This window comes from Nelumbo nucifera, chromosome 1, assembly GCF_055504915.1.
Source record: "Nelumbo nucifera cultivar China Antique chromosome 1, China Antique-T2T, whole genome shotgun sequence".
Taxonomy (NCBI): Eukaryota; Viridiplantae; Streptophyta; class Magnoliopsida; order Proteales; family Nelumbonaceae; genus Nelumbo; species Nelumbo nucifera.
The window spans coordinates 148549093-148621181 of record NC_142649.1 but is presented as its reverse complement, the minus strand read 5'-3'; the positions used below and the strand labels follow the sequence as shown (position 1 = coordinate 148621181).

General features: G+C 40.4%; 3 protein-coding genes across 5 annotated transcripts; 1 reads left to right on the top strand and 2 right to left on the bottom strand.

Moving 5' to 3' along the window:
* Positions 1-15688: 15688 nt before the first annotated feature.
* IBR1 (indole-3-butyric acid response 1) lies at positions 15689-19132 on the top strand. 2 transcript variants are annotated; one of them, XM_010271761.2, is made up of 6 exons: positions 15689-15933; positions 16096-16212; positions 17560-17694; positions 18099-18224; positions 18348-18449; positions 18827-19132. In XM_010271761.2, the coding sequence occupies exons 1-6, from the start codon at positions 15802-15804 to the stop codon at positions 18974-18976; spliced, it is 762 nt and encodes a 253-aa protein (XP_010270063.1). In that variant the 5' UTR covers positions 15689-15801; the 3' UTR covers positions 18977-19132. The 2 variants fall into 2 exon arrangements, with proteins under 2 accessions (XP_010270063.1, XP_010270064.1); XM_010271762.2 differs by lacking the exon at positions 18348-18449.
* Positions 19133-23803: 4671 nt separating this feature from the next.
* Positions 23804-27147, bottom strand: LOC104606514 (uncharacterized). The gene is made up of 4 exons (XM_010271760.3): positions 26581-27147; positions 25131-25580; positions 24677-24992; positions 23804-24228 (listed from the first exon to the last, which is right to left on the bottom strand). Exons 1-4 carry the CDS (start codon positions 27001-27003, stop codon positions 24092-24094), a joined length of 1326 nt encoding a protein of 441 aa, XP_010270062.1. The 5' UTR covers positions 27004-27147; the 3' UTR covers positions 23804-24091.
* A 14356-nt stretch (positions 27148-41503) lies between these two features.
* Positions 41504-66033, bottom strand: LOC104606513 (protein disulfide isomerase-like 2-3). Of its 2 annotated transcripts, XM_010271758.2 has the most exons (9): positions 65535-66033; positions 64569-64727; positions 59965-60078; positions 57041-57198; positions 44044-44143; positions 42544-42720; positions 42311-42456; positions 41967-42113; positions 41504-41878 (listed from the first exon to the last, which is right to left on the bottom strand). In XM_010271758.2, the coding sequence occupies exons 1-9, from the start codon at positions 65661-65663 to the stop codon at positions 41704-41706; spliced, it is 1305 nt and encodes a 434-aa protein (XP_010270060.1). In that variant the 5' UTR covers positions 65664-66033; the 3' UTR covers positions 41504-41703. The 2 variants fall into 2 exon arrangements, with proteins under 2 accessions (XP_010270060.1, XP_088750786.1); XM_088894660.1 differs by lacking the exon at positions 64569-64727 and having other exon boundaries at positions 65535-65990.
* Between the last annotated feature and the right edge of the window lie 6056 nt (positions 66034-72089).

Below are 72089 nucleotides of genomic sequence, written 5' to 3'. Positions count from 1 at the left end.
ATAAGGGGTCCAGTTATTGGTTTGGACGATCTGACCGTTAGACCTGAACGATCGATCTGTTCTGACAAAAAAATAAAAAAATTAAAAAAAAATTGAAAAACGATCAAAACCATTCAAACGATTAATTGGCCGGTTCAGCGGTCTACTGATCAAAATCAATGATTTTAAAGAAAAAAACAGCTTTGGGGAAAATTAAAACCGATTCCTGGTTTTTCTGGTCCGACTGTCCAGTCCAATTTTAAAAACCATGCTTCAATGTGCTTTCTATACCACCTACAGCCATAATAAAATTCTTGTTGCAATCAAAAAATACAAAGTTCGTAACTAATCCTACCCGAGTTAGCAACACCCCCATCACATTGAATATGAATACTTTAACTCAAACCTCCTAATCTATTTTCCAACGAACTAAAAGTTGTAGCATAATCATAATTTATACCATTTAACCCGGTGCCCCTTAATCCAAAAATTTTGTTAACTGAATTCAAAATCCAATCGATTGATTTATTAGTATTATTAAATATATAATCATTACAAGCTTTCCCGACAAAATACCAAGCAATAGCTAACCATTCCAAAACTTCATCAAAGGCTCCCCAAGAGACCAAAGAATTAACAAGCTCCAATATAAAGTCTACTAAAGAGGAATACTGAGAAATGACTATTAAATTTCAAGGACTACCAAAGAGAACAGTCGTAATAAAAGGACAATAACAAAACAAATGTAACATCAATCTTACAAAAAGGACAAACATCATGCATCCACATTGATAAATAATTGAATCAAATCCATTTTAGCAAAAATAAACCTCCTAATGACTTGCCACATGAACAATTTGAACTTGGGAGGAATTTAAAATGAATCTATCCAACTGAGCATTCACCATCTTCCACTAAAATACAAACTAGCATTTGCCTAAGTCCTTTTTTATTAGTTGGATCTATTGACGAGGGTGGATTTGTTCCTCCAATGACATCGTGACACATGGCATCTTGGAACAGCTGGGTGATACATAGACACCACTTAAGCAATGACTTGGAGTCCCAGATCGTGGTTTCTCTTCGCCCCGACTTGTCAACCTACCTTCACTGCCAATCTGGCGACATCGACCACAACTCAGGTCGGCTAGAAGCACCTCGTCCAGGGCCGACCTGTAGCACCTCGTAACTGGCCAAAGTGACCTCGATGCAAGTAGCGACCTCCTTCGAGGGCATGCCTGCTTGACTGAGGTCCAAGTGGCGACCTGCAAGACGTGCTCGCCGACAAATTCGGCATGCATATCCCGACACTCCCATGTTTCTTGGAAGTTGGCCCACGTACCGGATATTCCGGAGGATGGTCAACGTGCAGGGCGGTTACATCTGAGGATCTCGGGCCGGTTAAGCACGACCTCCCAGAAATCTCGGGTGCGGTGTGTAAGGCCCACACCAAACAATACCTATATAAGGGCAGTAACCCCATAACATTAGGTACGCATGATTATTTGCTCACTATCTCTCTCTACACTCAAGCTTTTAACTCACAACCAAGATACCACAATACTGACTTAAGCATCGGAGTGACCTCGCCGAGTTAGCCACCCCGGGTTCTCTGATTTGTTTTGTTGCAGCTCGAACCATCTCACTACGCAACTAAAATCCAGGTCATCTTCCAGCTCAGAGCTTCTAGATCACGCACTATCAATTGACACAATCTGTAGGAAACGCTACAAGAAGCTAAGTTCTCACATTCTAAAATGCTAAGTCCTCATCTTCCAGAAAACTAAGGATCTCACCTGTTAAAAATTTAAGTTCTCACTCTCTAATTTCCAACATCCAGAAAACATAGCGACCTCCTATGAACTCAAAGGAATTTTTGAGTAGCACCAACATCCAGAAAGAATATCAATTACTAGGGGGCAAGAACATCTGTGGTGAACCTTGAGAACCCCCCCCCCCCCCCATAACAATCAGATGCAAGCATGGGAGAAGTTCGGTGCATTTGTGCCACCACAAAACAATTAGCAGCAGAATGACCTCAATAACCAACAGTCTGGCAACAAGCACATCGGAGTAAGGCCACCCCTACAGGTCGAGCCGTTCATGGTTCCCACAAGAGTTGATGGCTAATCGATTAAGCAACTCTGTCAATCTCATTTCAGCCCAAACGAGCCTCATTAGCCTTCTTTGCGAGGTCTCCTCTACAGGTTGAATCCTTTGCGGCTCCCGTGAGAGTTAGCGGCATACAGACTGTGCGGACACCCTTGCTGGTCGAGCCTTTCAAGGCTCCCACGCGAGTTGGCAACCTACAGTTAGTTGATCTACTCCCTTAGGTCGAGCTCCTTGTGGCTTCTCGTAGGAGTTGACGACCAACATCTCCGAGGCCTGATGCAATGCAACTGCAGCATCGACTTATAATTTGATGTCGAAAGTAATGACAAAACCTACAAACAAAACAGAAATGAATAACCAGCCTGGGTGAGCCTCAATGATCTGACCCGGACTACCTCCAGCCCGAACTGCGAAGCCTCACTACAGATTGAGCTTTTATGGCCCCCCTGAGAGTTGGAAGCGACCTGAAAGTGGAACCGCCCTCATAGGTCGAGCTCTTATGGTTCCCATGACATTAGGCGACCCGCAGACAACAGAGCTGCCCCCTTAGGGTGAGCCTCCCATGACTCCAATAGAAGTAGACACTGGTTCCAAGAGCAATACACCATGATCTTGCAAGTGCCTTCCCAAGGAAGCCAATCTCAAGTGACGATGTAGAAGTAGCCACATCTAAGGGTACAATAGAATGACCACCCGCTTAAGCAAATTGGTCAGGTCGCATGTTGGCTAAATAATATTATGGAGAGTGGACTATGAGTCGCTCCCAGAAACTAAGGGCTATGGTGTCGAGCTCACAAAAGACCTCAGTACAATATAAGTCCTATTCGCCTCTTCGGCATGGGCAACTTAAGACCTAGTTGCTTCGGCATAGGCAACTAAGAACCCATTCGCTTTGGCATAGGCAACTAAGAACCCATTCACTTTGGCATGGGCAAATAAGAAAGTAGCTTGTGTGCAGACAGGTCGAGCATATACCCTACAATGTTTGTTCACTTCGGCGTACATTGAGATCGAGTTATTCCTACTAGGGCCTAGCTCGTCAGCTCGGCACTTCGGGAGTAATCCACACTTAAAAATATCCACGTCAGCTCGGGTGTATACCCAATCGCCTCTTTAGCATGGGCGAAACAAAAAAGTAGTTCACATTCACCCTCATCGATGTGCATACAGGTCGGGTATATACCCTACAGTGTTCGCGCCCCTTGGCTTACATTGACCTCGGATTATTCCTAACTATGCCTAGTCCACTAGTTCGGCACCTCGGGGTAATCTACAGTTAGAAAACTTTTACGCAATGGAGTGGAGGACAAAATACATCACCTGTTCAGATACCAGTTCAGCACCATGATAGACACAAACTTGGTCGATCTCTTCACAGTTGACCTCTACCTCGGTTTTAGGCTCTGCATCAAACTCGCTGCTTACTCTTTTGAGAACTAGATCGAAGGAAGCTGCGTCGAAGTCTACCTAGGTGGTGTGACCTGATGTAGGGTGATTTGGCCCGACCTAGTAATAGGGGGACACGTGGACACGACCTAACTGGAAGGACGACAACTCAATCTGACGTACCAAGTCTGCGATGGACCGAGCTCAAATAATCAAACCACCTTGGGGCAAGTCCACCTCGAAGCAAGTTCACTTCGAAATATGGTTGCATCAGGATCACCTTGGTTACAAGACACTTCGGCATTCATACCAGGTCGGATCCTAAGGGCACTAGCTTAGGTAATATTGAGCGACCTCTACAATATGATCCCGAAGATCCTGCCACCAGATTCCACGCTTTACGAGATCACACCTCGTAATAGCTAGCCTTATCTCCCCCGTCTGAATCGGGCGGAAGCGATAAGCCTTATCAGTGTTATCTCCTACTAATACGGAAACGGGCCTCATCATAGCAATAATCCCGAAACCACTCCGAAAAACCCGCGAGGACTCCAGTATATAAAGACCCCAACCCTCCAGGGGGCAAGGATACATGGAATTTCTGCTTACTAGTTCTCTTGCTTTCTAAACTACCTTCAGCTCGCGAATTACTAACTTAAGCATCGGAGTGACCTCGCCGGATAAGCACCCCTGGGTTCTCTGATTCTCTCTATGCAGATCAGCCAACTCCGTCATCTACTGGAAGCCAAATCACCTCCTGGTAGGAGCAGCCAGATTGCGTCGCATCATTTGGCGCCGTCTGTGGGAAACGCTTCAAAAAGCCTTTTTCCACTAAGCATTCAAGATTCAGCTTCCATAGCATCTTCTAGTAACGACAGACGTAATGCTAACATGAACGTCTCCGGGGGGCAACTTCAAGTCCCGATAGTGTGCATTGGGCAGTTCACCGTACCTCTCTCTGCGGACGGGGTCCCCACACTAAACGTGCCTTAGGTCATTGCACCGGTGAATGCCCCACTCCCTCTTACGGTAGGTGCAACTTTTGTCGAACCTTCTGTCATCCCCCCGGCGATTGGACAGAATCAACTTGACGACCTGGTACACTGCATGCAGGCTATGCAAGCCCAAATGCAACAGGTCCAACAGTTCCAGCTGTACCAGCAGCAAGTCTTGCATCATGTTTACCAGCAACAATACCCGTAGCAATTCCCTCCACTGCCACAGAATCAATAGCCGGTTCCACCTCGGCATGCAGCGACACAGCAAGTCAAGCCTCGCCGCCAGAGCGAACTCCCTCCTCGTCGGGGAGAGATCTCCTAGATCCAGAACCCTCTTGGGAGCCAGGTCTCGTCCCGTGCCAGGAGGGAGAGACAGGTTACTCCTCCCGCCTCACAGCAAGTGAATAAGTCAGGAGACACCTAGCCCACCAGAGCCACTTCACCTCGGCCTTCGCAGTTCGAAGTTCCACTTATAGAAAACCGATTCGGGATTCTGGCCGCGGACTCTAGACAAGGTCCCATAGTCCACAACAGCCGCCGCCAACAGTCCGAGCAGCTCCATACAAGAATAGTGCCTGACAACACGGAAGCCCGCAACACTAATGCGGAGCTAGTAAAGAAGCAGCAAAAGCGGCGTCGTAAGGCTCGCCGAGCTACAATTCAAAGCCAGCCCGAATAGCCTAAAGGCAAAGAAGAGGCGAGCTTGGGAACCGTGAAGACCACTCCACTCCTTTCTGTGCCATCTCCCTTATCCCCCGAGCTACTGGCCGTCCCGATGCCCAAAGACTTCAAGGTACCTTCCCTAGACAAGTACAACGAGTCGTTCGACCCGAACGATCATGTGGATTCCTTCTAGTCCCAGATGCACCTAGCTAGGGCTGATGAACCCTGCATGTGCGTTGCCTTCTCCACAACCTTTAAGGGAGTGGCTCGTACATGGTACAGAAACCTTGCGCCCAAGACAATTAAAAGTTGGGTGCAGTTCATGCAGGTCTTCACCTCGCACTTCATCACTAGCAAGAGGTGCCCGAGGTCCCAAGAAAGCCTCCTCAGCATAGTCTAGAGGGAGGGAGAGTCAATCCCGAGTTATATCAAGCGTTTCAATGATGCGTGCTTGTAGATCCCCGACTTAGATCCTGCCGTGAGACTCACAGCTGCGAAAAGAGGCATCACCCATGAGGAGTTCAAGTGGCACGTGATTGCCAACAAGCCTAAAGATGTCACTGAGTTTCTCAAGCTCGCTGACCAGTTCATCGGAACAGAAGAAGAGATGAACCAAAAAAGCGAGAATTCACCAGATAAGAGGAAAAGAGAAGGTGAAACCTCAACCAATGGGGATAATAAGCAGAAGAAGGATGAACCAGTTAGAGGAGGAAGTAAACCGGATCAGCCTTTCCGAATTCCTCCAGTTGAAAGGATGAACTACACACCCTTGAATGCAAAGCGAGGCAAAGTTCTTATGGCGATTAAGGACGCCTCCTATGTGAAGTGGCCACCTCGGATGAGAGGGGATTCAAATACTAGAAAAAGAAATGTATATTGTCACTTTTACAGGGACCATGGTCATAGCACCAAGAATTGTAAAAACCTCCACGATGAGATCGAAGAACTCATTCGTCGCGGATATCTCAAAAATTTTGTATTAAAAGAAAATAAAAATCAAACAGATCGGTAGGGGGAGCAAGGGAGAGATGCACCCAAATCCAGCAACAGGCAGAGCGAGCAGCCGTAGAGACAGCTGCCCGAAGAAAGGCCAGTTCGAGGAATAATTCATATGATCACCGGTGGATCAATTATCGCGGGCTGCACATCAGCCGCGGTGAAGACATCGGCTCGTGAGTTAGAAAGAGAAGAGCAGAATCCTCTGAAACGGCCAAGGTTAGAAGAGCCACTCTTCTTCATTGAAGATGACGCGCGCGGGATCTAGTACCCCCATGATGACGCACTCGTCATAAAAATAAGAATCAATGACTTTGAAGTGAAACGCGTCCTGGTCGATTCAGGAAGCTCGGCATACATACTGTTTAAGGATGAGTTCGACAAGCTGCAACTCCTCGAAAGCGAGATCAAGCCTACGAACACTCCTCTGGTAGGCTTTAGCGGAGAGGAATTTAGGCCCCTGGGATGAGTTTCAGTACCTGTAAAGGTTGGTACGTGGCCTAGCATTGTGAGGTTCGACCACACATTTCTAGTGGTCGCGACTCCCTCCCCGTACAACACCATTATAGGTCGGCCAATCACCCACGCTCTTCACGTAGTGGTGTCCACCTATTATTTGGCCATGAAGTTCCCTACGGACTTCAGAGTAGGGGTAGCGCGAGGCGACTAGCTAGAGTCTCGCAAATTCTATGTCGCCGCCCTCAAAGGGAAAGCCAAGGTAGCAGATGACCTCGAGCTAGAGCGACCTACAGAGTACACCGAGGAGCGAGCTTCACCGATAGAAGAGACGGTCCTTATACCATTTCGATAGAAGAACCAGCCAGGACTCTCCAAATCGGCGCATCGATTGAGGAGACTTTGCATTCTCAGCTGGTAAGTTTCTTACTTGAAAACTTAAATGTGTTTGCATGGTCCACGGCAGAGATGCCTGGCATAGATCCTAAAATAATAACTCACAAGTTGAACACTGATCCTGTAGTTAGGCCCGTTAGACAGAAGAAACACAACTTAGCCCCGGAGCCTTTGAGAGTAGTCGACGAGGAAGTCGGGAAGCTTTTCGCAGCCGATTTCATCAGGGAGGTCCATTACCCGAGCTGGGTGGCTAACCCCGTTCTGGTAAAAAAGGCCGACAGTAAATGGCGCATGTGCGTCGACTATACCGTCCTGAATCGAGCTTGCTCGAAGGACTGCTTCCCATTTCCCAAGATCAACCATCTGGTGGACACGACCTCAGGGCACGAGTTGCTAAGCTTTCTGGATGCATACTCAAGCTACAACGAAATAAAGATGGACCCTACCGATGAAGAAAAAATGGCCTTCATAACCGAGTTAGGCCTGTACTGTTACAAGGTTATGCCCTTTGGACTGAAAAATGCCGGGGCAACATTCCAAAGACTTGTAAACCGACTCTTTGAGCCGCTGATCGGAAAAAAAGTAGAATGCTATGTAGACGACATGGTCGTCAAGACTCAGTTTTCAAATAATTTAATAAAAGATTTGCATTGTGTTTTTGAAATTTTGCGCAAATACAACATGAAGTTAAACCCTAATAAATGTGTCTTCGATGTCACCTCAGGTAAATTCCTGGGTTACATCGTTAACCGACATGGCATCGAAGCCAACCCCGACAAAATAAAAGCCATCCTAGATATGAGACCGCCCTGTAAATTGAAGGAGGTTCAGAGGTTGAACGGTCGTATAGCCGCCTTGAGCCGCTTCATGTCTAAATCGGCAGATCGCTGCCTTCCATTCTTCAAGGCAATTAAAAAGAGCAAGGACTTTGAATGGACCGAAGAGTGCCAACTCACTTTCGATGAGCTCAAAAAGTACCTAACCAGTATCCCAGTTCTGACCCGACCCGAGGAGGGAGATATTTTGAAGTTGTACCTCTTCGCAAGTGACGAGGTAGTCAGCTCGGTACTGATAAAAGAAGTAGATCGGGTTCAACGACCCATCTACTATGTTAGTAAAGTTTTGTAGGATGTAGAAATAAGGTATCCAGAGATCGAAAAGCTGGCATACGCACTAGTCACTGCAGCTCGGAAGCTTCGACCGTACTTCCAAGCCCATACCGTCATCGTCCTCACCAATAGACCTCTGAGGCAAGTCTTGCTCAAGCCCGAGGTCTTCGGTAGATTGACGAAGTGGTCCATTGAACTCAGCGAATACAACATCCAGTACGAGCCTCAAACCGCTATCAAGGCCGAAGCCTTAGCCGACATTGTCGTGGAATGTACTTTCAGCACTACAGTCCCTGAATTGATTGAGCCCGAGCACAGAGGGGAAGCTTCAACCAATGTGACACCTCCCCCGGTTAGAGCAATGCCAACCTAGGATGAGGAGCCCTGGATCCTCCATGTGGACGGCTTGTCAAATCAGCAAGGTAGCGGAGCTGGTATCATTCTATATGGGCCAAGCGGGGTGAAGTTGGAGTATGCACTTCGGTTTGAGTTCATCGCATCCAATAACGAGGCGAAGTACGAAGCATTGATAGCCGGACTTGCTCTAGCAAACGAAGTAAGAGCCACGCACCTCGTTATCTGTAGTGACTCCCAGCTCGTGGTCAACCAGGTCACCAGTGAATATGAAGCTCGCGAGCCAACTATGGTCGCCTACTTAGCCAAAGTCAGAGAGATCCGAGAACGCTGAGGCCGATGCCTTGTCCCGGTTCGCCAGCACAAGCGACACCACCATGAGGACCGTGTACATAGAGAACTTGCCTCGACCTAGCATTCTCGGGGGGGGGGGGGTAGAAGAGGTCGCTCCTGTTGTACAAGCAGAGTCGAGCTGGATTGATCCACTCGCGAGCTACCTACTTCACGGGACCCTCCCTGCAGATTGCAATGCGGCTAGAAGGGTAGAGCGGCAGGCAGTCAAGTATGTCATAATAGACGGACGGTTGTACCAAATATCCTACACGCTCCCCTACTTGCGTTGCTTGCGACCTCAGAAGCCGAGCTTGTTCTCCACAGCACTCATGAAGGTCTGTGTGGCGGACACTTGGGAGGTAGGGCTCTCGCTCAGAAAGTTCTATGACAGGGTTACTACTGGCCAACGATGAAGGTATATGTGCTTGAGCTCGTCAAAAGATGCGACAAGTGTCAAAGGCGCGCCAACGTCCACCACCAGCCCGCTGCTGACCTGAAGTATCTCACTAACCCATGGCCCTTCGCGCAGTAGGGAATCAACATCCTTGGACCGTTCCCGTCAATGACAGGACAAAGGAGATTCTTAGTGGTAGCAGTAGAGTAATTCACAAAGTGGGTAGAGACCAAACCTCTTGCGATGATCACAGCACGAAGTGTGCAAAACTTCTTTTGGAGGAGCAAAGTATACCGCTTCGGGCTACCTCGAGTTCTTATCTCTGACAACAGCAAGCAGTTCGAAGACATCAAGTTTTAGAACTGGTGCAACCAGATGAGGATATAGCAGAATTTCACCTCGGTGGCACACCCTCAAGCAAATGGTCAAGCGGAAGTCACGAACAAGGCCATCCTCCGTGGACTAAAAGCACACTTAGCCTGAGCTAAAGGACTATGGGTAGATGAGCTCCCCATTGTACTATGGGCTTATCGAACCACTGTGAAGACCGCCACGGGAGAAACCCCCTTTAACCTCACCTACGACACGGAGGCAGTAATCCCAGCCGAGATCGAGGTGCCTACGCTACGCATGGAGGCATACGACGAAGAGACAAACAATGACGAGCTATGCACCAACCTTGACCTAGTAGAAGAGGTACGGGACCTTGCATACATCCGGACCACGGCCTACCACTAGAGAGTGGCTCGGTACTATAACACCAGGGTCAAGAAGTGGAACTTCCGTGTTGAAGACCTGATTCTTCGCAAAGTCATGGTGCTTGAGCCCGGTGTTGGTAAGTTCAGACCGAATTGGGAAGGACCCTACCGAGTAAATCGGGTGCTCGGGGAAGGTATGTACGAGCTCGAAACCGTAGAAGGAAAACAGGTGTCTCGGACGTGGAACGTCAGCAACCTAAGGCGATACTACCTGTGATCGTCTAACTGGAGAACGGAATGTAAGTCACTCCCAGAAGTCCAAAGACTGAAAGTGTCGAGCTAATAAAAGACCTCGGCATCATATAAGCCCCAATCGCCTCCTCGGCATGGGCAGGATCAAGAAGGGTGGACAATAAGTCGCCCCCAAAGCCTAAGGGCTGAAGTATTGAATTGACGGACTCGTCACCCTATAAGTCCCAGCCGCCTCTTCGGCATGGGAACCCAAAACCCAATCGCCTCTTCGGCATAGGCATATAAGTCCTAGTTGCCTCTTCAGCATAGGCAAAGTACCTCTAGTGCCTAAGGCAAAAGACAGCTCGTGTATAAGCCCTACAATGTCTAGCCCACTTCGACATATAACAATAGGTTGTGCCTGCTAGGGACAACCGACATCTAAATGAGTAGCCCGTGCGCGGACAGGTCGGGTATATACCCTGAATGTCGCTCACATCGGTGTACATTATGCGAAGTTACCCCTACTAGTAGTCTGGGTAGACAATTCGGGTTGATCTTCACTTAGAAAAATTTTATATTTGGTTATCCTTACTTATTGTCCAGCTCGGTAACTCGACAATTCGGGTAACCTATACATTCGCTGCCTAGATCGGGAGTCACTCACACTTAGAATATTCTTACGCAAGGATTTGTCAAAAAGTTCATATTTCATTGATGAAAAGATTGAGTACAAAGATCTCATTATTGCCCGAGTTCAATAGCTTCGGGGTGTACATCCATAATTCAAAAAGAGGGAAAAAAGAAGAAAGAGCCAGAATCACGCAGAAGGACTGCCAACCTTATCCGAGGGGTCCACCACTTCGATCTCGTCATCGCTCTCCTCCTCTGACAAGTCGGGCTCCTCGTTCGCTGCCTTGGCCACTCCAGGGGCTAAGCCTGACATCATGATGGCACCGAGGTCGAGATCGGGGAAATTTTGTCAGACCAGATACCTGCACAACTTGAACCCGGAGCGGTAGGAGCTTGAGCCATATTCGACCTGGAGAGCACGGAACTCCAAGGACTCCTTGAAGCGCTCAACGGCCTGGTTCCTTTCTTCTTCCCGCGCCTCCTGGATGGCGGTGTTGAAGATCTGAGTTCGTTCCTAGACCATTGCTTCAAGGTTTTCGACTTCTCGTTGAAGCCGTTCCTTCTCCTCGGTCATTGTTGAGATCAACTCCTTCTGTTTTGCGTTCTCCTTAGTCAGCGTGGAGAGCCATCCTTCCTGGTCCAGGATCAGTTGTTTCTAGCACTCGGTCCCCTTTTTAGCCCGAAGTACCTCGCCCCGAGCTAGGTCCTACTCGTGATGGAGCTTTCGTACCTCCACCTTGGCATCCCGTGCCTCCTTTGAGTGGATCGCGGACTGGCAGGCCAATGCATGAAGGGCAGAGTTGACCTATCAAAAGAAAATCGAGGTAAGTAAAAAAAAAAAAGAGTGGAGCTAAAGGCCGAATACTTTCCACCATGCAGTGGTTGGAGGCTAGTCCCAAGAGCCGGTTCGGAGGCATGTCAGCCCATCGCACAACCTCGCTTGGAAAGACGACATCCCGGCTCTTGCGCACTGCGAGCACGTGGTTCGTGATGCTTTCTCCTTCGCTCGTGGGGGCACTCTCTAGCTCGGCAACGGGCCCCTCCAAAGCTGATACATCCTCTGGTTCTTGAGGATGAGCTTCCTCCTCGCGACCCTCCTCTGCCACCGCCTCGGGGTGTGCAGCTCGGGTCTCCTCCCTGGGGGGCTCGGTGGTGATCAGCTCCACTACTAGGACCTCAGTTGGTCCAGAGTTTGAAGGCCCGGCTTCCCGGTGAGGCCTCTTCACGGCCTTCCGCTTCTTCCCCTTCTGGGAGCTCCTCAGGAGGCTCTCCGCATTGACCTCTGGCATTGTAACTGCAAAAAACAAACAGTTAGTCAAAAAAACTTAAAGGGTATTTTAAGCAAATATCCGAAAGGAAACCTATCGAGAGGGCTCAAACCAGCTCGCACTAGCGCGTCCTCGGCCAAGAAGTTTTTCATTTCAAGCCCGGGGTCCCTCCATGAGTTGATCACCGCCTTGGTCTCTCTGTCCAAGCTCACCCCGGGGTCCTGAGTAGCCACCCTCCAGTGGGTTGGGAAAGACCACCCTTCCGGGTTACGAGCAATGAAGTATCACCTTTTCCAGGCCAAAACCTTGTTCAGACAACCGTGCAAGATTTTGAAATCGGGCCTGGGAGAGATATAGTAGCTCTGTCTGACATCCCTATGCAAACATGTGGAATTTCGCTTGATCGCACAGATCAAGCTGAAAACATCCAGAGTTAGTGGTCTGCCGTAGGAGTGGAACAGAGAAATAGTGCCAATGATATTCCGAATAGAGTTCGGATGAAGCTGGTCAATGGTGATGTTGTAAAACTTAACTACTTCTATCAGGAAAGGATGGAGTGGGAACCGCAGCCCTGCCGCGAGCTGCTCCTCAAAAATAGCGAGCTCATTGTGATCATGAGCCCAAGGGTACTGACCTAAGGGTATGCTAAAGACTAAGTTATCGGGGAAAAGATAGCGGGACACTAAGTACAACAGTCTGTCTGAAGACAATTTGGAAGTCCCGAAGTCATCGGGATCCCGACCTCGGGAAGAAGTTAGAGCCCCCGATCTGGAGGATGGACCTTCTTCTTGAGCTTCGGTTTCCCCGAGCCGAGATGGCTCGACTTCAGGGTTAGAGGTTCCCTCTAAAGACCGGAGAGGGGAGGCACCCTGCCGCGAGCTGACTTCTCCGGTAGGAACAACAGCGTCCTCCACCTCATTAAAATTATCTACAAGCCTATCTACGCTAGAACTCGACATAATCGGAAAGAAGGAAAAAACTAAGGAATGGGGACTCACCAAAGAGAAAGAGCGAAGTGGAAAACATAAAGAAGACCAAGCTGGCAGACTCCGATGTGACCACGGGAGAGCTCAATCACTGAATTTGTTGCAAGAAGAATAAGTCGTGGACCCCCCTATTTATAGCCTTTATGTCCGAGAACCAACGATTGAGATCGAAGCAATCCAACGGCTTGTAGGAAAATCGGTTGCGCGATCCCCGATGATAAAATCGGTTTAGCGCGTTTTTTGACGTTCACGGAGTTTATAAATCGCGTAACGTCTGAACGTAAACCAGATGCGACCTGAGTTTTCCTGGTTGAGCCGAGTGGCCGAACAAAGTCCGACCCACGATTCATCTGACTAGCTGCCCGGTCCTCGAACCAAATCCACTTGGCTCGTCATAAACTCCCCGCACCAGGTCAGGACCCCTGGCCCAAGGAGTGGGGGGCAATTGATGTAGGGTGATTTGGCCCGATCTAGTAATAAGGGGACACGTGGACACGACCTAACTGACAGGACGATAGCTTTTCCTGACGTACCAAGTCTGCGACGGACCAAGCTCGAATAATCAAACCACCTCGGGGCAAGTCCACCTCGAAGCAAGTTAGCTTCGGAACACGGTTGCATCAGGATCACCTCGGTTACAAGACACTTCGGCATTCATACCAGGTCGGATCCTAAGGGCACTAGCTCGGGTAATATTGAGCGACCTCTACACGACGATCCTGAAGATCCCGCCACCAGATTCCACGCTTTACGAGATCACACCTCGTAACAGCTAGCCTTATCTCCCCCGTCCAAATCGGGCGGAAGCGATAAGCCTTATTGGCATTATCTCCTACTAATATGGAAACAGGCCTCATCATAGCAATAATCCTGGAACCACTCCGAAAAATCCGCGAGGACTCCAGTATATAAAGACCCCAATCCTCTAGGGGGCAAGGATACACGTAATCTCTGCTTACTAGCTCTCTTGCTTTCTAAACTACCTTCAGCTCGCAAATTACTGACTTAAGCATCGGAGTGGTTCTCTAATTATCTTTGTGCAGATCAGCCAACTCCGTCATCTACTTACTACAAATGCAATGTCAGGTCTGGTACAAAGCATAGCATACATCAAGCTTCCTATTGCACTAGCATACTCAAGTTGTGCAATTGCTCTATCAGTATTTTCTACTAGCTTTATATTAGAATCATATGGCGTGCTATATTCTTTAAACCCTAAATGCTTAAGTTTCTCAAGTACTTTCTTAATATAATGTGGTTGGCTTAATGCATAGCCCCTACTATGCTTTTTAACTTTTATTCCCAAGATGGTATCTACTTCTCCTAAATCCTTCATCTTGAAGACAGAGGATAAGTAGTTTTTAGTTTCATTTATGCCAACCATATTCGTATCCACAATAAACATATCTTCAACATAAAGACATACAATTACTCCATAATTTTCAGTGAATTTTGAGTAGATGCATCTATCAGCACTATTATGCCAAACATATTCTTCTACTAGTTGAGCAGCACTAGCAATAGCTTTCCCCGACTAAAATCACACTCCGCTCAACTTTGAACGACAAATATTGTCATTCCATCAACTCTCGATTGCAAGGCGATATGTATTCAACATTGGAATGAGTAGTTTGGAGAACAGTGAAGTCTCCTCTGTTGCAGTATCTAACATCGGGCAGAGCATAACTCAAGTAAATCCCGATCCAACTTGCAACCTTTTTTTTTTTTTGCTTCTTTTTCGCTTATCTTCTCTCATTTCTTTACGTCTCTTTTGTCATTATCTTGCATTTCTCTGGTATGTGGGTTGTGAAGAAAAAAGACTAAGAAGGGTCAACTACATCATCTACATGATGACAAGTTCTAGATATTCTCCTCTACTTGGTTTTATTCATATCCTTCCCAAACCTCTGAACTTTCAATTTTGACATTCTCAGATGTGTCACCAATCTCAGTCCGGATCTCCTATGCCAAGATAATACCATTGTTGAGTTTCTGTTCTCGTCGAGAAGATGATGAGCAGTAGCTAAAGAGAAAGAAAAAAGAAAAATGGGAGGGAAGAGGGAGAGAGAGAACAACAAAGGGGACGAGAAAAGGGAGGACTCTGGAAGGAAATGAGCTCTGATCGCCGCCGTTGTATTTTCGTGTCAAGGTGGAAGGCGATTATCACCCTTTCATTGCAGTTCACATCTTCACCCCACAAAGGGACGTTCCACGGCACATCGCTGCCGTGTATTGGAAACATCTCCTAATAATAGTATTAGAATCAATATATCATGATGGAGAGATGCTCCCAATACACGGCGGGATGTGTGTGGGACGTTGTGGGGGGGAGACGTGTCATTGAGTTAATAGGATTATAGGAAGGACAGCAGATCAGTAGGAAATCCGGGCTGCATCCGGACATAGAATCAGCCCCCCCACAGCGTCCAACAGCACATCCTCGCCGTCTATTGGGAGCATCTCCCGGACGTTGTGGGGGGCTGATTTGGTAATTCACACTAGTAGTTAATCCACTTTCATTTGCTGAAGTAGATCCGGTCTCCCTGATACCTACATACAATTGTCAATTAGTCCAGTGTCCTCTTTGATGACCATCTGATTGGAATAAGTGGTGGGACCTGTCCAATCAGAAGGACAGGTCATACCATCCGTAGCGCTATATTGCAGAAGACTTCGATCCGTGCAAGCCTCATTGTCTTAATCTGTAACAGGGTGACCAAATTATTATTAACCCTTGTATTCTCCCAGAGTTCAGAGTTCTCTTTGATAGTCTGATCTGATACCAATAACGAGCACTTAAAAAGAAAATATGGAGAAGATAGGGAGGCGATTCCAAGGGAAGGTAGCCATCGTCACTGCGTCCACACAGGGGATCGGTTTCAGCATCGCCGAGAGACTTGGCTTGGAAGGTGCTTCTGTTGTCATTTCTTCTCGCAAGCAGGTTCGTGGTTTATTATTATTATTATTTTTGTTTTGATCTTTTTTGTTCAGATAAATTTTTGAGTTCAATTGCGTTTATCCAAAAAGTAGAAATTTCCCCCATTTTCCTGCTATCCGGATAAATCAAGGGTGAATTCATCTAGGCTTGGTTGGGTTTGTGCAGAACAACGTAGATAAGGCAGTTGAAAAGCTTAGAGCTCGAGGAATCGACGTATTAGGGGTTGTTTGCCATGTTTCGAATGCCCAGCACAGGAAGAACCTCATAGAGAAGACTGTTCAGGTAATAGAAGTCATTAATACATTTCTTTTTATCTTTTTTTCTCTGTTCTAGTATTCAGGATTTAATTTTGGGAATAAAACGGTTCATGCTCTGATTTTCTTCTTTCATTTCAAGATGAACTTACCTTATGGGGTGAAGCAAAGGCTTCCTTCTTTTTTTTTAGTTCGACTCTTTTTTCCTTCTTTTACTCGGAAAATGTATCTTGTAGCGAGTAATAGAGTTATGATATTTTAGGATTCAAACATGCCTTCTACATCTTATTTTGTCATTATTTGTTTTCTTTGAGCTAAGCTCAGTAATTACAAAATGATGTCCAAACCCCTTACTCTTGTTAAAATTTCGTCCCTTTTTTATGGATTGGTAAGATCACATGATTACGGTTGTAGGCTTTGTAGCAGCTCGCCCACTTTGACTCCTACTTCTGTAGCTTCTGCTTTTGTTATTGTGCCCAGACCAATTTTAACAAGTAAAACTGTTGTTTTATCTCTGTCTACTGAATGGGGGAGAAAATTCTAGATTCTTATTATTAAAGTGAAAAATCTGAATTCAGTAGGTCTTGACTATTCCTGCCGGATTGATGGTTTCCTCGAATACAAATATATTCTTTTGAATATGGCCATGCATTTCATAACGATCCCAAAGGATTTCCTGGTGTTTCACACTTTCACTTAACTTAGAAAATGAACCTGAATAAAGGACAAAAGATTTCTGGGTGTTTCACTTAACTTAGAAAATGAACCTGAATAATTGAGAAATGCACGAGTGTTGCAAGATATGAAAAGAGATGACCAACCTTTGTTCTGAGAATCAGTATGTGTGTGTGTGTGTGTGTGAAAGGCATTGCTCAGGTTACTGATCTAGGCTTTATATTGATTCAAAGCGCTCCTTGTCAAATGGCCTCTCTTTGCATTAATTACCTTTTATTGTTTTGGCTTTTTTTTCCTTCCCCTTATGACTTTTGGGGAGAAAAGAATAGGCTTCCTAAGAGGTCCCCACTTAGAATATAAATATGAGTTCTCTACTAGATGACACAAAGTTGTGAATTGGAGCATCTGATTTAATGACAGGAGAATTAGATTTCATTTTTTGAGTTTTAGTTTATATCTTATAGATCATGAGTGGAGAAGCTAAGAGATGGTCTTCTTTCTTGCTGCTTCATTTATCCTTTTATGTGGCTATGGTAATTGGTTTGTAGGTTATGACTCCATGGTTGTGTCTATGAGTGCATGGACTCGTGCATGTGCTGTGTAGACTAACTCATAATCTTGATGATAGTATTCTCTTTATCTATTATTGTTGGGATTTGGTTTTCTGCTTCATGATCAGAGCTTGTTGACTTGGTTGCAGACATATGGGAAAATAGATGTATTTGTATCAAATGCTGCTGCCAATCCAGCTATAGATGCTATTTTGGAAACTAAAGAATCTGTCCTTGATAAGCTCTGGGAAATCAATGTCAAAGCTACCATACTTCTCCTAAAGGTGATTTTAAGGCTCCTATCAGGTTATAAGGATAGTAGAAATGTGGAATGGCATAGCAGGAATATATTATACACGTGATACATAACCTGTGCCACTCATAGAGAGGCCATTATGTAAATGGTGATGTTGGCCCCGATTAAATTATCTAATGATTCAAGAACTACCATGATCAGATTATAATTATTCTATTAATTGCTTTTTTGAACATTAAGAAATAAATGGTTGGACAAACTTTTAGTAATATGGCTAGAATAATTTGATCCTATTGATTGTTTATGATGGTAAATCTTTTCGATAGGACGTCTTGAATGGTTTGGTCACATTGTAGCTTCAGGCAAGCTGTTACTTTGGTACCTCATTTGTTTTCTATGAAGATATCAAGATTCACTTCAGTGCCATTACAGGATGTAGCACCACACCTGTCGAAGGGATCATCAGTTGTTTTGATTTCATCCATTGCAGGCTATCAACCACCGGCATCAATGGCCATGTATGGAGTGACAAAAACAGCTCTTCTTGGGTTAACCAAGGTAGCTAATTAATCGAATGTTCTCATTTAGTATCTGATTTTTACTTTCAGGATTAGAGAAATCTACTTTCTGTTTGCATAAAATGTTTAATGATATGCCAACAGAAATTTACTTGTCTCTTAGGCTCTTGCATCTGAGATGGCTCCAGATACCCGAGTCAACTGTATAGCTCCTGGTTTTGTACCTACCCACTTCGCTGATTTTCTCACAAGAGATGAAGATAGAGTAAGTGTATCTCTATCCTTCAATCGTGCCCATATTGTTTTACATAAAACATAATTTATGTACAAGTGTGGATCGCTGTTTTTCAAATATTTTTTTATCAGCTCGCTGTTTTTCAAGAGTTCACATCTGCGCCCCACAAGGGGGCACCCCACTACGTCCCACAGCACATCCCTCCCGTGTTTTGGGAACATCTCCTGATAATAGTACCAGAACTGATGATGTGCTATGGGACGTTGTGGGGCACCCCCATGTGGGGTGCAGACCTGAACTCGCTTTTTCAAAATTTTTCTCCTCATTCTATGTTTCTCTACAGGAGGTTGAGTTCCCCAATTCCACATTATTCCCACATGTTAAACATGGTTTGCTTTTGGTTGCAGAGAAAGCATCTTGAGGAGAGGACCTTACTTGGTAGGCTTGGAACCACCGAAGACATGGCTGCAGCCACAGCCTTCTTGGCATCTGATGATGCGTCTTACATAACAGGAGAGACATTGATTGTAGCTGGAGGAATGCCATCAAGACTGTAGCATTTTCCGTTTAGTACCTTTCTTTCTATTGCTTCAGAATGTAATTCACTTTTGCTTGGATTCTGGTTAATGTGATGTTACCAATTTTATCTTCTTAATACTTGTTATACTAAACGAAGCTGAATAACCTAATAACCACTCGAGCAGTTTACTTGATGGATGTGTGTGTGTGTCAGCGTTTTGCATTTATTTATTTATTTATTTCAGTTTTTAACTCCAGCAAGCTCGTTTCAGTAACCAGTTTGTTTGTGTTTATTGAGGGGAAACCTTTTTCGACAATAAAATAATTTTATCATTTTCTGTACGATATCACCTTCAAAAAATTCTGTACAATACCATCCGTCTTTTGGACTGGATGGAGTCTTCTAGTTGATTAACTAATGCAGTTAGACTGACTTTGTTAAAGTCTAATTTTCTTATTTTAAAGGACAAATTTCTTAAATTATCCATATGGTTTAGTTAATTGATTAACTCTACCCTCATTATTTGAATATTATCTTAAAATACTCTTACTGTGGTCGTTAAATATTAATGGAAAAAGCAAAATGTAAAATTTGTCTCCATTATTCTTCAAAATTTCAAAACAAAACTCAATTAACGAAAATTTTTAAAAACCTTCCTCAGTTCTCAGTCATCTGCATTTGTCATATCTCGCTACTGCCACTACCATGATATCGCTACATCCATTGTCCACCAATGACAAACAAGTAATCTCATCTCCATCTCTTCTTCCACTCTCGTCTCTTGCATCCCATCTCCCAACTATATAATACCCATCCCTCATAATTCTTACTCTTCGTTCCTCACCCTGTTCCCCCTTTCTTCTTTGGGGTTTTTACTGTTCAGCCCACCCCCAGAATTTCTAGTTCCACCATACGGGTGGGGTAGGTGTCAAGTTAAAATTGATGTTAATTCATGGACGGGTATGGTGTTATAGATGGAACTATTTATAATTTTAAATTATTGTAGGTCTATAATTCAAATCAGAATTATGAGGTAGAGTGCAGTCTAAAAAAATCCCTTCTTTCTTCTATTCGTTTTTTCTATTGTGTTGCACGTTGCAATTAACCTGCAAAGCTCACACTCCCCATCTGAAACAAAATTCATTTCTATATCTCCAAATCCCCCGAGCCACAAAAATATTCAAGTTGAACAAAGTATAGAAGTCCAAGCGAAGTTTAATATACATAAATTAGATAAGAAATCAAGAGGCAAAGTGAAATGCTTGAAACAGTAAAATACCTCCTCGGTTCCGTCTGCACAAGCGGCTTTAGCTCCAAGTCGACAGCCGATCAGGTCACCTAAAGCCTGTTCCGATGCTATATGAATTAATATCCTCTCATGTGTATATGTTAGTATCCGGCCGGGCGGAGCCAGGAGCCATGCCCCCTTTATATTTCAGAAAATCTCCACCGTAATACAGCTTTCTATGTAAATTTTTCCCTCCCCACTCTCTACCTTCTTATGAATCCATCCATACTTCATTTAGATTTTGTCCTCTTTATAAAAATTTCCTGTCTCGGCCCTTATTCTGACTTTGTTAAATAATGGTTACTTGGTGCCACTTCAGGGATCGGAGTTGAGACGGTAGAGTTTTAGTGAAACGTGGCGTCAGGCTTGTCCTCCCAGCTCGCAACGTGAAAACTACCGACAAAGCCAAGGCTTCGTATCTTGGCTGAGCTTTCCCAATACAAGATCGTTGTCATGGCTTTCGATCCCAGCTCTCTCTCTTCCGTTCAAAGTTTCATTTCCGAGTACGAGTCTCTCAATCTGCCTCTCAATCTCTTCATGTGAGATGCCTAAAATTTTTTAAAATAACGTCTCTTCTCTTTAATCTTGTTAATATTATTTTTTCCTTGTAAGTTGACAAGGTGTCGAGTTGAGATCTCCCTCAGTTGTCAAAGTGCTGAGCCAAGATCTCCCTCAGTGACTAAGGTGCAAAGTCGAGGTCTCCTGTAATGGTCGAGGTGTCGTCTTGCACGAGCTCGATTCGAATTAGAGACTTGAGTTTGAGCTCAGAAGTTAGAGCTCGACTCGACTCAAACTCAACTACCTTTGATTGCAGGTCCCCTAGCAGCCAAGATGTCGAATTGAGGTATTTCTCAGTTGGAGAGTGGTATTCTTGTAATTTATAAGGAGAGAGAGATGGAAGGAGAGAGAGAGATGGCATTCTTATAATTTGTAAGAAAAAGAGAGAGTTGGTAGGAGAGAGAGTGGCATTCTTGTAATTTGAAAGAAAAAAAATCAAGAGAGAGAGAGAGAGAGGGTTGGTAGGAGAGGTGGCATTCTTGTAATTTCTATGAAAAAAAGGCAAAAAATATTGTTAGATTCCATTTCCCTCATCCTCAGGCCTTTTTACGTACACATTTCGTCTCCTAGAGGCTTATTAGAAGTTGTCCAAGAAGAAACTGGAAATAAAGAAAAAAAACCCAAACACTTGTTTGTCCCACAGTTCAGAAAGAAAAAGGCTGGTTCCCTTGTTTTTGATTTGAAACTCTATAAGAGATTTCTCCGTGACAGAAAGGTATTCTAAAGATTTTTGAAAAATATATCAGTCAATTGGCTAAATCATAAGGGTTGTTTAAAAAAATTTGCCCTATTTTTTAAAGATATTTAGTGAAATTAGTAAAAACTGTTTAGAGATTAAATATGGTAGAGATAGTACTATTCTAGTAGACATCAACTTAACTACCTTATCAGATATCAAAGTGGGTAGGTCATCATGTCAAAATGGGTTTTCTGGTAATGATTTAAATGCAGCTTTTTTTTTCTTTTTTTTTTGTACTATAGTAATTAAGTATGTGAAGAATTTTTTCTTTATATTAATTACTTAGATTTTAGATACATCATAGTTAATATATAAATTGAAAATTAACAAAAGTAACAATATAACTAAAACTAAACTTAAATGCTTGTTGTAAATGTGCACGTGCATTGCACGTGGGAATTTTAAATTATAATGACACTATTTATTATTATTATTAACTCTTTGTATTCCATTTCTATCATAAATAAAAACAATTTATATTTTAACAATTATGTTTATTTAATATGATGAATATAGAACATTAGAAATGTTTCCAAATGCTTTTGACAAAATTCTACACTTTTTTATTTTTTATGCTCTATCTTTTTTTAAATATTTATTATTCAATTATGACATCATGAGTTACTTTAAAAAGTTGGACCATTGACCCTCCATTTAAATAAGAAAATAGCTTTGCTTTCTGATTAATTTTAAGTAATATATATTTTCAAAAAAAAATTAAGTAATATATTTCATCTACATTATATAAATAATTTCTATTTATCATACTTAATTTTTGTTTGACATAATTAATATATAATTTTTTATATATTCTTTTGATTACTTGTACTTTTTTATTTTTTTTCAAAAGATTTACTATTTAGCTATCATATCATCGATTAATCCATTTGATCCAAACCACTAACCCACCACCCAAAAAGAAAAATAGTGTGATTTCTATGTTGACATTAAACTTTGTATTATATCTCCATCATTGATAAAATTATTTCTTATGTATAATACAAATTTTTGTTCAATATAATGAATGTATAATATTAGATATGTACCCAATATTTATTTTTTTATAAATATATAACACTAGATATGTGCCCAAATGTTTCTTTATATTTTTATTTTTGTGGTCTTATTTTTTATTTTTAAAAATGATATTATTTGACCATGTCATCATTTCATTTCTAGGTTGATTTTTAATTTCTATATATATTTTTTTGCATTTTATCTATTTTTGAATTTTATTATTTAATTGTGAATTTGTGACAACATGGATTGTCCCATTTGACTGAAAATGATTTAATTTCTCACCACCACCTAGATGAAAACGCTTTTTTCAAGATATATTTTAAAAGTATAAGTTTTTATGTTATTGAAATTATTAATTTATTATATATTGATTTAATTAATAGAATTTAATGATGAGAAAAAAAAATGCCCTAAATATATGATTCAATGAAGGTGAATGCAAGTTAATTCCTTAAATGTTGGATTTAATGAGAGGGAGTTGAATGCATTGAATATCTTAAAATTACCTATTTTCAAGTCATTTAATATCAATAATCAATTACCATATTTGCCATATTTTTTATAAAAAAATTTAAATATGGAGGGGTAAATTTTTTCCTCAAAAAATTCCAGAAATATTATTGAGGCTATTCATACTTTTTAAAGTAGTATAGATTTATTAACTTGCATATATGTATGCTTTAATTGCCCTACCCTTTTCTAATAATTTTAATTCATAGTTCAGATAAACTATGTCTTCTGATGTATTTATTCCTTGATTTATGGCTATTTTAGCATTGAATTTAGTTTTATTGATATATTTTTGAGATTTTTTAAGTTATCTATGTCCATGCATTTTCAAATTGAAAGAGGGTGTTTTTAATGTGTGGTGTGATTGAGGAGAAGACATCAAGGCTCACTTCAAAATAATGATTTTGATGGAATCACACATATTATAGATATTATGTTTTCAAGATAAATATTTTGGAACAAAATATTTTTTGCAAGTGCTCATATGCAAAAAAGAATTATCCAAAAATATTTTTAAATGTTAAAAAAAAAATGAGGAAATTGCTGAAAACCAACAATTTTTTTGTTCCAGAACTATAAACCATGCATCCAAAAAAACACAGAAACACTTGTTACCTGTGGTGTGTTGAATGTTGTAGAATCCACTGGAACACAAGATATGCATGACACCAAACAAATCTTTCATCTTTCAGGCTTAAACCAGAACACATTGGTGTATCTTTCTTCTTACCTTCATTCTCACTTGATTGTTTTAGGTTGAAACATTCTTATTTGTCTTGCGTAGAAAAATCTTCAACCTTCCATGTTTCTGTTCAGGGTTGAGCCCATCTCTCTCTTATACAGATAAAATTTTCTCAAACAAAACTGTACCTTGTTTATGCTCACATTGACACAAGCAATGAAAAATGAAAAATGAATAAATAAAAAGAAAAGAATAAAAAATGTAAATGACAAAAAAAAAGAAAAAGAAAAATAATCATTGTTACGTCATTACATCTTAACATGTTTCTTTTTTCCTAAAAGAAAAATGAAATTAATTAAGAAATGCCAATAGTCTTGCCTAGTATCCAGAGCACGAGAGACATCTCGACCATAACAATTGTGTGGAGAAAAGTCCGATCCAGAAGGAACCCGTAAACCGTAATCCCCGCTCCGTTGTTCTCAAAATACGTTACTGCACCCATTTTTTTCTCAATATTAATTGATTAACAATCAACAAATGACAGGTGTCTAACCAACGCATATATATGCAAACAAACAATAATTATCCACTTATATTAATTAATTTTATACTGTTATTATTATTATTTATTGTATTTTATTTTATGTTGTAATATTATTCTCGAGAGCAAAGTTTTGGGTTTTTGGCTACTAGTAGTAGCACTGAACCCTACTCAAGATTAAAGTCTTCCCTCCGTCAGAGTTGTTCTCATCCACGTTTATGTTTCAACTTGGGTGGAGACGTGGAGTTGGCTTGAGCATTTGTTGAAATTTGAAGGGGGCCCGAAGCCCATGTTGTTCTGTAGAGATCCACATTCCACACTCAACTCAATAAAGTTGGGTTGGGTTGAAGTTGAGGAGTGATGGTCATTAGTCTTTCTTTTTTTTTGTGCAAAACTCACCAAGAGCTTGTCTCTTTTGGAAGGAGATGGTGTGAGCATAAGCTGGAACTATGATATTGATGTTATCCAGATCATCATCGCCGTCATTATCCTCTTCTTCATCGTCCAGTTCATCATTACCGTCGGACGGGAATATCTTGCTGTATGTAGGGGTCTGAGACGTCGGTGTGTGGCTGTCGGTACCATCGAAGAAGTCGATTGTAGCGAATACGTGCCACAAGGCGGCAAGACACTTGATAGATTGTGCCTTATGCGTGATCTTGATGGCGCTGCGCAGGCATATGAAGAGCCCCGTCACCAGCGTGATGGAGCACATCTGCACACACACACATATACACAGCCCAGGTCTCTAACCAAATTAGTATTATATGGTTGGTCATGTCTCATCTACTCTTGTCGATCGATCAAAATAATACATAGGAACTGTGGCGAGATCAGAGAGATGTTGGCATACCGCGAGTTCTCCAGACTTGAGGATGGTGACATTGGCGTGGGCACGGGTGGTGACGAGGAGGCAAGCAAATAAACTCGCCGTGACGAGGGTGAGGGTGTAGAGGATGAAGGCACGGAAGCGATGGCTTATGATGCGTAGGTGCCTCCTGATCCTGAGGTGCTCCTTCAACACCAAACCCACATTTGACTCTTTCTGGAACACCTGGGCGAAGTCTTGGATCCTCAGAATCTGGAGGTAGCAGATGAGGCGGAAGAGAACACAGACCAGGAAGAAGATGGAGGTCCGGTAGAGCCACGAGCACAGCTCAAGCGCGCATGCCAAGGTGTCGCTCACGTAAATGTTTATCAGGAATGGGATACCGGCCTTCCCGGAGCTGTACCACCATATCTTGTAGCTGCTTTCCGCCGCGAAGCTTGGTACCACGAACACGGCTAGCATCTTCAATGATTTCTGCGTTGCATATATATTTAATTTAATTTAATTTGCTTCTTTTTAGTTGCTGATGATACTAATAATTTTTTTTTTCAAGAATAAATAAATTAAAGTTGACACTATAGTGATGACCCACTTCTCACTGATTGAACTGTTTTATGATTAAACAACAAAATGAAGACAGATCTTTTCCAGAGAAGATATATTTTGGAGACTTGTTAATTACTTTGTCTGCATTCGATCTTTGATCCTTTTCTTACAGGCGTAGAAGCTTAAAAGAGAAGTCTTTGTTTCACTTTTAATTGGACAAATGAGATAAGATCATGACAAAGAAGTAATTGTTGTTTTTTTGTTCTTGATCAAACTATAGATTATAAAACAAAAAAAAAAGAAGGAAAAAGAAGATTTCTCTACCACAATTAATTCTGAAAAAGGAGGATTGCAGCATCATCATTTATATTACTTGTTTACGTTGAATTCTATTTTATACTTGAGCTCCAAATGTGTGGTTGAACGGGTCTGATGCAGATTGATTTTGTGGTTAATTCGTTGAGAAAATGGAGGATTTTGGCTGAAAATGTGATCTTTGAAGCAAAAACTGAGAAAATTTGCAGTTTTTATTAAACTGAATTTGCTCTTGGGCATGAGCCTTCTATTTGTTTCTTTCTCTCTTTTTTTCAATTCATTTCTCTGAGTTTCAACATCCTTAGTACAGCATGAAATTAAGCAGGAAAGAACCAGACACCCAATTATTTGAATCCAAAAACCCAGAAATTAAAAACGTAAACAAAAAAAAGGGGATTGTTTAAGCCAAAAATCCAACCTAGCTTAAAAATTAAAAAAGAAAAAGAAGAATTCTTTTATTTCTGGTAAGCAAGTTCCCCAATATTCAATGATAATATTTATCAAAATTTCATAAACTCAATTCAGAGATGTTGGGTTGATAACTCAGCTAATTAAGACTCCGGATTGGCTGGAGACAAAATCACGAAGATGGAAAGAAGAGGAAGAAACATACATTGAGCTGCTGTATATAACCGTGTCGAACCTTCTCGCTCTCATCGCAAAGCTTATCGAGGAAGAGAAACCTGCGAAGACCGTACTTGCGAATAAAGGCAGAGAGACAGAGGAAGGAGACAGTGGCAACGGAAGATAGAGAGAGTTGAACAACCCCGTCGAAACGGCGTCGATGTTTGTGATCGCAACTCCGACAGGCGAGGAAGAAGTATGTGATAAGCGGTACGACGATGTTCATGAATAGGAAGAAAGTCCAAGAGAGAAAGGTGGTACAGGTATTAGACTGATCGACGCACATATATCTAAGCCACGATCTAAAGCTCTGCAGTTCATCTCTTGGGTTAGAAAAGCAACGCGTAAGGGACCTCGCTCTCGTTCTGGGAGTTCTGTTCAACAAAGCTTCTCTGTCGTCCCCCATTTTCATGGATTTCTATCTCTAGGCTACTAGATGTGGATCTATCTCTTTAACTTGCGTCCTTTGGCCACTCCTCCTCCCTCGAAAAGAGACCAAGTTTAAGAGAAGAAGTGAAATTTTCTTTTTTAATTTCTTAATGAACAGAATAATAAAATGCAGAGGGAGTCACTGGTCAGGGAGGGAGAGAACCTAAAATAGGTGTGTGGGGGGGAGGGTCGGAGGCGGAGGCGGAGCGAGCCCCAAGGTAAGGATCGGCCTATACTACTAATCTAGGCGGTTTTCGGGGAGTGATCCGGGTGAATCCAAATCCGAATTAAATGCTTATAGCATGCTTATCTGGAATTCTGGATCTATTATATGTATATGTGGATGGAGTTGGAATAAAAGGGTCAGAAAAGATGACCGTCCGATTCCGATGAATATGTTACACATAGCCATAGGTATAGCGAATCAAATTAGGACATAATGGCCATTTCCATACTCACTAGTGCATGTGAGGGTGGGGCTCGCATCCTGTGAACCCATGGTGTCACGGGAAGCGTGGACCCTCCAGTTAGAGGTGTACACGTCGCCTTATTGGTTTTAACAACAAACTAGCAGGGTTTGGACATTAACATTCATTCGGCTGATTGAACTGGGGAGGGTGAATCGTGAATTCATGGGTTCAACCCCTCGCCAGTCGCCACCTCTACCCCCACTGTCTCTGATAGTGGCCGGTTCAACTAATCAAGTGAATGTTAACGGCAGAACCCCGTTAGTTTGTTGTTAATACCAATGAGGTGATGTGTACGCCTTTTTACTGGAGGGTCACGCTTTCCGTGAATTCATGGGTTCACAGGATGCGAGCCCCCGTGGGGTAGGGGTGGCGAGTCTGGCGAGAATCAGGATTCAGTCAGAGCAAAGTTGGTTTGAACAGCCAGTTCGGATTCAGTGCGTTTAGACTCGAAGGGATTTTCTCTTCGAGTCCACTAAACTTTTGACACGTCTTTCGGTGTTAGACTGGTCGTCACCGGTGACCGGCTGAAGTTTTACTGCGGGTTATGATTGATAAAAATTAATAAATATAAAATTTGTGCAAAGAAATCTAACTAAATATTGACAGAAAGTTCTAAACTCTCATGTTCTCATCTTTAAACCCTTATCCTCCAACCATTAACAGGAACACAAAACCTCAATGTATCGCTGGCTTCACCCTGAATGAATTGGTTGAGTTGACGTAAGACGTAAGACGTAAGGTGGAGTCACAGAGCAATGCACTGCATCTGCATGAAAGGTTTGTGATTTGTTGATTTTAGCCCAGGGATTTCCACCGGCGTAGATCGTAGTGATTGAAATACGGTTAGTACGCATTGACCGCAACCCACATTTGCTACGCCCCTGCACTGAAACAAGTAAATCAAAACTTTTGATTTCTTGGTGGGGCCACTGCAGTTGATGCAAGGCCATTCTGTTTATGATCTGCTCCTCACAAATAGGCGCCTCAGAAATACATTCACTATGCATTGAAAACATTTCCTATGAATATTTGGTAATAAATAAGGAAGATGTTTCTAATATATGATAAGATGTACATGTGAGGCGCCAGTGAAGCGCAAGGTGTGAAGAGCAGATCCGATCTCGGTTGTTTTAACCCAGCCATACGACAGTTACTTCTTCTAATTCAATATGGGAGCCACGTTATATGCATCGACGGCCATGAACTTCATTTCACCTTTCACGGTTTTGGCGCCGCGCTAATATCAAAAATGTAGTTTGGGCTTGAAATTGAAAGTTGAAACACAAGAATACATTCCAATTTTCCGTCAAGGTCGTCGGGTAGGGGTCTAACGTCTAAGCGAGGGAGTCAATTCCTGATTTATTCGGACTCGGTTTGAAGATCATTGAATCGAATTGAGTTCGATTCGAGTTTCATAATATCCGATTTGAGTAGTTCATAGGTTTAATCAAGCTACTAATAAAATATTAATTTCAATATATTTATATTTATAATATAAATGAATACTAATTTATTTATGATATAAATAAATAAATTTATAATCAAGTTTCACAATATATTTTTATTTTTAATATTAATTTATTTATAATTTTTAATAACAATTTATTTATATTAACTTGAGCCGAGTCCTCAAGTAACTCATAAAATATCAACTCAAGTCGAGTTTCAAGCTCCAAGGTTTTTTGAGTCGATTTGAGTAACTCGCAAATATCAACTTGAGTCGAATTTGAGTGTGAAACTAAAAAACTCGATCGAGTTCAAAGTCAAGTTTCTAATATCAGCGTGTCAATTGAAACCACAATACTCCCGAGTTCAATAAAAATAATTCATTAATTGTTACATAAGAAGACAATTAAAATAGGGAAAATCTATGATACTAGAAAGACAATGGTTAAGAAGACCAGAAGAGCAGTTAGTGAATACATTGTGTATCGACATAAATAAAATATAGAAAATTTGGTATATAATTTAAAATTAAGAATAAAAACATGGTAAAAGTTCTGTTAAATAATGGTTAAAGTTCGTTTAAATAAAAATTCGTGTGCGTTTTGACCCATATTAAAATATAAATATATTAATATAAAATATAAATAGGTTCTAAATTTTTTTTTAGAAATATATAATAAAAATCTTGCATTTTGACCCATATTAAAATCTATGATGCGGGAAAGATATGGTATGGAAAGAGTTTTGACCAATTAAAATCCATCCATGAATTTCGATAAATTATACCTAATTCGCTACTATGTCTATTATTCCAGTTGATTGGTCAGATATTTTCTGGATATTATATCTGATGGAGGGTGATTTGACCCGACCTCCTAAGAAGGCGACACATGGACGTGGCTCAACATAAGCAACAACTCAGCATGACAGACTGACTACAATTGAGAGTAACGAGCTCATTAAAGTCCTCGTAGGTCAGCTCGCTACATTACAACTCGCCACGGAACGAGCTCGCTACAACGCGAGCTCAAGGACCCTAGTATGCTGAAAGGGAATACTCCAAGCTAAGTCTATCCCTGCTTGCGGGCTGAGAGAATCAGTTCGCTCCAATACTTAAGCAAGAGGACTGCCCCAAAGGCAACCTTAGGTGGAATCACCTCGGGATACCTCCAAGAGTTCGCTACAAGGCAGCTCGCTACAAGGCAGCTCGCTATTGAGCGACGCGGCATTTTCAGGAAGCTTCTTATCTGACGAGACCGTACCTGTCAGACTGCACCACGTCTCCTGACTGATGACGCAGTCCCTGCCAGCCCAGCAGACTGCATCCACGTCTCTCGACAGGTGGTGGCGTGTCTGTCCTTTCTGGGTCGTGTCTCTCATCTAATTGGGCAGTACTATACAACGGTTACCTGCGCAGCCCTGGCAAATAACGGCTGCGACAGAGGGCCAGTGGCGGTTATGCCCGATTTGACAAGAACATCTGTATTTAAAGGCTTCGGTTTCCAAGGGGTGAGGGTAATGAAATGGAACTGATCTAGCGCTATCTGCACTCTTAGCTTTCTTTGCATCCTTTACAGCTCTCTCAAGTGTTCTAACTTAAGCATCGGAGTATTCCCACTGGGCGAGCTCCCCGAGAATCCTTCACCTTCCTCTTCTCAGGTACCGTCCGTCGCCAGCTAGGAGCCAGACGTCCGCCAGCTAGGAGTGTCCGGATCGCGCTACATCATTTGGTGTCGTCTGTGGGAAACTTTTCAAAAAGCCTTCCTCTAATCTCTGCAACTTTCTCTAAGAGCTCAGCATTCATGGCTTCCACTAGCAATGTTGGACGTGGTGCCGACCAGAACGCTTTTGGGGAGCAACCTCAACTCCCCACTGTCTGCATTGGACAGTTCACCGTCCCCCTCTCTGTGGACGGAGTTCCCAGCCTGAATGTGCCTCCGACAGTGGCACCTGTGAACGCTCCACTCCCTTCCATGGTTGGAACAACATTCACTGAACCTTCTGTTGTTCCCCCAGTGATCAACCAAAACCAGCTTGAAGACCTGGTGCAGTGCATGCGAGCTATGCAAGCTCAAATGCAATAGTTCCAGCAGTTTCAACTCTACCAGCAACAAGTGTTGCATCAAGTTTCTTAGTACTAGTATCAACAACAGTTCCCTTCACTGCCTCAGGCCCAGCAGCCGCTTCCCCCTCGGCATCCAGCCACGAAGCAAGCCAAGCCTTCCCGTCGGAGCGAACGTCCTCGCCGGGGAGAGGCCTCTCAAACCTAGAATCCTTCCAAGAGCCAAGCCTCGTCCCATAGCAGGAAGGAGAGACCAGTCACCCCCGCCTCGCAGCCTGCAGGCAGGTCGGGGGCCTCCCAGCCGGTCAAGCCCGCATCACCTCAGCACTCTTAGTTCGAGCTCCCGCTCGCCGAAAACCAGTTTGAGGTCCTAGTCGCAAATTACAGGCAGGGCCCTTCGGTTCACAGCTATCATCAGCAGTCCGAGCCCATCGAGCTCGGTAATATTGAAGCAAGAAGCACCAACGCCAAGCCGGCGAAGCAGCAGCAGAGGCGCTGATGAGCTTGCCGAACTGCCACTCGCGTCCTGCCCAAGCTCAAGTGTAAGGAGGAGGTAAGCTCAGGTGAAGTAAAAGCTACTCCTCTCCTTTCAGTTCCTTCCCCTCTGTTGCCAGAACTTCTTGTTGTTCCTATGCCAAAGGACTTCAAGCTTCCTCCCCTGGATAAGTATGACGGATCCTTCGATCTGAATGACCATGTTGATGCCTTCCAGTCCTAGATGCACCTAGCAAGGGCCAGTGAATCCTATATGTGCGTGGTTTTCTCCACCACCTTCAAAGGAGTGGCCTGCACATGGTACCCGAATCTCGCGCTCGGGTCAATAAGAAGGTTGTTGGCCGTTGGCCGTCTTAGTCCTTTATATTTAATCAATGATATGATATTTATGTTGTGTGTGAAAAGTTGGTCGTTAGGTTCCCTTCATAAAAATAATAGGAATGACTCCGTACTAAGTACGGGATCATTAATCTAAATTATTTTAATTATTTATATTAGATGTTTAGGTTAGTTTTTTTATTTGATTAAAGAGATTTATCATGTTTTATCTAGATAATGATTCTATACCAAGTAAGGGGTAATAATAGTATCATTTAATTTGAAATTTATTATTTAACTATAAAAAAATTAACATGGATCTTACATCTTTGTAATTGACAAAGTATGGAGCTAGTATCATGATATTTTTTCATTCATGTATTCTGATAAATTTTGTTTCACACCAATTTTTTATGTTATAAATTTAGGTTATTATTTTATTTGATATTTTTATATAAATTTGTTATTTAATTTGAGAGATTAAATAAAGTTTTATTTGTAAATAATAACAGACCTACTTTATGGATCTTACATTATTTGAAATGAGTGCTTTTTCCTTTAAGTGGGGGTCCTTTTGAGACCGGAGATAACTACTATTTTAAGCTCATAGCTTCTTTTTTTTAGTGGATAGACACATGTTTGAGTTTTGAAGAGCCTTATGACATTTTTCAATTAGGTAGAGCTGGTCCAAGTTCAACCCAAGTAGGCCAAGCTAGTCCAAGTAAAATTCAAACATAATTAAGTTTTATTAATTTTTAATTTTATCAAAATTTATAATAGGATTTAAATTAATGGAAGCAAATTTTAAAACTAAAAAATGCATTATTTTATAATTAATTTGTGGATAAACAAAGTTGATTAATTTTATTTATTTTTTTGATGAATTTAAATGGATTTAAAATTATAATTTTATCAATACTAATAATAATAAAAAAATATTTTATATTATATTTAAGTAATTTTTATTTTGATTTATTATTTTTTAATTAATTTTTCATATTTTTCAATGGATACACCCTTTCTCTACTGGATTACAAACAATCTGCTTTGAAACTTTGTTGAGCTCTTAGGCCCACCGACCAATTCTCCATTTAGCCCATTTTGGGACAGATGGATTAGCCATCCCACCAGGGCTAATGGGCTAATCCACTACTTTGCCATTCGAGTTCCCAAACTCCACACATTCATTATTGCTTGACTCATCATCTCCTTCCTCACGACCATTATTCAACTTCTAATATTCCTGGGCAACTTCTACTACTTCAGGTTACCTATTTAGGTGGAAAATCTTTCTTCTTATATATATATATATATATTTGGTAATGATACATTAGAGGTTTGTTGCTTGTTATAGTAAATTCTACACTAAAATCAAATTGTAATTCCTTTTCCTTCTGTAAATAAAATTGATATCAACAACCCAACTTAGACAATTCAAACTCTGAAATGAAGATCAAATTAATGTTTAAATGCGATGGGAGGCCAGTTTACCTACGGAACTCATGGAATAGTGATCGTTTCATGAGCATCACAGATAAGAGCAAGTTAACCAAAAGCTCAACCTCGCATGAATGATTAAACATATCAATGACATACTTCACATTTATTTTCATCTAAACATTACAAAAATCAGATTGACATAACACCATTAAAGAAAAAACAAATCATCCCAGTAGATTAGTTTCGGTGGAGAGAAAACTAAATCAAGATTCAATTTGCATGCATGTTTCCTTGGAACATCTATTCAGAGTTCCAATTTGACCCCTTATCTTTCTTAGCTTCGACACTATCCATTGAGCCACTTGGAATTTATCCATATCAACGGCTTAAATATGCTTGTGCAAAGGTTTCAGCTTGCTTTTGATAAAGTTGCAGAATTTGTTTTTAATCTACTTCCTCAAATCAGTTCTAACCAGTAGAAAAAAAGCCAAAACCATAAGTAAAACAGTGCGTCATGAACACACATGGTAATAGCTGAAAACATAAATACAATATAATACATGAACATAAAAAATGGAATATGGAAAGTCCTTCCCTCCTGCTAGGCTGCTACCACAAAAAACCTTTCTACGTAGAAAGATAAGGACTCATAAGCAACATCCTTGATCGTTGGAAAAGCATAGCACAACAACGGATTTGCATGTGGATACCCTAGCAGAATCTCGTTCAGAAGCTTTTTCTATCATAACAGATTTTGCTCAAGAAATCCGACAATTGCACTCTTCTCCCATCATCAAGATTGTCTTTTGATGCAATCCACCATCTTTGAATCCTTTGCCCTTCTCTTCACCATTGGCTTTGGATTTTGCATGATTCTTGCACTGTTGGTGTCGATTCAAGTGTCTTGAAACCACTATAAGAAAATCATTATTTAGAGGCGTGTTCTATAGTAGCATGTATTTAAGTGCCATTAAACGTTAGTTTTAGTGGCGATTTTAAGAATTGCCATTATATATGTAGAAAAATCGCCACTAAATATATTTTTTTAGCGGCTGATTTTAAATTGCCATAAAATGCATGTATAAAACGTCACTATATCTTTGTTTAAAGTGGCTTTTATGAACTTGCCGTTAAAAACACTTTTAAAGCACCACTAATCTGATTTTAGACTTTTAAGATATATCATTTTATTTGAACCATTGATTTGAATTAAAATCAATGATTGAGAATGCAAATGAAAAATGTAATAATCCGAGGAAAGAAAAAAGGCAGGGATGCAAGTTTCTTCATCCCGCGCACCTTTTCTCCCTACCCGCTTATTTTCATTCTAGAACAAGAAAGAACTTAGACGCACATTCTTGTACTCAAAGCCACACCTTAGCTTCTCTCTGCTAATTCAACTCTCTCGGAGTCAAAGTCTCCCACTACACTGGTGAATAATCTCCATTGAAGAAGCTTCTTGATGGAGGGTGATTTGACCCGACCTCCCAAAAGGTGACACGTGGACGTGACTCAGCATAAGCAACAACTCAGCATGACAGTCTGGATACGATTGAGTAGCGAGCTCGTTAAGGTCCTCCCAGGACAGCTCGCAACATTACAGCTCGCCACGGAATGAGCTCGCTACAGCGCGAGCTCATGGATCCCGGTATGTGGAAAGGGAATACTCCAAGACAAGTCTATCCCAGTTCGCGAGCTGAGAGAACCAGCACGCTCCAATACTTAGGCAAGAAGACTGCCCCAAAGGCAACCTCAGGCGGAATCACCTCGGGACACATCCAGGAGCTCCCTACAAGGCAGCTCGCTATGGGATAGCTCGCTGTTAAGCGAAGCAGAGTTCTCAAGAAGCTTCTTATCTGACGAGACCGTACCCGTCAGACTGCATCACGTCTCCTGACTGACGGCGCAGTCCCTGCCAACCCAACAGACTGCACCCACGTCTCTCGACTGGTGGTGGCGTGTCTGTCCTTTTCCGGGTCGTGTCTCTCATCCGATTGGACAGTACCCTGCAACAGTTACCTGCGCAGCCCTCGCAAATAACGGCTGCGACAGAGAGCCAGTGGTGTTTACACCCGATTTGACAAGAACATCTGCATTTAAAGGCCCCAAGGTCGAAGGGGCAGAGGTATCTTGTACCTTGTATCTTGAATTTACTGATCTAGCACTACCTGCACTCTTAGCTCTCTTTGCTTTCCTTACTGCACTCTCAAGTGTTCTAACTTAAGCATCGGAGTATTCCTTACTGCACTCCCAGCCGGTTAGGCTCGCATCACCTCAGCACTCTCAGTTCGAGCTCCCGCTTGCAGAAAACCAGTTCGAGGTCCTAGCCGCAGATTACAGGCAGGGCCCTTCAGTTCACAACTACCATCAGTAGTCCGAGCCCATCGAGCTCGGTAATACTGAAGCCAACAGTACCAACGCCGAGCCGACGAAGCAGCAGCGGAGGCACCGACGAACTCGCCGAACTACTACCCGCGTCCTGCTCGAGCTCAACGGTAAGAAGGAGGTAAGCTCAGATGAAGTAAAAGCTACTCCTCTCTTGTTGGTCCCTTCCCCTCTATCATCAGAACTTCTTGCGGTCCCTATGCCGAAGGACTTCAATCTCCCTCCCTTGGATAAGTATGACGGATCCTTCGATCCGAACGACCATGTGAACACTTTCCAGTCCTAGATGCACCTGGCAAGGGCCAGTGAATCCTATATGTGTGTGGCTTTATCCACCACCTTCAAAGGGTGGCCCGCACATGGTACCGAAACCTTGCGCCTGGATCGATGACGCTTGTTTGCAAATACCCGACCTGGACCCTGTAGTTTGGCTCACCGCAAGCAAGCGAGGCATTACCCATAAAGAATTCAAGTGGCATGTGGTTGTTAATCAGCCCAAGATTGTGACCGAGTTCCTCAAGCTCACGGATCAGTTTATAGGGACGGAGGAGGAGAACCAGAAAGGTGAACAGGCCCTCAAGAAAAGAAAAAGGGAAACAGAGCCCTCAACTCAGGGTGATAGCAAGAAGAAGAAGGACCAAGCTCGGGGGGCAAGGCTGAGTCAGCCTTTCCGAGCTCCAGCAGCAGAGAGGACGGACTACATGCCCCTGAACGCGAAGCGGGCCGAGATCCTTATGGCGATCAAGGACGCCCCGTATGTGAAGTGGCCACCTCGGCTGAAGGCAGATCCTAGTGTAAGAAATAAAAATTTGTATTGTAATTTCCATAAAGACCAGGGTCATAGCACCGAAAATTGTAAAAACCTTTACGACGAGATAGAGGAGCTCATCCGTCGTGGATACTTGAGAAATTTTGTACAAAATAATAATAATAATAAAGTATGTCGGCAGGGGGAGCAGAGTAGAGATGCTCCTGAATCCAGTAGGCAGGTAGAACAACCGTAGAGGCAGCCCCCTGAAGAGAGACCAGTTCGGGGGACTATCCACATGATCGTCGGAGGTTCGATTGTCGCGGGCTGCACTTCGGCTGCAGCTCGGACATCAGCTCATGAGGCTGCTAGGGAAGAGCAGAATCCCCCGAAGCAACCAAGGACGGAAGACCCGATCTTCTTCACAGAGGACGATGTGTGTGGGGTCCACCACCCCATGATGACGCGCTCGTCATAAAGATAAAGATTAATGACTTTGAAGTCAGGCGTGTCCTCGTCGACTCCGGCAGCTAGGAAGGATTACAGTACTTATGGAAGTCAGCACCTAGTCTAGCATAGTGAGGCTCAACCACGACTTCTTAGTGGTCGCAACCCCCTCCTCGTACAATGCCAAAGTAGGGCGGCCGATCACCCATGCCCTACATGTTGTGGTCTCCACTTACTATTTGGCAATGAAGTTCCCCACGGACTTTGGAATCGGGATAGCGCGAGGTGACCAGCTTGAGTCTCGCAAGTTCTACGTCGCCGCCCTCAAAGGGAAAGCCAAGGTGGCCGACGACCTCGAGCTGGAGCGACCTACGGAGCAATGCGAGGAGCGAGCTGCAACCATGGAAGAGACTGTCTTCATCCCGGCATCGACGGAGGACCCAGCCCGGACACTTCAAATCGGCGCTTCCATTGAGGAGCCTCTGCGATCCCAACTGGTACGCTTCTTACTTGAAAATTTAGATGTGTTTGCATGGTCCATGGCAGAGATGCCTGACATAAACCCTAGCATCATAACTCACAAGCTTAATACTGATCCTGTAGTTAGGTCCGTTAGATAGAAGAAACGCAACTTAGCCCTAGAGCGATGGAGGGAAGTCGACGAGAAGGTCGGGAAGCTCCTCGCAGCCAACTTTATCAGGGAAGTCCATTACCCGAGCTGAGTGGCCAACCCCGTTCTGGTAAAAAAGGCTAACGGTAAATGGCGCATGTGCGTCGACTACACCGATCTGAACCGGGCTTGCCCAAAGGACTACTTCCCACTCCCCAAGATCGATTGTCTGGTGGATGCGACCTCAAGGCATGAGTTGTTGAGTTTCCTAGACGCCTATTCGGGCTACAACCAGATTGGGATGGACCCAGCTGATGAAGAAAAGACTACCTTCATAACTGAGCTCAGCCTGTAGTTACAAGGTCATGCCCTTTGGGCTAAAAAATGCCGAGGCAACCTTTCAGAGACTTGTAAATAAATTTTTTGAGCCATTGATTGGCAGAAAAATAGAATGTTATATAGACGGCATGGTCGTCAAAACCCATTTTTCGCATGATTTAATACAAGACTTGCATTCAGTTTTTGAAAATTTGCGTAAATTTCACATGAAATTGAACCCGAATAAGTGTGTCTTCGGTGTCACCTCGGGTAAAATCCTAGGGTACATCATTAATCAGCGTGGAATTGAGGCCAACCCGGATAAAATAAAGGCCATCCTAGACATGAGACCACCCCGGAAACTGAAGGAGGTTCAGAGGCTGAATGGCCGAATAGCTACTCTGAGCTGCTTCATGTCCAAGTCGGCAGATCGCTGCCTGCCTTTCTTCAAGGCAATCAAAAGCAAAGGTTTTTGAATGGACCGAAGAGTGTCATCTCGCATTCGACGAGCTCAAAAAGTACCTCGCTAGTATACCAGTCTTAACCTGGCCTGAGGAGGGCGATGTTTTAAAGATGTACCTCTCGACAAGTGACGAGGTGGTCGGGTCCAACAACCCATCTACTATGTTAGTAAAGTGTTGTAGGGAGCAAAGACGAGATATCCAGAGATAGAAAAGTTGGCCTATGCACTAGTTATTGCAGCCCGGAAGCTTCGTCCGTACTTCCAAGCCCACACTATCATCGTCCTTACCAACAAACCTCTGAGGCAAGTTCTGCTCAAGCCCGTGGTCTCCGGTAGACTGACGAAGTGGGCCGTTGAGCTTAGCGAGTACGACCTCCAATACAAGCCGTGAACTGCTATCAAGGCCCAAGCCTTAGTAAACTTCGTCGCAGAATGCACTTTCAGCTCCGAAGTCCTCAGGCCGGTGGTTGCAATCATACGACGTAGGTGGTGACATCAGTATTGCAGTGTTTAGTCGGGGCTAGGTGGACTAATGTAAAGCCAACCTACATGGGTGCTAGGACTGCGGAGCATGGTGGAATGTTACAATCCCTTTGTCTCACATTGATAGTATGGGATGCTAATGTGAGATATCCCACATGGGGTTTGAATGATACTCAAAATCTGAGCATCAGGAAGTTGGATGTGTATGATCGGAGTATCAAGGTCATCCGAGTTTATTAGAGAACAATAGTACATCTACATCGTTCTTTTAATATGTAGAAACGCTCATATATATATATATATATATATATATATATATATATATATATATATATATATATTAAAACAAGGGAGTCTAGAAATTTTCTCATTTTTTAATTTTATTAATCCATGTCATTTTCAAAACTATCAATTAGAACTCTTCTTTCCTCAAAAAAAATCTTCCTAAAATCTCCCTCTCTCTCTCTCTCTCTCCCACACGTTCCAATAACCTAAATCATCTAATATCCTAAAATTTTTCCTAAACAACCTCCCCCACTATCCCCAACTTTCTCCTAAGTTGTCTCTAATTTAGTAGAGAGTTTCTTTCCTAAATTATTTTGAATTCTTATTTATCTTCTCCCCCATTTTTTATCTACATCTATCTAAAGAAAGTTTGAATTAAAAAATTTAAGAATTATTTAAATATTCTAACAAAATTATATAATAACTTTAAAATATTTATTAAAAGACACAAAATAATTATAATCGATTTAATAATACTCATATTATTAATAATTATATATTTTTACAAAAATTATTACGAAATTATGTACAAACAATATAAATTATGATTTCCTGGATTATTCAATCTAAATATTTTTCAAATAATAAAAATATAACATTAAAAATGAAATATTATTTAAATATTTTAATAACTAAATATCTTAAATAACAAAATATTAAAATTAATATTTTAAATAGTTACGAATAACTTTCAATTATAATAAATAGATTAAGATTTTAAATATTTAGTTAAATAACTAAATATTTTAAATAACGAAATATTTAACATAATTAGATTTTAAATAGTTAAAATAAGAAAATTATGTATTAATAGTACTATAATTTTATGGATTATTAAATTCAACAAGTAATTAATATTTTAAAATGTAAATAATGACATTATTTCAATAAATAAATAATATTGTAAATAACTAATTTCATTTATACTAATTAATAATTCTAGAAAATAACTTTCAAAAAAATATTGTTTATTAATAATAATTTTAAAAACTTAACCTTTATTTATTATATATTTATCTATACTAAAATTAATATTTATTGTATTTCACTAATTATTTAATGTTTTTTGTGATAAATATATTTTCACTAATTATTTATAAATCTATTTTTATTTTGTTATTTAATAGGAAATTTTCAATAAATATTAGACTTTAAACTACTGTTATTTGGATTTTTAAATTTAATTTATTGTGTATTTTCGCTATAAATTTTTAATAATTATTGAAGATTAAACTATTGTTCACAGGTTGGTTTGGTTCAGTTGTAGGTTGTTTGGCCAACCAAATCGACCTGGTTAGGTTGGGGGACTGGTCACTCAGGTTAGATTGGTTTAAGTCAATTTTCGGTTTGGTCGATGGGTTCAAAAATTAAGTTTAAATTTAAAAAAAATACAATGGCATTATTTAAAAAATTAAATTTATGATATAAACTATTTTAGCCTAAAAAATCTTAGAATTTTTTTGCTTTCCCATATTAAAAAATATTAATATATATTTATGGTCAGGTCATTTGATTTTAGTCAATTTACAAATGGCCAAAACGAAAATTATCCAACTTAGTTGGACTGGGAAATTATTGAATCAAAGCTGACTGAAAATACTAAAAATCAGGTTAGTCATTTTCATTTGTTTGATTCGGAATGGCAATGGGGTGGGGCAGGGATGATGAGCCTCTCCCCATCAACGTCTTCGTCCCCATCCTCACTAACGGGGACAAAGTTATCTCTATCCACCATGGTTCAAAGTATTGACACATATCGGCCTGTATCGACCCGTATTGGCTGATACATATCGTTCCAAGACCCCTCTGATACGCCCTACAGTGGGTGTATCAAAGGTCTAACCAATTCAGGGGGTAGAGGAGACCTAAATCGTGAACCAGTTGCAAAAAAAATAATAAAAAAAAAGCAACCAAAATGTGTATCGATTCGCCCGATACGCCCCTACCGGCATATCGAACGTATCGATATTTTGAACATTGCCATCCACATCTCCACGAGGATTGAGCTCTTCGTGATTCTTTTTAATGTCAACCATTATGTTTTTGTTTTTTTATTTTATTTAAAAAATACAAATAAAATAATTAAAATTTACAATCCTATAAGATTCAAACATAATCAACCATATTTTTAAAAATATTAACATATAGACGCATGCATATATATATATAATATAAACGTATGTGTATATACATATGTATTAACGAGGATCCCATGGGACAAGGATTAGGGTCCACGTGGGGCAAGGAGTTCTCTCCCCGTCCCCGCACCGTCTCTGCCAACAGGGATGAAAATTTCCCCATCTCCATCCCCATAAGAGGAAAATCATCCCCATCCCTGCCCCATTTGGGGCAGATTCCCATGGGAATCGGGGAAATAGGAAAAATTGTCATCCCTAAGTTTGATAAACAATCCTATCTAAAATTAATTATTATTATTTTTGTATTGTAAAATAATTATTAAAATTAACATATAAAATATAGATGATTATTAATTATTATATAAAACAATTGTATATTCTTACATATTTCTATTATTTAACTTAACAAATCCCGTACATCGCATGAGCCCCCGCTAGTTATTATATTAAAATGTTAATATAACCCCTCACAATCAATTCCTGGACAATCAAGAGATCGATTAGATGCATTGCCCATTACTCCCGCTACTGTTGCTTCTTTTTTTTTTCCTATTCTTTTACATTCTCTACATAAGTTACAAATCGTTTTCTCTTGCGGAGACATCTCCCATGAGCTCCTCAAGTGAGAATTCATCCTCTTCCATGATTTCTCCATCTTTGCCATCCCAAGGCTCTGTCTTCACAACCACAGGGGCATTCTCCATAGGCAGATTTCCCTTCCCACCTAGCCCAGCTTCTCTGACAAATTCTCTGCAAATCAATTCCATTGTGTTACTTTTGTTCTTTCTTATCAACTTATGACGATAAAAAGAAGGTGGAAAAAAAGAATGAAGCTTACATGATTTGCCCAAGCTCAAATGCACTCCGCAGTGGAACATAAGCTCGTTTCTTTACATTCAGTGCAACCAAAGCAGGATAACCATACCCACCAACACCAATTAGCTTTTCAAGATCTAGTTGCTTACCTGCAGCTGCCCAAACATAGCTGCAACAGACATCCAATGCCAATTCTGTAATTAGACCAGGTTGGGACCTACTAGGATATTAGTATTTAATGATTTTCAGGGTAGTTTGGAGATGATAAGTACTTGATGCAGCCCTGACTAAATCATGTATTGGACGCTGAATCTCATAATGTTGTATTAGGCTCTAAATAACCCCATCAAGATCCTGAATACTTGCCTGTATGGGCTTCTTTTGAACTTCTCTGCAACGGATAGCAAGAGCTCAAGGTACTTACTCCTTCCCTCTGCCTTAGAATCCAAAATGTCGGGGAGGAAAGCAACAAAGCAGATGGAAGATGAACTACACTTTTCTTCCATTACATCCTACATATCAATAGCACAATGAATTTTATACCTAAGTTGGTAAGTTTTACACTAAATAAACTTCTGAGAGTGAAGAAAAATGCTTACTGGACCAGTGAGCTCAGTCACTTCAGGGGGCACCACATTTGTTTCCAGCTGCTCCAGTGCGAATGATTCAATGGATGAAGCAAATCTTGCACCTTCATATTTGGTTGGGCTGTCCTTGTCAGCACCAAATACCAGGATGGTGGGGAATCCTTCCACTTTGAACCTACTCATCAGAAACTGATGAACTCGCTCAATTAGAAATTACCCTGCTCAACAAATCTGCAAACTCAAGCAGGTGCAATGTAGAAAAAAGAAACTGATACTTCATATCTCTTCCTACTTATTGGTTGACACCCATACAGCTTGATATTGTAAAACATCAAGCAGCATATTTTCAGAAATCAGTAAGTCCACATTTTTATGTGGTGTAGTAATCAGCACTGCAAGGTCCGAGCGACAGTACATAAGATCTAGGGTTATGAGGGGAAAATGGTGGCTCTCTTCACAAATTTCCTGGTGCAAATAAAACCCAAATTTGCATGAGATACATGTTATCAATGAGAAAGCTATTTACAAATTCATAACATATTTGTACCACTCAGCTTAGTATACTGTTCCATTATATGAATGGGAAAGTAACTAAAATCAAGGGGCTAGGATAACTAGAGAAACAAGATATAGTTATGTTGTTCCACAGACCAAAATCAAGTTTTCTGTCCAATAGGTGGTTGGATATGCAAACTGGATTGAACAAGGCCAAAATATGAGAAATTTAAATTACCATTTATCTGTAAGAGGGTTTTTTTTCCTTCCCCAATAACCCCTTAACTGACTAAGGTGTTGGCTATGGCACTTTAATCCTTGACTCCATATCAGAAGTAAAACAAGAACTCCAAAGATGCTAATCTCATTAATCATGTAAGCAAGCCTCAAAAGACCTCTCAAAATTCTTGCCCCATGTGATAGAATTGGCAGAATCTCCTGTTCAATGAGGAGCAAGGAAAGCCTCCAAGTGATAGCTAAGACTAAGGAACACCAGCTCCATCAGTCCATCTTAATTGAATCAATCTCCCCAATAGGATGTTTTGGGCTGTTCTGTAATTGCTCCATGATTTGGGGTTTATAGGGTATTTGGGAGTTAAGATTCTTTAGCTCCTTTCCTTGTAATTCTGGTTTTACAAACTATTAATAAAATCCACTGTTATCGATTAAAAAAAAATATCCCCAATAAGATCTGTATGAACCCAAATAATGTTGACTAATTCTTGAGGATTTTTAATTGCCCAAGGAGCTTTCAACCTCAAGAAAGCATCCTCCATGGAAGAAGCATCATAGGTCATAATGATTGGAGAATCAAAGACTACAGAGGAGAGAAAGCTCAGAAAATCATTGATCCAAAATTTTTGAAGAGCTGCAAATTTAGGAGGGAGCAATCCACTTTTGAGCTCTAAAATGAATGCTACAGAACATAAAAAATACTAAATACTAATTGCTAGCAATAGAAAGAAAACGTTGCAGGAAAAATGTAAAGCCTGAGCATATATTTGAATTTGTTATTACCTTTTCTGCATCACAATCGACATGGCCCAGTTTCACCTTCCCCTTCAAGTTGTTTGCAGCTTTCTTCCACTCAGGTGCCAGCTTTTTACAGTGTCCACACCTGGAGAAAAAAGAAAAGTAAAACTGCATATCAGTTAAAAACTAACAAAAATAAAAGGAAGACAGGCGTTAAGAATTTAAAAGCCTATGAATGATGTAGCATTGGAAGGCTATGTGAGCTGTACCCTAAACTTTCCAAAGTGCCAAAATATTACAATGAAGAAATGTTTTGAACTCATTAATGGTAGGGTTATTTGGTATCCAAACTTTAGAAGACAATTATAAGACAGTGAATAGGTGCATTTCTCTGTTCAACAAGATTGAAGAGGAGAAAGCGTTTCGTGATGTTTCAGATGCTAAAAGGAAGGAATGCATAAACAGATGTTTCATGGTAATATCTTATTACAATTCTATGTAATCAGGTGGAGCATTCTGATTTAAAAGGTCTTTGGGGCATCCTAATTCCTCCTAGAGTGTAGGCTTTTGCATGGCAGATAGCTCCAGATAGCATCTTCATAATGAATCGCCAAAAAGAAAGAAAGATGTTTTCATTTGACTGGTTTATGTTAAATGTGCTACACCAATGAAAAAGATGTTAGATATCTATTTATCTTGTGCAGAATGATCAAGTATTTGGTGGGGCTTATTCTTTTCTTTATTTAGAAGACAAGAATGGTAACCACAACATTCACATGATAAAATCTTTATAGCCTCTTCATGGTCATGGATGTCCATTGCAAAAGGCTAGGTGACCCTAAATAGCTGAGACCAACATTGGGTAATAGCCTTTTGATGGCCTTAGACTACTTCTCATGGAAGTGGAAAACAAAGATCTTTTGATGCTGTATTCCTTTGGATGTGTGCTGGGGGTATTTAGAAAGAAAGAATCAGAAAAATCCTTAATGGGAAGCAGAAAGTTGAGAAAGATTGTCATGACATGGGCAATATGATATTGGATTTTCTCAGCCCTGGTTTTTCGTCTACCTTGGGCTTGGGGGTTGAATGATGTAATACAAGAGTCTGATATGTATTTTCCATTTGCTTTTTCCTTTTGATTTACTAGCGCTGACCTGTGCAATGCACGGGATGCTGTATTTCTACTTTTTTATATGTAGAATAGTAGAAAAAATTCTTTTCTTTTTTAGATATTGACCTTCAAACTTTCCTTTTTATATAGCTTATATATTATGATAAGCATATAGACCAACTGTTGGTGGCTCAGTTGATACCTTAGGGGTTGGGGTAATGGGCTACCTTCCATTGTGTAGCCCTATAAAGCCAAAAAAATGTGTTTAGCATGAGATTAATAACCAAGTTAAGAAAAAACAATTTCAAAATTGAACTGATTAAGATAACCAAAAACTCGCATTAAGTTCTTTTTTACTACATTTTATTATTGAAAAAATCTACATTAAATTAAATTAATAAAAACAAAGGGAAAAACCTGAACCCAAGGAAAGGAGCAATGGTTTGTTTAAATTGGTTCACCCCATGTACTGGTGGGCAAATTTGGGTTTTTAGACATTAATTTGGGTTCAAGCTAAGGTTCATTGGGTTGACCCTTAACCTAACCCAGCCTATCTAATTTACACCCTACTTTATTAGGGAGAGACAAAAGGGATTAAGAGATTATTAAGAGAAAATAAGGATTTAATGGGGAAGGGAGATGTTACAAATATTGACTATTAAGGGGAGAGAAAGAGAGAGAGAGAGATTTATTAGAGAGTAAATATTGATTTTATGAGAAATGATAAAGACCATGAGGTTTTTAATGATTTAATATAAAAATAAATATGCACATGTGTGAGAAAGGAGAGGAGGAGGTACGTGTGAACTTTGTGGTGAGAGGACCCTCACCTCCCCTCTTTCCTCTTTCTATTATACATATAGATGCTATTATCTTGGGTCTTACATCACCTCTATTTATGATGTATGATCCTATCATTTTAGTGAAATTTAACTTGAATAAAAGAACCAGAAAAGAATGTGTTTTCTGATGTAATTTAGAGAGAAGAAGAGAAGTCAACCATTCAAAGAGAAGAAGAAGAGAGAAGAGAGAAGAGAAGAAAAAAGAGAAAGGGTGCAGTTAGATATTTCTGGCCGCCCCACTAAATCTTATTTATATTCATGACTTTACAAAAAGTAGAATTACTCTAATACCCCTACTTAAAACAAAAGAAAATAATATGGCCCAACCGGCCCAACTACCATAACTGTAACATAAAGAAATAAACAGTAAAATAAAGTGTGGGGTTGGGACCACATACGCAAATACTCTATCAACTATCTCTACACTCCCCCTCAAGTTGGGAGTAGATATTTGTCATTTCCAACATGCGTAAATCTGTCTCCAACTTGATTTTTGTGACTACTTTAGTAAAGAGATCAGCTAGCTGCATGTTTGAGGCAATATAGGGAAGACACACTTCTTGAGATGCAACTCACTCTCAGATAAAATGTCTGTCCACCTCAATATGTTTAGTCCTGTCATGCTGTATTGGATTGTGGGCAATGTTAATTGCAGCTTGATTATCACAATACAGCATTAGAGGTTTCTCATAGTCAACCCTCAACTCATAAAGTAAAGATCTCAGCCATAACACTTCTGCAACACCATTAGCCATGGACCTGTATTCAGCTTTGGCACTGGAGCGAACAACAACATTTTGTTTATTGCTTTTCTAGGAAACAAGGTTTCCCCCTACAAATGCACAATACCCAGAGGTAAATCTTCTGTCATCAATACATCCAGCCCAATCAGCATTTGTATATACTTCTATCTTCACGTGACCACTATTCCTGAAAAGTATGCCTCTCCCTAGGCATCTCTTCAAGTAAGCAAGTATCCTTTCCACCGCAAGAAGGTGAGTGGTCCTAGGAAAATGCATGTACTGACTAACAACACTGATAGCATATGAAATATCTGGTCGTGTTAGGCAAAGATAAAGAAGTTTCCCAACCAACCTTTGATATATAGCCATGTCCTCAAGAAGTTCTCCACTTTCTACACTTATTTTATGGTTCAACTCAATGGGTGTGTTAGCAGGCTTTACTCTTAACTTTTCAGTTTCTTCCAATAAGTCAAGAATATACTTTCTTTGAGAGATAAGAATGCCATGCTTAGATTGAGCTACCTCAATGCCCAGGAAATAATGTAATTCCCCCAAGTCCTTCACTTCAAATTCCTTGTGAAAATGCTGCTTAAGAGAGTCAATGTCACTAATATCACTTCCCGTCACCACAATGTCATCCACATAAACAACAAGTAAGGTCAAGGAGGAGTCTGTCTTCTTAAAGAAGAGAGTGTGATCTGACTGAACCTGCATGTAACCAAACCTTTCCAAAGCCAGTCTAAACCTATCAAACTAGGCTCTTGGAGATTGATTCAGCCCATATAAAGCCTTCTTCAACCAGCAAACTTTTTTTCCTACTTCTGTACTATAAAAACCAGGGGGTAACTCCATGTACACCTCCTCTTGCAAAGAGAATGCATTCTTGACATCCATATGAAACAGTGGCCATGAGAAATTTGTAGCAATAGATAGTAGGACTCTGATAGTGTTCATCTTGGCAACTAGTGCAAAGGTTTCCATATAGTCTATGCCATAAGTTTGTGTGAATCCCTCTACAACCAATCTGGCCTTATATCTCTCTATAGAACCGTCAACATTATATTTCACTGTAAACACCCATCTGCACCCAACAGGTTTCTTCCTCTCAGGCTGGTCAATTAGTTCCCACGTATTGTTCTTAACAAGAGCATCCATCTCTACTTTCATCTCTTCCTTCCAATTAGGTATCAATAGAGCTTCTTGCACTGTTCTAGGTATAGGAATAGCAGCAATAGACGCCAGGAAAGATCTATAGGATTCTAAGAGACAATCATAAGAAAGTGTAGAGAACACTGATGTGGGCCCCACTGCAGTGGTCCCCACTGTGTTTGTAGGACAGCATGTGTAGTTATTTGTTTCAGTTATAGTAGTGTCAGTTTGTTAATTCAGTTGTTATTTATTTCAGATTTTATTTACTTTATTTATTATGTAAGTACTAAGGGCAGATGTGTCATTTCCATTGTGTACTAAACATAACCTATAAATAATAAGAAAGTGGCGGCGGCAGATCTGTTAGAATCTGTTCCTCCTTTCAACCACTTGTGTTCTCCTGTTCCTCTTCTATTCTCTCTTCTTTCTCACACTTTTCTTCTATTTTGTAAACCTAAAACCTATTAGGATTCAAGACTGATTACAGTCTTGATCTTCTACTTGGTATCAGAGCCTATCTAGGGCTTCTCATGTGTGTCTAGTCCGGCCGACCACATGAGGACTAGTTAGGGCTGGAAGCTTTGAAGAAGTATTCGGTGGCTGAATCTTGGAGATTACCAGGAGAGGTTCACAGCAGTTGAAGACTTGTCGCGGCTTGCAGAGAGTTGGTAATCAGGAAGAAGCAGCGAAGGTTAGGGTTCAGGTAACCCTAGAAGACAGTAAACCGAAAGTACATAAGTAAGTTTTTTTATTGAGTTTTCAGAGACTGCAATCAGTCGAGATAGGTTGAACCTGTCTAGAAGGAGGGGCCGAACTGTGTTCCAGTTTGTTTCTAGGGTTTGACTTGCCGAACTGTGTTTAAGTTTGTTTCTAGGGTTTGACTGTTGGGCCGAACCCTCCCCCCTCTCAGAGGTGATTAGTTTTTAGGGTTTCATATTGCCCTACGATAAGTCCCACTTGTGCGGACTGTTTGGAGAGTGCATCTATGCACTTATTTCAGACCTACAGTTGAAACCCTAATTTTGCTCTCACAGTAGTGGGCCCCACAGTAGTGATTTTAGAAAATAGCATCTCAGATTGACAGGCTGCTTGATACTGTGCATGCCGATTGATTTCAGATCAGATTTGAGTTGATTTCTTGCATATACTGTGATAGGCGATTGTTTTCATATCAGATTTCGGATCAGATCAGATCAGATTTCAGATCAGTTTTGTGTTGGTTTCAGATCAGATTTCAGACCTGCTTGTTTTACTCTGTTTTCTGGTATAGCAGTAGTGGCTCTAACAGTTTGTAGCCACTGATTCTCGATCAAAGATGGAGTTTAAGGGTCAGGGAGAAAGTAGTTTTGGAAACAACAGTTTTGGTGGTGTATCTGAAACCGGGTTTCAGATTACAACTATGAGATTTGATGGGTCAAATTACTTGGAGTGGGCTCAATCAGCCATGATGGCTATTGGAGGAAGGGGAAAACTGGGTTACCTCTTGGGAGATGTGAAAGAACCTTCCAAGGAGGACCCAACATACACCAAGTGGGTTCAAGAGAACTATTTGGTTATGGCATGGCTATGTAATTCTATGCAGCCACATATCAGCCGAAATTTCTTGTGGGAAAGACAGCCAAAGAGATATGGGATGTTGTGAAAGAAACCTATTCCCAACCCCTTAATGTTGCCAGAGCCTATGAGCTGAAGTGTGAGGTGAACAACCTTAAACAATGAGAGAAGTCAATTTTTGTCTACTTCTCTACCTTGAAATCCTTGTGGCATGAGATTGACCATCTAGAGACCCTTGAGTGGGAGAGTCCCAAAGATGCACAGACTCACAGAAAGCAAGTCGAGACGAATAGGGTATTTGAGTTTCTGGCTGGTTTGAATTCAGATTATGACATTGTGCGACAACAGATATTGACAAGAGAAAGTGTGACCCTTTCTCAAGCATACTCCCTGGTGCATAGTGAAGAGACCAGGAGGAAAGTCATGATGCAGCCTCAACCCTCTATTCCAGCCTTGACAGCTATTAAACCTAAGCCAGGGGTGACTCAGAAAGGGACCGGAAGAAGGAAGATAAACGGGATCTGGTATGTGAACATTGCAAGAAACCCAAGCACACAAAAGATACTTGTTGGAAGCTACATCCTCACTTGGTCCCAGCAAAACTAAGAAATAAGAAGGGTAATGCTCATGTGGCCGAGAACACTGATTCAGCATCCTCATCAGGCACATCCCTAGAGACTTTAGCTGCTGTTCGGGCTGCCCTCATACAGTTGGAAAAGGAAGTTGGGAGTTCAGCTCAGCCATCTCAGTCACTATCAGCTCCTGCCACATCTGCATTTGCACATTCAGGTACTCGAGCCTCAGCTTACCATGCTTCAGCTCCAGGTAATACTGACCACTGCTGGGTAATAGATTCAGGTGCATCTGACCATATGACTAGCTTGCCATCTTTGTTCACTTCTTATCACTTGTCCTCTGGCCGAGATAGAGTGTCCATTGCTGATGGCTCTCCTGTTCCCATTTCGGGCAAGGGGGACATCAAGCTATCGGATACTATCTCTTTATCTTCTGTCTTGCATGTTCCTAAACTTGATACTAACCTGCTTTTAGTTAGTAGTATTACCAAACACATGAACTGTTCAGTAACCTTTTTCCCTAACCGATGTGTTTTTCAGGATTTGGAGACGAGGAAGGTGATTGGGACTGGCTGTGAGACGAACGGGATCTATCTGCTTGGAGAGAGTTCTCGTCAGGAGGAGTCAGTGGATAAGAAGTCTTTTGTTTCCCAGTCTGTGAGTTCGGTTATGCTTTGGCATAACCGATTAGGTCATTTGTCCTTTAAGTCTTTGAAAAGTCTGTTTCCTGCTTTATTTGAGTCTGTTGAGTTATCAAAGTTGAAGTGTGAGAGTTGTGAGTTTGCCAAACATTGTAGAACCTCTTATTCTTTAAGTAATAAAAGGAGTAATTCCTCTTTTGATATTGTTCATATTGATGTTTGGGGGCCGTATCATATCTCTTCGATGGGTGGGTACAGATATTTTCTACTGTTTGTTGATGACCATACCCGGTTTTCTTGGGTCTATCTTAAGCACTCTCGGGATGAGGTTCCTGCTTTGACCCAAAACTTCCATCACATGGTTCTCACTCAGTTTGGGACCAAAATCAAAGTCCTTAGATCTGATAATGCAAAGGAATACTTTGCTCAGCCATTGACCTCCTACCTTCTTAGCCATGGAGTTATTCACCAGAGCACTTGCCCTTATACACCATAGCAGAACGGCGTTGCTGAAAGGAAGAATAGGCATATCTTGGAGGTGGCTAGAAGCATTATGTTTACCTCCAATGTACCTATTCGCTTCTGGGGTGATGTTATCCTCCAAATGCATTTTCCTTTGTTATGCACAAACTCAAAAGGGTTATTGCTGCTATGATCCGGTTTCAGGGAAACGGTTTGTCTCCATGGATGTCACCTTCTTTGAGGAGACACCCTATTATCCTAGGGTTTCTCCTCAGGGGAGAGCAGTGAGGCTGGAAGTAGGGCTGTTTTGAGTTTCTTTCCTCAGGGGGAGAGCAGTGAGAGTGGAAGTGGGGCTGTTCCTTTACCTATTCCACTGGATGATGAAGGTTGTAGTGGTGAGGGTGGTCAGAGGGAGCCGGAGTTGAGAGTCTATCACAGGCGATGCAAGCAGGTTGATCCCAGTCATCGGCAGTCCCGGCCAGCTTCAGTTCCTTCTGCGGCTCCAGATCCAGAGCCTACTGAGATACCCCTCACTGTTGCCACTTCCTCTCTTGTGGATGACCTTGATCTCCCTATTGCCATTCGCAAAGGGAAACGACATTGCACCACTTCTACAGCTCACAGCATCTCACAGTTCTTATTCTATGATCGCCTGTCTCCATCTTACCGGTCCTATCTTACTTCCATTGCCGATGTCCCTATTCCAAGAACAGTGCAAGAAGCCTTATCAGTTCCAGAATGGAAAGATGCAATGCAAGTTGAAATGGATGCCCTGTTGAAGAATAATACTTGGGCACTGGTTGACCCACCAAAAGGAAAGAAACCGGTGGGATGCATATGGGTGTTCACTGTGAAGCATAATGCTGATGGCTCTATTGAAAGGTACAAAGCCCGGCTGGTTGCAAAGGGGTTCACTTAGACTTATGGTATAGACTACTTAGAGACCTTTGCCTCAGTAGCCAAGATGGCCACCATCCAAGTTCTGTTATCCCTTGCAGAAAATCATTCTTGGCCCCTGTTTCAGATGGATGTTAAAAATGCCTTTCTGAATGGAGACTTACAGGAAGAGGTTTACATGCAGTTGCCTCCTGGATTCTATGATACTGAGACAGGTAAGAAGGTTTGCCGACTAAACAAGGCATTGTATGGTTTGAAGCAGTCACCTAGAGCCTGGTTTGATAGGTTTAGATTAACCCTTGGAAAGTTTGGTTATGTAGAGGCTCAGTCAGATCATACACTATTCATCAAGAGGGTGGAGTCCTCTCTGACACTACTTGCAGTATATGTTGATGATATTGTGGTGACAGGAAATGACAATCATGAGATTGAGTCCCTCAAACAGCTCCTTCATTAAGAGTTTGAGGTGAAAGATCTTGGTGCACTACGGTAATTTTTGGGTATTGAGGTTGCTAGATCCAAGTAGGGGATTTTTATCTCTCAGAGAAAATATGTTCTAGATCTGTTGGCGGAAACTGGAAAGTTGAGGGTTAAACCGGCTGATACACCCATCGAACAAAATCACAAGATTAGTGCAGAGGGCGAAGAGCCTCTTGAAGACAAAGTTATGTTCCAACGGTTGGTTGGAAAGCTCCTATATCTCTGCCTCACTCGGCCGGATATGAGCTAAGCATTAGTGTTGTTAGCTAGTACATGCACTCCCCTAGAACTTCTCATCTTCTTGCAGCAAAGAGAATATTAGCATACTTGAAGAGATGCCCGGGTAGAGGTATACTGCTCAAGAACAATAATCACATGAGGGTGGAAGTCTATACAGATGCCGATTGGGCTGGGAGTGTTGATGACAAAAGGTCTACTTCTGGATATTGTGCCCTTGTGGGAGGTAACCTTGTCTCTTGGAGGAGTAAGAAGCAGAGTGTTGTTTCCCGCTCCAGTGCTGAAGCGAAATACAGGTCAATGGCTAATGGAGTGGCTGAAATCTTATGGCTGAGGTCACTACTTGAAGAGTTGGGTATTGACTATGAAAAGCCCTTAATGTTGTATTGTGATAATCAGGCAGCTATTAATATAGCCCACAACCCAGTGCAGCATGACAAAACTAAACACATCAAAGTTGATCGACATTTTGTGCGAGAAAGGGTCACATCACAAGAAGTGTGTCTTCCGTACATCACATCTAATATGCAGCTCGCGGATATCCTCACCAAGGCTGTACCAAGGAAGAAGTTAGAGACAGACCTATCCAAGTTGGGAATGATAGATATCTACTCCCAACTTGAGGGGGAGTGTAGAGAACACTGATGTGGGCCCCACTGCAGTGGTCCCCACTGTGTTCGTAGGACAGCATGTGTAGTTATTTGTTTCAGTTATAGTAGTGTCAGTTTGTTAATTCAGTTGTTATTTATTTCAGCTTTTATTTACTTTATTTATTATGTAAGTACTAAGGGCAGATGTGTCCTTTCCATTATGTACTAAACATAACCTATAAATAATAAGAAAGTGGCGGCAGCAGATCTGTTAGAATCTGTTCCTCCTTTCAACCACTTGTGTTCTCCTGTTCCTCTTCTATTCTCTCTTCTTTCTCACACTTTTCTTCTATTTTGTAAACCTAAAACCTATTAGGATTCAAGACTGATTACAGTCTTGATCTTCTACTGAAAGAAACTGGGAGATACAATGAGTAGTGGATGAAGTACAACGGCGCTTCCTTTTATGAATTGCAATTAGGAGATCAAGGTCGTCTGAAGGAGAAGGCTGAGGCTCAACAGTGTTAGGCAAAGTATCTGCAACAATGGAAACAACAATAGGCGTAGTGCCTGGACCTGGAGTTGTAGAAGGTGTTGGGATCGGCTTGGATTGCTGAGGACGGGAATCAACCTGCCTCCACCATTGTCTGTGATACACTCTCAACTCCTTGCACTTCTAACAGCCCTCTTCACGACACTCCCCCTCAGTGACCGGAATAGGTAATGGAACTTCTGGGGCTGAAATCCCTTCCTCACTACTCTTCCCTTGAGGAGAAGCCTTATGATAGTAGGGCATATCCTCAAAAAAGGTGACATCCATGGACACAAAATGTCTCCCCAAAATAGGCTCATAACAGCGATACCCCTTTTGATTTTGTGCATACCCAAGGAAGATACATTTAGCAGCTTTGGGATCAAATTTGGAGCGATGAGGTCCAAGGATTTGAACAAAACAAGTACACCCAAAAGTTTTAAGGGGAATAGTGAACAAGTCCTTGTCTAGATACAGAAGATTGAATGGTATTTTCATGTCTAGAACCCATAAATGAATTATGTTAATAAGGTAAACAACTATATGGATTGCATCTCCCCAGAAGTGTATGGGAACATTAAAGTTGAACATGATGCTTCTGGCTTACCTCCAAGATATGTCTATTTTTTTCTCTCAGCAACCCCATTCTACTAAGGTGTACAGGGACAAGTGCTCTGATGAATGACTCCATGATCTAGGAGATATGATGCCAAGGGTTTTGCAAAGTACTCCTTGGCATTATCGAATCTGAGAGTTTTGATCCTAATTTCAAATTGGGTCAGTACCATCTGATGAAAAGCCTGGGTCGAAGAGGGGACCTCATCTCGAGAGTGCATAAAGTAAACCCATGAGAAACGGGTATAATCATCAACAAATAACAAGTATCTGTACCCCCCATAGCAGGAATATGATATGGTCCCCAAACATCTGTATACACAATTTCAAAAGGAAGATTGCTTCTTTTATTGCTCAAAGAATAAGTTGATCTACAATGTTTTGCAAGTTCACAGCTTTCACACCTCAAACTAGACACTTGGACTGACTCAAACAAATTTGGAAACTGACTCTTCAAAGATCCAAAAGACAAATGACCTAATCGGTTATGCCAAAGGATAATCTCACTCAAAGGATGAGAAACAAATAATCTCCCAACTTCACTCTCCTTCCCATGTGGATGCTCAAGCAGGTAAACTCCATTCGTCTCACGATCAGGGGAAAAAGGTCACTAAACAGTTTTGATTCATAGTAATACTAGTAACTGAAAGCAAGTTAGCACTAAGCTTAGGAACATGCAAAACTGAGGATAGGGAGATGGCATCAGACAGTTTGATGTCTCCCTTGCTAGAAATAGGCACAAGGGAGCGATCAACAATAGATACTTTGTCTCTGCCAGATGATAGACAATAGGTGGTAAACAAGGTAGATAAACTGGTCATATGGTCAGAAGCACCTGAATCTATTACCCAGAAGGGTCTAGTGTTACCTAGGGCTGAAGTATGATATGCTGTAGCTTTTGTACCTGAGTGAGAAAAGGCTGAAGTGAGAGTAGAAGATGTAGTAGCTGAAGGCTGAGATGATGACCCAGAAATACCAACTTCATTCTCTAATTGTGTCAAAGCAGCCTGCACAACAACTAAGGCATCTAAGGATGTGGTCCTTGTGCTGGAAGTGGATGCACTGTTTGTAATAACTGCCACATTAGCACTTCCCTTCTTGTTTTTGAGTCACACTGGCATCAGGTGGGGATGCAACTTCCAACAAGTGTCCCTAGCATGTTTTGGCTTCTTACAATGATCACAAAAAATGTCTCTTTTATTTTCCTTCTTCATTTCCCTTTCCTTCTCCCCTCCAAACTTAGATTTTGTTGCTGCTAAGGCCGATTACATAGGCCGAAGCGGTAACATAACCTTTCTCCTACTCTCTTCACTGTGAACCAATGAGTAGGCTTGAGATAATGTCACACTCTCCCTAGTAAGAAGTTGTTGTCTTACAATGTCAAAATCCGAGTTCAGACCAGATAAGAACTCAAACACTCTATTTGTTTCAATTGACTTTCTATACGTTGCTGCATCCCTCTGACTTTCCCACTCAATAGTTTCCAAGTGATCAATTTCATGCCATAGGGATTTTAGAGTAGCAAAGTACATTGAGACTGGCTTCTCCCCTTGCTTGAGATTATTCACTTCACACTTCAGTTCATAAGCTCTAGCAACATTAAGAGGTTGGGAGTATATCTCCTTCATGTTGTCCCAAATCTCTTTGGCTGTTTTTGCCCATAAGTAGTTTCGGCTGATGTGAGGCTGCATAGAGTTGCATAGCCAAGTCATCACCAAATAGTTCTCTTGAACCAATTTGGGATGTGATATGTCATCCTTGGCTGGCTTCTTTGTGTCTCGAATCACATAACCTAATTTACCTCTAAAGGGTGCGGTTAGATCCTTCTATCCGCCCCACTAAATCTTATTTATATTCATGACTTTACAAGAAGTAGAATTACTCTAATAACCCTAGTTAAAACAAAAGAAAATAAATATGGCCCAACCGGCCCAACTACCATAACTATAACACAAAGAAATAAACAGTAAAATAAAGTGTGGGGCTGGGACTACACACACTAATAGTCTATCAACTATCTATACAATTTATTATTTACCATAAAAAAATTAAACTCTTGAGAGTAGAAATTAAGTTTATTTTAGTTCCAATTAATGGACTCTAATTTGGTGATATTCCATAATCTATATCTTCATACAAGTAAGCATTAGATTTTACTCGGTTTTTTCTTTTCTTTTTTTTTTTTTTTTGTCCTAGGTGCTCAGTTTCTAGTTTAACATAGAACAATTATAGAATTTTCCATATTCAATCATTTATTATATCAGCAAGCAAACAATTGATAGAATGAGTAGGTAATGCCTCATCTTTTGAAATATTAAAAAATTGAATTACTCATTTGGCAATCATGAATGGATGAAAATACTAAGCATGCAAGTTCTTTTTTTCTTGTATGCTTTACAAATCCATCTTACATCATACATCTGCAATACTGCAATGGGACCCACCTGTAATGACAGTTAGGGGACCCACTTGGAATGACAATGCATTTGTAAGGCATGCAAGAAATGAATCTAAGGGATTAGCAATACTCTATATATGAATGGACCACAAAAAATAATCAAAGCCATGACTGGCAAAAGACACATCACACGTTTGTTATCTGAGGAACACTTACCAGGGTGCAAAGAACTCCACCATCCAAAGATCTTTACTTTTAAGTACCATGTCGTCAAAATTTTTAGAATTCAGTTCTATTGATGCACTTGATTTAGATGTCTCACTTGAGCCTCCTGATGCCTTTCCATGAACACGTTCTTTCAAAAGAGCCTTAATCTGTACAAGACTAAAGGGTGTTAGCCATCCCACCATTTCATGGATAATGCTCCAGATTAACATAAAACTAAGAGAAAATCTCAAATACTGAACAGGTAAAACCTTAAGAAAGGCAAGATAGAAAGACTTCAGACACCACCTCAACCCATTTTCCCATACATTTGAAAGGGGTTGGGTTCAGACAGCCACATTTAGACCCCACCCTACTATATACATCAGATTTGGGTCCTGTTGAGATGGGTTTCATCCAACCTGCTGATGTGGCATCAAGATGGTCCTAGAATAGGGGTGATCCTTTATAGTCCAGCCTAGAAATTTCTGGGCTTGGGCCTGGGTTTTGTATCCACAAACGCACACATACATACATATACCCGTACATGTCTTATTTTATATTATATATTGTATATACTTAATACAATGTTTTGCAACCCAAAGGCCCAGAACCTGGCCCATGATCACCCCTATCCTAGAATCACCCTAGTAGTATTCTAGATTTATTTTCCTTTTTCTAATATTCTCTGTCTGCAGAAAATTTCATGCAAAAATTCCATTCCTAGGACCTAGACCTACTTCTGTTGTTCTTGCAAATTTCGTTGGTTGAGGGAGAAGCTGACAAGTTGTTCAATCTGACTTAAAACATTTACAAGTCAAATTGATATTCTTAGATAGCTCCAATAAACTCTACTAAAGCAACAATTCATCTTATTCAGTTATTCCTTTAAATTTCCAGCCCACCTAGCCCCCATACAACTACCTCTTCTACATCATCTGTTAGTTAAATATGCTATCTGGTACATTTTTAACAAAGATGAACTGGACCCAGTTAACTACTGGTTCAAATGCATTACTCAAATTGTCCAAGATGTTGGATCTGATTCCTGCTAATTGGGGTTGGCTAAGCAATGAAAATCTCCCTTAGGACCATGGGTCTAGTTTCCATTAATCTCATCAACTATTTACTGCAATACTTCATTAGGCATTAATTACAAAGTTTGTTTTGTGTATACATATAAAATACAAAATTCTCTTCATTTTAGGATTTTTATCAACAGTTGAACCTAAATAGATTTTTTTTTTCAAGGGGCTTTATCCCTTTGGTTTTGAACCTGAAAATTGCATGCATTTTTTAGCCTCATTAAAATCATCTCTATGGTTTTGAATATCCAGCTTTCAGACAACTAGCCACAGAAATAGAAAGATTGACTGGGAAGAGGGAGAGGTGCTTGATTGAATGGGCCAAGACCCTGAATTCCTGAAAATGGCATGTATCAGCAGCAGTTTATTAATCAGTGGAAAAGAATTCTTTTATGGGCTGTAAATGAATGGTCAACATTTGCATTTTTTTGTAATTTGTACATTTTTTTTTGTATTCTCAACCCTTTGTACACCTTGGTGTGTAGGGGTTTTGATGTAATCTTTTGATACATTTTCAGTTAATATAAATCATACTTTATCTTTCAAAAGAAATCTCTATTTCTATTACAAAAATGGTCAAGATTGATGATGTTGATGGTACAATTAAGAAGTGGATGCCCTAGTAGAAAGTTGGGCAACTAAAAGAAGAAAAAAGTGATTTTAAGAATCAAAGTGTATCCAAGATAATGATGTTAAGATAGATAGGTGGAAAGATTAAGAAGGACAAAAAATTAGCATTCATTGAATTTAAGGATAGCGCAAATAGGTTACATGATGGGGGAATGCTGACCAAAGTGGTCTTGTCACCTAAATACAATGCATATGGCTACTTTTTAAGAAAAAAAAATACAATATGAACAAGTACACGAGAAAAAAAATGATTTGGTGCAACTTGATGGCTCTAAAAGTAAAAAAGCCATTACCCAATGTTGGTCCCAGCTATCTAGAGTCATGTGGGGGGAGGGGGTAGACTGGATATGGACTTAAACTTCAACATTTTCACACAAATTGGCTGCTCTCAAACTTTTTCCACATTCTCACAGATGCCAGCCCAAGTTTTTACCATTACACCAAGCAATGGCACCTTGAAGATTCCAAAAAGTATTACAAGAAACATTACCCATTGTTGGTCCTAGCTACTGGGGTCATGGAGGGGGTGGAGTGGATACAAACTTCAGCATTACACCAGCCACCGGGCAATGATCCCTAAAAATAAAAGAGAAGGGGAAAGGTTAAAAGGACAAGGATTGAAATAACTAGAAAAGAAATATAGGATAGGACTACCAAAAAGGGCATGGGTTGAACTGTTGAAGTAATGAGAAACGATTTAAGGGCTCATAACTTAACAATGGATATTAGCACTGAATAGAGTGGAATGGAAAAAAAGGATTTACATAGTTGAATAGGTGGAACAGGGCTTTAGTTGAGTTGAGTAAATAAAAATAAATAAAGTCCTTGATAAAGTGAAGTGGCAGGATAGGATTTACGTTGCTAGCCTCATTTAATAGGGAAAGGGCTTTGTTGAGTTGATCTGATTTACTAATTACTGCAAATACGAATGCATTTTTGGCCATCACTATATGTCCTATTACAGAGATTATTCAGTACACAGTGTAGATAGCCCATGAAAAAACTTATGTTTTCCCTTGTTCTTTTCATTCTTTTACACATAGTAAGTATTTATGTGCAAATAAATTTACTGCTTTCTTGTTTTGATACTTGGGAATTTCACAGATTCACTACAAGAAGAGAAATGATGCCAGAGGTTGCAGCAGAATAATCAAAGTCATAAGTCAAAAGAGAAAAACAGGCAACCTACAGAAAGAGAACTTCATAATTTCTTAAGCAAACCTGTTGGAGTGCAAATTCTGCAATGCCTTTGGCATCTCTTGCTCCTCGGTAATCTATTGGAGGCTTGCCAGGTGCAAACACCTTTATTGTTGGAAACCCTTGAATCTTGTACTCCTGTATAAAACACAAGGTGCAACATTAATACATTAGAAACAATAGAGAGAAAAAGAATAGAGCAAGATGTGCTTACTGGTGTCAACTAACATAAAACAGAATAACAAATCAAGAAGAAAATAAGAAGATGAAATAGAGAAAACACCAAGATTTAATGTGGTTCGGCTCGGTAGCCTACATCCATAGGAAGAGAGGGAAAAATATCCACTATGAAAACAAGAGATACATGGCTGACCTCTCTACAGATTCACAACAAAATATCCACTCTCACTCAACCCTAATCCCACACAACCAATGGCTTAAATAAGCAAAAGGCCAAATTATACCAAAATTTCACATAGGCCCCTCTTCCTCCCATAAATACATACAAGTCCCAAAATTTATCAACATTACAAATATACACTTGTAACCTCCAAAAACCCAAATACAATCAAATACATCTCTCGACACCCTCCCTCAAACTCAAGGTGGGGAAACCAGCTTGAGTTTGCAAGAAGGATGTCAAAGCAACCTCCACGAAAATAGGTGTACTGTTGAAGCAGTAACCATTAAACTTGAGACGTTGAAGGGGCCTCTTAGAAACCAAAGCTAGATGTTAGAAAGCTGAATGAACTCATGTCGGAAAGCCAAAGTAGAGCCAAGTCATGATTTAGTAATCACCAAACTGAAGTTGGCCAAGGGAAAGCCAACACATATCATGCCAAAGAATCAAATTTAGCCATCAAAAGATCAATCACAATCTCCGAACTGAAGAACCAACCATGCCAAACAACTAGATCATAAAAAATACCAACAGAATTACCAAAACAGAGTTGGCTAGGGGAAAGATTCAGAGTTCATTAATGGAAAGCAAACTATGAACTCCATAAACCAAACTGAGGAATGGGAGTTGGCCAATCGAAAAGCCAACTAGATAAAGTGAATCAAAATCCCATGTCACCGAAGGAGACCAAAACTCCAAGGATTTCTTCAACAATAACTTAAAAATTATGAGCATAATAAAAGATCATTGCTGAAACATTTCGTCAAACATCTTCCATGCAAAACATGTATGAGGCAAACAAACTAGATATTGATCGATTATAATAGATTCATCATTCACCAAAATAGTCTAAATACCAAACCAAGACAAACAAGATCAGACCAAAACTGATCATAACAATGGAGAATCATTATAGAAATTTGCACCATTGAGACATTTTCTTGAACACCAAATAGTCACCTTGAGCTCCAGTATCACATGCTGATATTGATGATCATAAATAGACCAGAGAAGTTGCAGAGTTTCTATAATACTTTTTCGGAAAATTAGAGCTCCCAAACAAAACACCAAACTTGGCTAAATGACCAACAACCATGAACCAACCTTTTAGACAATAAATCAAATAATTGATATGCAACATAGAAATCAGAATTTGCTTGAAGATATGAACTAGTTCAGATAATAGGGAACATAACCCACAAGATGAGGAGGGAAAACATAAATCCTTTCATAGAGGGAATCCTTCCAGAGATCCAACAAAAGAGAAAAATCTAAATAAAGCTTTAATAGCTTTAAAAATAAGCACTGGAAGATGCTCTAATATACCAACCAGATCAGATTTCCTTGCCCAAATGATCCTTTGATCTTCTTTCTCATATAAAAACGACTTGAACTCTAAAAGCTCAACTCTAGATTCCACCAAGTATGAAAGAACCAAAAGAAAATCCAAATCAGATGTTACTTTTTCCTGGTTTCTAAAAGAAGCAACAAGAAACAATATCACCCCTTTCAGAGTCTAGTAAAATTCTAGAAAAATGATGAAAAATGATCACAAATATTCTTCATTGAATGGTAAAAGTCCCTAACTGATTGCTTCATAGATTCAAGCACCACAGACCTCACGTGAACAGTAGTCTCGAATAGTAATTCGATTGCTAGCCTTCCTTAGTTCACCGAACTAATTCCCACACTAAACTTGCTCCAATGCCATGTCAAGTAACATAAAACAGAATAACAAATCAAGAAGAAAATAAGAAGAGGAAATAGAGAAAACACCAAGATTTAATATGGTTCGGCTCGGTAGCCTACATCCACGGGAAGAGAGGGAAAAATATCCACTATGAGAACAAAAGATCCATGGCCGACCTTTCTACAGACTCACAACAAAATATCAACTCTCAGTCAACCCTGATCCCACACAACCAATGGCTTAAATAAGCAAAAGGATAAATTATACAAAATTTTCACACAGGCCCCTCTTCCTCCCATAAATACATACGAGTATCAAAAACTTTATCAGCATTACAAATATACACCTGTAACCTCCAAAAACCAAAATACAATATATCTCTCGACAACTGGCTCATTAAGGAAAAAATCAAAAAAAAAAGAAAAAGAAAAACTCCATATCAAGTAAAGCATAAAACTCCAGTCATCAACACAATGATTATGGCAAGCAGGGGCGAAGTCAAGGGGTGGTGGAGGGGAGCCATGCCCCCTGCCTTAAAAATCCCCACACCCCCCCCCCCATTTATATCTACCTTATATTTTGCTCCCCCACTTATGTTTATTAACACTTTTGCCCTCCCCAATCCATATTTATTAGCTTTTGGCCCCCTAACAAAAAATCCTAGCTCCACTCCTGATGGCAAGGGTGATCAGCCCATGAACTCTACTTTTGATAGCATGGTCCTGTTTGCTAGTTTGTGTTTAGTGTATCTTTTATGTATATTACTTCAAAATATCTCTTTCCCTGACTTAACAAAAAAAAGACCTCTTTCCTTGCTTGAGATCCCTTGCATCTCCATAACTCCACCACAATCAAAGCAACCACTATCGCATAGACATCACCAAAGTGCTAAAAGCATTAGGCAATAGAAAAGTTCATCTTGTCCCAATCAAATAATATTTTTCCAAAAAAATGATCTTGTAACAGTTGTAAAAATTGAGGTGAAGATTTTCTACTGACTTGTCATTTTATTTATTTATTTCTTCTGTCTGATTGCATTTGAACTACGAACAAGGCAACTAGGTAGTTTTTTTCTCTTTCTAACCAGTTTGTTTGAAGCAGTCAGCTAGATCAGGCCATGGAAATAGAAATAGATTCTACAGGTTATAACCATAGTTTTCAAGGCGCCAAGGCGAAGGGGATTGCCTTGTCGCCTATGGATTTTTTATGTTAAAAATATAGATCCTAGGTTAGTTACCTAGGTACCATAACCATATTTCCTTAATAATTATTCACAATTTTCAAAAGAAAAGTATAAAGTTCATATTAAAGTATAGAAAATCAACATATTTATGAGAAGAGAAAGAAGAAAAATAAAACTCAAAAAATATAGGGGCTGAACCCTTATTTTTGTTATGGGAAAAGAAGAAAAGAAAAAGTATTGGTAACAGTAGTAGTAGTAGTAGAAGAAGAAGAAGAAGAAGAAGAAGAAGAAGAAGAAGAGGAAGAAGTAGAAGAAGAATATATGGAAGAAGAAAATGTGCTGATTTTATTTTTGAAAAAGGTAAGATAAATTTATTAGATCAAACTCATAAAAGTACAAAATAGAACCTGCCAACAACCAGGCAGGCCTGAGGGACTCCCATTACAAGCACCAAATTGACTGATTTCTCAGTAAATGAGAAAATGTGCTGATTAAATAAAATTTTAAGTTCTTCCTTACTTATTGGTTCAGGTTTTGAAGTCTTTGAGGGTTCAATACAGCATTTAGCAATGTTTGTGCTAATTAAACCCTAATAAATAAGAAAATAATAAAAAGAAATTAGAATATAAACTCACAAAATGATTATTTTAGTTTAATAATGTCTATTTTATAATTATGATCTCAAAAAAGAATGAAAAAAAAAAGTATTTTATAGTAGAGAGTAAAAAAGTACTTGGCAATTAGGCGAGGCGAGCCTCAAAGGGCGCCTGCCTAGGCATCGCCTTGACAACTATGGTTATAACCAAGAAAAGGGTTTCAAAATGATTACCTACCCTAAAGATTCCAAACACCCAAGAGAGGGATTCCAAAATGACTACCCAGAGAACGGATTAAAATCCACTCAGATAAATAAAAGTTGTCAAGTTGTCCCTTAAACACCCATCCATTTCTAATTCACAACCTGTAATCAACCCAAACATCTGCAATTTAGAGGGCCCAATTCCATTTTTAACCTCCAAATTTCATAAATTCAAGGTCAACCTTGGTTTCTCCTTCAAAATACCTTAATTAACTGTTCATTTCCTCTCTCTTACAACTTACAACTCTTTTCTTTTTCTTATCATCTAGAAACACCACTTGCTGAAAGAATTGCACCTGAATTTGCATTAGAAGAACAAATCCAGAAAAGTTAAAACACATTGCCATTTTTCTCTATCGTCGTCACCATATACAACCAGTCCACAATCTCCAATCTCTTGATAAAAGAGTATGACAAAATCCCTAGATTATGGCACTTAAAAACAAAATCTTGTTTTTGGTTGAAATCAATATACAGAAAGTTTTGTATACCAAACCTGAGCAAGTGATTTGTGTGCATCAGCATCAAGAGCTGCTACAGTGGCTACACCTTTCAATACAGTTGCTGCCTTCTCCCATGTGGGCGTCAGAGCTTGACAGTGGCCACACCATGGTGCGAAGAACTCAACCAGAACAACTCCATTTGAATTCAAAACCTGTCACCATTCTGGGTTTCAATTACAAAACATCATAGCATTGAAGGCTAGATGATCTTCCTATCATCATTCAGTTTAGATGCCTTAACCAAAGAACAATTTACAGAACAAAGTCAAGCGTGTAATACAGACTGCAGAGAGTATACCAGTATGGTACTTTCTATATTTTCTTTACAATACCTCTTGCAGATTATTCCCAACTCAGATGAATTGGATATAATCATCACTTTATTTTTTATAAAGTCAGTGCCAAAAACTACAAGCAGTAGGAGTCTGTCAGCCCGACCACCACTGGTAACTCGAGATATGTTTTTGAATAATTAATAGTGGCGTCAGTGCCACAGTAGGAGTTATGTGCTATGTTATAATTGGGCAACATTTTTCCTTGTTTATAAATACAAAAAAGAACGACAATGCATCATTGAATATAGGAAAATAACTACCAGTCCACCACTTCTAAATTCACGGCATCGCTAAAGTCTAAATAGAAATGGTCAGACACACAAATAGCAATTAACAATAAAAAAGGAACGAAAATCCATATTCCAAAATCAGAAATGTCACAGAAAATCCAGATCTAAACATTACAAAAAAAAAAAAAAAAAGCTAACCATTATATGGAAAATGGATGAACTACTATTTCATCGAATGGGGTAGTGATAAGTTTGACGTAAAATTAAGTCACTTTTTTCCTCCAATGGGTGCGTAAATTTCTTTTTCTTTTTTGTTCTGAATTATTATGCAATATAAGTGTTGATATATGGTATGAAAATGCAACGAAATAATGATAAAGTGTCGATCAATTACCTTGTTCTTGAAGTTGGAAGGATTTAACTGAACAACAGGAGATGAGGGTCCATAGAGAGCATCCACGCGAGCTCCGAGCTGGACGAAGAACAAGAAGAGAACGATCAATGGTGGTAATGGCGGAGACATCCTCTCTGTGACTCTGTCTCTCTTTTCTTCACTCAAATACACTTCCTTTCGCGGCCAAAGTTCAGAATAAAAAACCAAAACCTCTGGAGATCCCTTAGTTCTTGTTGTAAAAGACTATGTTCGTGACTGCTGGACACGTGCATTAACCAATGAAGATCATCCAGGTGTCAGGTAAAATTTACGGAAATTATCGGTAACTACCATCAGCCACGTTATGATTTTTTCTAGCGAAGTTTTGATGAGTTGAGATATTCTGCGAACAAGACATCCATAAAAGTGGGATCTATTATGTATAAGATGCGGTGTGAGATTATGTTGATAGAGGGTTGGAAGGTGTTTTGTTGGCAAGTGATTGGAATTGCGTTTTGATTGATCAAAGAGTTCTTGCACTTGCCACACCCACTTTAAATTTTAGAAACAGAAATTGTTGCATTGGAAAAGGAATTTAGAAATAGGGAAAATTTCACTTTAATACTCTGAACTTTAGAGGTAGAGTCAAGTTAGTACTTAAATTATAGGTTCTTTATTAAATTGTCAAAATTACTCTTCAAAATAAGATATTATTCATTATCTTTTACCTTGAGACTGAACCGGTTATCTTCAAAGAAAAAAAGAGAAAAAACATGAAATATGTAGAGGGAAACAATAACTGAAATCAAAAAAATAATTAGACACTAATGTGTTTTAAATCTAAAGGTAAAAGACAATGACTTCATTAATCTAGAATCTCAAAATCTCAACTGGTTCAGTCTCAAGGTAGAAGACAGTGAACAATGTCTTCTTTAAAAGGTAGTTTTGACATTCTCAACAAATAACTGATGGTTGGTTAGCAAGGACCAACTTAATACTTTTTTGAAAATTTAGATACTGCTGTGACACATTTGAATGTTTGGGCATTAAATTGGAATTTTCCCTTAAAAATACAAATATTTTGATAGGGCCAATTAAAAATACTATTGGGTCAATTAATGTACGGGTATATCCCATATGTTTTTGAAATGCGACACTCTGCATTGTTATGACAAGTAGATGATGAGATATGAAAATTCTTGAATACTTTCGAAAAGACAATTATCAACTTCAAGACAATTTTAAACACAATTATTGTTAAAGACAGTTTTAAACTTTTAGTTACAAGGAATGATGATTAAAATCTCGAGCGGTTTTGCTACTTATGCTAACCCTTGAGCGGAATCCTGTTGTTCTCTTTTCCTTGCGTTCAAATATAATAATGGAGGTTGAAGGAAGAGTGGAGATCCTTGAAAATAACAAAAAGAAGAAGAAAAAATCACTAGAAGAAAGGTGTGCAAAGGCTTTATTTGGGAAAGTTGTCTCTGATAAACAGATGAATGCGTATGAGGTACAACAGAAAGTTAAAAGCTTGTAGGGAAACATAAAGTATGAAGTAGAATGGATTGGCGACAAGGTTCTATGGATCATTGGATCCTATTCAAGAATGAAAAAGATGTAGAATTCTTTATCAATAAGAGTTGTAGTTGTTTAAGCGGTGGCATCCAAGGGCAGATACGAAATCCATGGAGTTCTCTGAGATGGCAATCACAGTTAGAATAGTGGGTGCTCCAATGGAAAAAAAGAACTTGGGGCTGGGGTGCTAAGTTAGTCAATTATGCAGGTACTCCACTAAAGGAAGAAAAGGAGGATTGCGACTCGGAAGATGATGACCCGATGTGGGAACAACACTATTGCATAAGGATTAGGCTACATATCCAAAACACTTTGCCTTTAGGAAACTTGGATGTTGAGGAAGATGGAACATTAGTTTGGTATGCTTTCCAATGAAAGGCTTCCAATCTTCTGTACGAGATGTGGTCACGTAGGTCATTAAGAAATTAACTGTATCTACGTCTCTGAGAACAAAGCATTGGAACATGTCATCCAACAAATGGAGTATAGCTTTGTTAGTCATATCGGGGGAATAGTTTCTTATAACTCCGTTTTTAGAGCTCCAATGAATAAAGAAAATATGAGGTTTATAAACAAAAGAAAGGGAGCTGTAGAAGAAATGAACAAGAATCCTGGAAATGCTGAAGGAACCACCGGTGGTAACAACAAAAATTAAAGCGACAAAAGTCAAGCTATTGCCGTCATTCAGTGAGAAGAAGCTTGTTCCAAGACATCAAAAAATCAAATCCTTACTGACCAGTGAGAAAGAATTTTGGAAGGTTTTCTCACTGGAGAAAACTAGCTGACAAAACTGTGGGTAGGAATGGAGCTCCAAGAAGACGGAGATGGAAAGTCAGGTTGTGTCACATCGGACTTGGGTTTACAACTCTGACACGAGGATGGAAGATTGAAATCAGATTTTGGTTCAGTTTGAAGCGATAGAAAAGGATATGGAAGGTGGCTGGAATACAATACAAGAGTCCATTGAGGACTGTGATGACAAGGAAAATCAACAAAAATTAATTAAGAAAAAGAAAGGCAAAGGAGTAGTTGGTAGTGTTGACACGCATGAGGAAGAGACTTGGGTAGGGGCAAAAAAGAGGTCAACCGAAGTTGTCATCAGAGAAATGCCATAAATGAGTATGGACCAGTGCATCCTTAATGGAGGAGGCCCGCCCAAGAAGCAGAAAACGAGCTCAAGCAAAGTTGGCGGACATGGATATCTCTTGGGTAACCTTTCGAGTTCGGGAGGAGATGAAGATGGTTTGAATTTTCACTTCGACACTGGAGCTTTTCTTGCAAACAATATAGAAGTTTTCGGAAATCTCAATGATGCAATGGAGGTGGAAGGCATCTTCCAAGAGCGAAAATCAAATGCAGATATGGAAGGATATAAGTACGACCTTGCAATGGGTGAGGTGCAATCCGAATAGGTAAGTAAAAGTTCATCCTAGCTTCCATTCTGCTGTATGAATTTCCATCTACCTTTTACATTTTTTTAGGATTTGCAAAAAGGAACTGATAGCTGATGGTCAAGAAAAATTGGAAAAATGTTCAATACAAAAAATTAGCTTTGATGGTAAATACTCACAATAGTAAGCAAACAAAACTAGGACTGCCTTGTGGTGGGTTTTGAACAAAGTGGAAAAAAAAGTTTGGGTTAATGACCACAAAAGTAATAAAAATGGCCTAGAAAAAAAAAAGAAAAAGAAAACAAGGATGGTTGCTGAAGGATCAAAAAATCCTCCTAAAGTATGGGAGCAGCTATTGACTACCTTGACTTGTGTGGATTTTTTAAGGTTTTAGTAGGTGGTAAAGAACTGACCTATCCTCTCCTCTTGCAAATTAAAAATAAATTAGAAAATAAGTGGGTTGTGGATCATTTCCTGCAATAAGATCCAAGTGGAAAATGAAGTTAATTGCTTAGAATTGTCAAGAGATAGGATCCCCCTTGACAATTTTAGCTTTAAAAGAGATCCAAGCAAAAGAAAAAGTTGACTTCATTTTTTTATTAGAAACGAAAACCTCTTTGCTGAATTGTAATAAACTTCTAAATTTTGTCAAAGGGTGGTGATGAGAGCAGATTTGGCCCTCCACTGACATCATGACATATGACATCTCAGAACAACTGGATGATACCCCGGTATCACCTAGGCAATGACTTTCCTTAGCCAAAATGATGGTCCCAACTGGTGACCTACCTGCCTCTTCCACCGGCCTAGAGACTTGCCTCTACCGACCTGGTGACCTGCCTTTGTTGCTAACCTAGCGACCTGCCTCTACTACCGACTTGGTGACCTGCTTTCGCCGACTTGGCAACCTCGTTAACAACTCAGGCACCCTAACATGCACGACTAGTAGCACTTCGTCTAGGGCCGACCTGTGGTACCTCGTCAGTACCGATTGAAGTGACCTCAACGTGAGGAGCGACCTCCCTCGAGGGCTTGCCGACCTGATTGAGGTCCAGGTGGCGACCTACGAGATGTGCTCGCCAACCAACACTGCATGCATCTTGTCACTCCCGGGTCTCTCGGAAGTTAGTTACCACACCGAATGTTCCGAAGGAACTGAATAAAGCGCAAAGACTAGTCTACATGCACGACTATCTTCGAGAACTTCATATCAGTTAAGCACATCTTCCCGGAGATCTCAGACGTGATGCGTGAAGCCCATGCCAAACAATGCCTATATAAAGGCCTTACCTCCAACCTCGAAAGGTAGATGCGCAATTTAGCTCTCGCAACTCTCTGTCTTGCTTTTAGCTCTCTCTCAAAAAATCTTCAGTTTGTTGACTTAAGCATCGGAGTGCCCACCCCAGGTAAAGCAACCTGAGCACTTTGACACTGTTTCCTTGTAGGTCGTCCCAATAAGTTATACAACTCATCATCATTCAACTAGGCATCTAAGACACCTTCCAACTTGTCACCATTCAGCTAGGTGTCCGAGCCACCTTTCAGCTAGGAACCATTCTACTAGGCATCCGAACCACCTTCCAGCTAGGAACCAATCAGATAGGCGTCCAAGCCATATTCCAGGTAGGGACTGTTCAACTAGGCATTTGAACCACATTCCAAGTAGGGATTGTTCAACTAGGCATCCGAGTCACATGCCAGCCGGGAACTGTCGAAATGCGCATCATCAGGTGGTAAATTTAGATGTAAAAGTTCTGTTTGTAGATAAAAACTTCTTTCATATTAAGCTAAAACTAGATGATCGATCTAGTTGTTGTTGTTGCTCCTTTGTTTATGGTGAACCCAAAAAAGCATATAGGAAGGCCTTTAAAAAAAGTGGAAAAATCTAGCCCATAAGGTAATTGAACCTTGGCTTTTTGTTGGAGACTTTAATCTAACTTTTCATAATAATGAGAAATAAGGAGGCAAACCTTGTAGTGATTCCTATCTAAGGAACAATAGAAGTGTCCTAAAGGATTGTGGACTCTTGGAAATTAAGAGTCACGGACTTGTGTTCACTTGGTCAAATAAAATGGAAGGTTTAGACTTAATAAGGGGTAGGCTAGACAGAGCAGTGTGCAACAAAAAGTGGCTTGATTAGTATGGTGACTCTCTCTTTATAGAGTGCTTTGCACCATTGGATCTAATAATGCTCCTATGCGTGTCAATACTGAAAGGGAACAAGAAAGGAGAAAATGACCTTTCAAATTTAAAGAAATGTGGTCAACCTATGAAAATTGTGCAAAAGTAATCGAGCAATCTTAGAACAATGTGTTCACAACATCCTCTCAAAGAAGCCTATTGGAAAAAATAAAATTCCTTTAAGAGAATCTAAAGATTTGGAAAAAAAGTGTCTTTGGAAACCTACAAAAAAACAAAATCTCTAAGACCAAAGCAAGTATTTAGAAAGGATAAGGTAGAGCTTCAGACCATCTAAATAGGAAATTAATCAAGAAACTAGAAAAAGATTTAAATCAACTCCTAAAAATGGAAGAGATTATGTGGCATTAAAAGGCAAAAGTTAACTAACTAAATTATGGGGATATAAATACAAAATACTTCCACACTATAACCCTAAAGAAAAAGAGCCAAAAATAGAATCTATAAATTAATAGAGGTTTATGGTAATTGGTGTGAAAATGAAGATGAAACTAAGAGTTTGTTTCAACAATATTTTTCTTAAGTGTACTCTACTTCAAATCCTATAAACATAGAACAAGCTGTTGAATGCTTATATCAGAAATTGGGGGAATAGGATGTTTCAAAGCTAAAAAAAGATGTTAATGGGGAGGAAATAAAGGAAGCTTTGTTCCAAATGGTTCTCAAGAAAGCCTTGGGGCCAGATGGATTTCCAAATCTCTTTTATTAGAAGAATTGAGGGATTGATGGAGATGGCATAACTAATGCAGTAAAGCAATATTTTAGACTGAGCACCTCAAGAAAGAACTAAACTTAACTTTGATCACCCTTGTGCTAAAAATCAAACACCCAAAATACCTTGCTCACATCAGACCCATTAGTTTGTACAACACAATCTATAAAAATAAGTGCTAAGGTCTTGGTGAATAGGGTAAAATCCCTCCTACATAAGTTGGTTAGTAAAGACAAAAGTGCTTTCACCCATGAGAGATTGATTAAAAACAATATTTTAATAGCTCATGAAGTAATTTGTCTCTTGTAACATACAAAAAGCAAAAAATCCTATGTGGCCCTAAAGTTAGACATGAGCAAAGCTTATGATAGGGTGGAGTGGCCTTTCCTCAAGCAAGTCCTCTAGAAGTTGGGGTTTGGAGAGAAATGGATAAATTGGGTAATGGAATGTGTTACAACTATATCCTACCAAGTCCTAATAAATGGTACTCCAAGTTGTACTGTCAATCCAGAGAAGGGTCTTAGATAGGGTTACACCCTTTTCCCCCTTTTTGTTATTGTTTTTGTTTCTTTGAGATTCTATCATATTTCAAGTATAAAATTGAATAGGGACTGCCCTGTGATCTCACACTTGTTTTTTTTGCAAATGATAGTTACATGCTCATCAGATCAAACCTTGGGGAGGGACAAACTTTGTTCC

Bases quoted from the DNA above. Each gene is read 5' to 3' on its own strand.
- LOC104606514 (XM_010271760.3), bottom strand. From the start codon at position 27,003: ATGAAAATGGGGGACGACAGAGAAGCTTTGTTGAACAGAACTCCCAGA. The intron at 25,581-26,580 runs GTATGTTTCTTC...TATGCAACGCAG, and splicing joins GTTATATACAGCAGCTCAAT to AAATCATTGAAGATGCTAGC. The intron at 24,229-24,676 runs GTGAGTTTTGCA...AAATGGGTGCAG, and splicing joins CCAAAAGAGACAAGCTCTTG to TAACGTATTTTGAGAACAAC.
- LOC104606513 (XM_010271758.2), bottom strand. From the start codon at position 65,663: ATGTCTCCGCCATTACCACCATTGATCGTTCTCTTCTTGTTCTTCGTC. The intron at 64,728-65,534 runs GTAATTGATCGA...GAATGGTGACAG, and splicing joins CTTCCAACTTCAAGAACAAG to GTTTTGAATTCAAATGGAGT. The intron at 42,457-42,543 runs GTAAGCATTTTT...ATTGATATGTAG, and splicing joins TGACTGAGCTCACTGGTCCA to GATGTAATGGAAGAAAAGTG.
- IBR1 (XM_010271761.2), top strand. From the start codon at position 15,802: ATGGAGAAGATAGGGAGGCGATTCCAAGGGAAGGTAGCCATCGTCACT. The intron at 17,695-18,098 runs GTGATTTTAAGG...GTGCCATTACAG, and splicing joins CTACCATACTTCTCCTAAAG to GATGTAGCACCACACCTGTC. The intron at 18,225-18,347 runs GTAGCTAATTAA...CTTGTCTCTTAG, and splicing joins CTCTTCTTGGGTTAACCAAG to GCTCTTGCATCTGAGATGGC.